Source organism: Juglans microcarpa x Juglans regia, chromosome 3D (genome assembly GCF_004785595.1).
Source record: "Juglans microcarpa x Juglans regia isolate MS1-56 chromosome 3D, Jm3101_v1.0, whole genome shotgun sequence".
Classification (NCBI taxonomy): Eukaryota; Viridiplantae; Streptophyta; class Magnoliopsida; order Fagales; family Juglandaceae; genus Juglans; species Juglans microcarpa x Juglans regia.
The window spans coordinates 16,271,070-16,343,158 of record NC_054598.1 but is presented as its reverse complement, the minus strand read 5'-3'; the positions used below and the strand labels follow the sequence as shown (position 1 = coordinate 16,343,158).

Below are 72,089 nucleotides of genomic sequence, written 5' to 3'. Positions count from 1 at the left end.
CCATGGTTTTGATACGTCTGCAGTTCATTGCTGCTCTTATCATATTGGCTTGTTGTATTCAAGAAACCCCCAGATGGTGAAAATACTCTATTAACAGTGGTTTGAAGGACTTCCTTGTGCTAGCCAAGTACTCTTCCTGAATCTTGGCCAAACTAAATGCAACAGTCAAATTAATCGGATTAAGCATCCTGATGGGAAGCCTAATTTCGTTCTTCAGTCCACTGAGGAAGTAGTTGAGCTTATGGTGATATGAAAGGCCTTTCAATATGTTAGAAACTGCTTCAAATTGTGCTTTATAGACTGCTATTGAAGAGGTTTATTTAAGCCAAGTGAGAGCTTCCATGGGATCTTCATATGCCGTTGGCCAAAATTTGAGTAATAGCACTCTAATGAAGGTATCCCAGCTTGTGAATTGCCCAGACTCAATAGCATCTTCGTACAACACAAGGGCTTCCCCTTCCATGAGGTATGAAGGCATTAGAAGGCGCTAGGCAAGGGTTGTTTGGTGGAAATTGAAGTATTGTGTGGCCTTGGACACCCAACCCAATGGGTTGTCACCATCGAAGTGTGAAAAGTCTAAGTAAACTCCCTTGGCGAAACCTCCTCTTTGCTGGAGTTGCTCCATTTCACTCCCTACCTGGAGATCTCGATTCACCATGGTGTTTTGATTAGCCACCGGTGTACGAATCATGTTAGTGAGTTGATCCAGTTTGTCCCTTACTTCCTTAAGGCCTTCCTCATGAGAATTGACTTGAATATGTAAATTTTCTTGTTGTTGCTTGAAGCGTGTCCCGTCCACCGTAAGATCATCGACTCTAGATATTACTTGTTAGGCTACTGATAATGCAGATTACAAAACAGGAATGTAACTAGAGAAATTCTAATGAGCAATTGTAATATTTTGAGGCAACCCATCCTCCAGAAATTACAAAAAGAAAGAGAAATACTAGATACTTGTCATAATGCGCTCCCCCTCTCCTTTTCATCCCTTATACAATCCCTTACTCTAACAAAGTTCCCCATAATAGAAAAGAAAAGGAAAACATCTAAAATGAAAATGTAACCTCACTATGATGCCCCCAATCTCCGCTTAACATGGAAGGAGATTTAGAGCGTTGAGACATGAAACACAAGGTTACATACTCTCATACATGACAGTTAATATGCAATGTATCCTAGTATGCAGCTAGCAGTATGCAATAATCGTAGCAGACTTAAAAGGTGAACACTGCATCTATCTCGTCCTCCTCGAATCCTGACACAACTTTTATCATTCTGAGTGGAATGATAGTGGTCCATAAAGGGTGAGATTTACTCAAAATCTCAGTAAGTTAAAACACCAACTTGTACAAAGATAAATTAAACATGAAGCATGATAAATATGCAATGCATGAGATGCAGAAAAATCAATATGCATGTCTCTCATCCAGAATCCTTAATATTTTAGAAAAATGGAGACACAGGTTTTCATGTATGTGATGGCCCGAGTTTCGTCTAGGCTTGGCTCTTAGAATTGTTCTAGGTTGCCATGGTATTTTAGGAGTCTTAGAAGCCTTTGATGTAGTGATTTAAGCCCAAGAGAAGAGTGGCTCTAGTTACCTTAGAATTTCAGCCTTACTTGGGAATTTAGGTCCAATGGTTTAGACCCATAATCCAATTCTAAATTTTTTAAGTGTCATGTGACCCAAGAATGTTTTTGTTTTGAACCTAGTCTTGAAAGTGGGCTAAGGGGGAAAATAGGTGTAGGAAAGCACCAAAATGGGCTTACACGCCTAGCCCATTACTTTTGGTCCAGAAATCAAATTCTAAGGTAGGTTTATTGGAAATTGGAGCCTAGGAAAGTGAAATTGTATCTTTCTAGAAGCATTGCATAAGAAATTTGAAGGAGACCTTTGGGATTTCGAATTTTGCTAAGTCTTTGCCATGTGTCAAACATGCACCAAGGTTCTAGAAGACTTTTGGGATGAGACTTTTATCAAGGACAAGTTTGCCCCTAGGGTTTCCGGCTAGCATGCCCCAAACATTCCTTTTGCTTGCCACTTGTCACTTAGCGTGTTGTGGACCAATGAAATGTGAAGGGTCACCTAGAGAATAAGCATGGGGAAGATGAAGCAATACCATGGGAATGGAAAGTGAGAGGGACGGTTAAGGCTAGGGCACACGCCCATGCCACTTGTCCTCCATGCCAAGAGCCTTTTGTTGGGAATAAGAAAGGTTATGCACTATTTTACTAAGTTACCCCTTGAGAAGATGTGGATTATTTAAAGGAAAGGAAGGGCATAAGAGGAAATGTGATTTTTGGCCAAGGAGGGAAGCCCACACGCCACCTCCAAGATTTTCCCCTTCCCAATGCAATCTAGTGGGGAACTCCAAGAGGTTTTTGATTCTTAAGAGAGGAAGAGGAAGGAATCCTGCCACTTGTCTCACATGCAAAGGTTTTGATTCAAACAATGAGGGAAGTAAAGGATCACTATATAAGGAGAAGGGTACAGGCCTAGGAGGCTTTTCCTTGCCTTTTTTTGGATTCTTGCATGAGTTTCCACTCTCTCCACTCAATTCTCTCGAGTTCTTTTGAAAGCTCTCTCCCATTCTCTTGTGTTTTCTCACCAACCAAACAAGAAAAATTCTGGATTTCGGCACTACCCCAAGGATTTGCAAGGTAAGATTCGGTTTTCCTACGTCTAGTTCACACACAAACCTTTTCTCAATCCGAAAATGAGATTTAAGTCTCATTAAACTTTGAGAAACGATAGAACACACATTTCCTACCATTTTCATAGAAAATAACCTAGGGTTTTTCAGAGAAACCCTTGAGACCGAACAGTGATGGGGGAATTTACCTCCATGTTTCGACCATCTCATGTATTCTTGGCTACCTTAGGTTTTGTACTACCTCGTGTGTGAAATAAAGAGGATTTTAACCTAATAACCCTAGAAGCTGAATGGTTTAAAGCCAAGTGATGCCCTAGACATACACACACGCACTTAAGAACATAAGTTAGGGTTTTAGATGCTTTTTCTAATATGATATGTTCAGATTTACAGTTTGCTAGTATTCTATTAAGAGGATTTTGTAAGTACACTCAACCTACTCTTGGTTAACACTTGTATATGATTATGTACATCCTTTCATTCCCATGTTTGTTCTGTTGGTTATTTCTTGTTTGATTATTTGATTATGTTAAAATGATCTTGTATCAATCTATGGAAGGAATTTTATGTTTGGAATTTGTGATGAAAATGCCATGAAATACTTGCATATGTTTCAGTTTTCATATGTTCAAGATTGATGGATTATATGCTATGATGTTTCGGCCATAACATGAGTTGTATGTTTCAGATCTTAGTTAAATGTCCTGATTTCATGCTTTGTTTTATCATGCTTTGATTCCTATGTTATATGCTTGAAGATTGGAACATGTTTAAGTGATGAATCTCATGATTTTTACCCCTAAGTGTTTCGGCTTAACCATGTTCTTGGTTTCATAAATGTGTTTGGATGTTTCATGTGTTTTATGTGATCATGCTATGAAATGAACAAGTTATGCTTGGTTGTTTCATACATAACATTTCATGTCATATGTCAAGTACAAGTAAGCATGTTAAGTCTCATGTTACATGCATTTGGGAAAGAAATATTTTCAAGGAAGTATTTTCAAAAGGGTCTTCAAAGAAAAAGTTTTATTGCGATCCCAAGTGCTAGGATGGGGGAATGTTCTAGTGGAACTCCTTTGTCCACTCTGGAGTGCTTAAGAATGGAGTGGTAACCCCTGGGTCGACGAAGAATATTCGATGAGTCTCGAATGGATTCTTTTTAAATAATGCCAGAGCGAGGAAGCACCTAATGCTAGTGGGTGCATAAGGCATGTAACCCAACGAAATAAGGTCGAGTTAATATGATTTTTCGTATATGATGTATTCATCACGATGTACAGATCGTTGGTGGTGTGGCAACTAGCAAGAACATGCGGTGCAAGGAGGGGAGTCGTGTGTGTCCACCCTCTGATCAAGTATAAGAGCTCATATGATAAGGATCACTCGATGAAAATTTTGTGGTATGTTCTGATAAGGCCAGATCTGAATAATAAAAATTTAAGAAGTTTTTATGAAAAATTTAAGTCTCTGTTACAAGTCTTTTGTAAATGGTCAAGTGCATATGTCAAGTTTTGGGTAAGGCATAAGTCAAGTACATGTCTATGCACGCATATCATGATATACTTTTTGTATGCTTATATTAATAACCATGATATGTTATGTGATTGCTTACTGAGATTTCTTGAAATCTCATTGTGGTGGTTTCCACTACCATTCCCCAACCGGAATGATAGAAGTTGTAACAGGTACCCCAGATACCCAGGAAACATAAACCAGAACGGTTATCTGATAGAAGACGAGTTTACTGTTCAGGCTCATCAAGACTACACTGTGGATGTATTAATTCACATGGCTAAGTTACTCAGGGAGATCTTACATAGTATTAGTGAAACAGAGATTGACGTTACGATTTATCAACCCTCTAAGAACTCGAAGTTTTGGTGGAACATGGACCAGTTGTCTACATACTTAGAGCGAGCCTCTAAGGCTTCGGCTGATGCAAAGGCAATAGCAAATGATTAAGGTCTGTTACCGCCCCAGCCTCAGCAATCCCATGGGGTCTTTTGGTGTTTATCTCCCGATGGGACAATGGTTATGAAGAGTATGGGAGTACAAGTGTTTTGTGGAAAAAAAGGGAGAGAGAGAGAGAGAAGGCAACATTTATGGCCATCTTTTGTGGACTTATGTTTCTTTTGTGGGATTCCCGTGTTTTGGGAACTTTAAAATTATGCTTCATGTTTTTGGGATATTTTGCCTTTAAGGCCTATATTTATGTTTTTGGGACAATGTTTTGGGTTATGATAGTAGTTTATGGTACAATGTGTTTTGTAATTGCTTATCGCATTGCTTAGTTATCCAACTTTTATTAATTTTTCCATTGCATCGTTATTGCATACTGCTAGTGTACTTAGGTGCATAGCATATTATCTGCTATGTACGAGGGGTGTGTAGCCTTGTGTTATATGTCCCGGAGTCTCAGTCACCGTCCAATCCCAAGCAAGGGCTTGGGGAGCCACAATTTAATAAACATTCTTGCCATCATTTTTGAAAACATAACTTCATCATAAACTTTCATAATTAACATCATAACGTGTGGTAACGTCACAGTTCCCCGTATGTACTGTGAGTATCTGTCGGTGACCGTAGTACAACTCACATTGAAACTATATTGTCTATAGACTCACTCTCAATGCATTGGTCAATATAACATAACATTATAATATCATAATATGTACACCCACCAGCATTGGTTAATATAGACTCGTTCTTTAAAAAGAACTCATTTGAAGCCTGTTGACTGTTATTTGTCAACCTAGAGATTACCACTCCATTCTTAAACACTCCAGAGTAGGCAGAGGAGTTCCATTAGGATAATTTCTCATCTTAGTCTTTGGGGTCATGAAAAAAATTATTTTCATGTTATACTTAAAAAATGTTTTTCATGACATGTGCATATGTGGCAAGTTTTCATGCAAAAAATACATTTATAGATGCAATATGTAAAAATGGTAAAAATTATCACATGTCATGTAAGTATGCACCCAATGTATCATATAACATGATATTTTATGCTCAAAATGATAATTAAAATATGAATGAAACATTTATCAATAATTCATAAATAATCTATAAGGTGTAAGTTAGAGGCCAACTTACAAACTTCCTGAATAATTCGAAAAAAATGTTGTATCTGCTGGAATCATGTGCGAGCTAAGTTAGGATTAATACTTCTATGGTTGAGGTTCAAAATCAAAGGATTCAAAAATGATATTTACAAAAATACCCCTAGACTCTAAAAAAATGTCGTTAAGGTCCTAAATTTTCACTAATTGTAAACGAACTTCAAATTTAACCAAAATTCATGGACTTCATATTTTTGGCATTATAAAACTATCTATGCCCTTGGATTTTCAAAAAATCAAAGTGGAACTTGCTCAAATAGTCCCAACCCGTGGCATGCACTCTAGTTGATGCCTAAGTGTGTTTTCAACTATTGATCCCTATGAATACATACATATGAGATTTTCTTTAATCACAAACAATCACTAAGGTCTTTAATGATATGATGAAGGCTAATTCTTAGATAATCAAGTTCATCTCAAGACTTAATCATGGCTAAGTTATCCTAAATCTCCAATTTATTCAAAATCGATTCATACTTAATGATCAAAACAAGATAGATTTAAAACCTATCATGGCATATTTTTAATCACAAATAAAACCTTTCATAATCATTCTAAGACACTAATAAATCATATCAAATCATTCTTAAGACATGCCATAGCTAAATTTCTACTTAAAATCATTTAATTATTCAAACCACCCTTTAATGACCAGATTTTGAACTAAGTATGATAACCTTCTCAAAACTCAACTAAATTTCGTACCAACACTTGGAAACAAAGCTTGAAATTCTAACTAAGATCAAGAGCAATAAAAATTACAAATTTTGTGGCCTTCTAAGCACTCAAGACAGCCTTGCTCAAGAACACTGAAGAATTTACCAAAACTCACTCAGTTTTACTCTTTTGATCTCTAAAGTGGAGAAGTGTTCTCAAGACTCAATAGGAAGCTTGGAGCTGAGGTGTGGAGGAAACAAGGAAGTGAGGCAGGTATTTATAGGGTTCAAGAGGGGAGGAGACATTGACTTGGATGCTTGGTAATTGGGTGAAGTGGGAGGTGCACTAGTCTAGAAATTTTCCATCTTGCTTTCCATGGCTTATGTCACCTTGTGCAGGGGGAATAGTGGCCTGAAACCACCATGATTTCCTCCTCACTATAGCTATAATGGTCCTGTAGAGGTTTCTAGGTCGTGAGGCATAATTCAAATGACCACAAGTCAATCAAACCACCCTTGCAAACCGGCGAGTTCAGGTGGTTTTTGCTTGGCAGTTTTTTAGTTCGATTTTGGATGGTTGGGTGGGAATATCTGATTAAAATTTTCATGATGGTCATGAGGCCTCTTGGGGTTTGGGTGGTGATGGAGGTGGCATGGGATGGTGGCTCAACCAAGGAAGATAGTTGATTAAATTCCAACCCAACCGGTTCCCACTCAAACTAGACTAAGGTGCAATCGGTTTGGCTTCTTGGTTTGGTTTGTGGAACCATTCTCGTCCAAATTCTAATTCTGGGTTTGAAGGAGTCTCATGAGGTGTCTAAGGACCATATTCCCTCGAGGTCAAGCCAGAAAAATATTGGGCCTTAGGGCAAAACAGTCCAAGTACTCAAAAGTGATACACAATAGTCGATTGATGCAAGTTTGGGGTTTGATATGTCATTTTCCTTAATGACATATGGGGAGGTTTATTTAAGATATTAGTAAGGTCTAAGTATGATGAAATAGAATAATAAATCTAGAAAATCTCGGATTAAAATGTTAAGAAACAATTAAGATGAAATTAAGCTTCAAAACATGGCTTAAAGATCATTAATCTCATGTATGTTGATGAATGGTTTTAGCCAACTTTCAAAACTTAATTTGGTACTTAGGATATGATATGGGCTTAAGGAAACGCCATAGTATGATGTATTGGGCTTTCAACTTAAATAGTGAAATAAATCCAAACATGGCTTTGGGTCTTGTGGGCTTACAAGTGCCAAGTGTGGGTTGATGGTTTATGGGCTTAAATGAGAGGGGGGTCTCATTTCCAGATTTTGAGGGTTGAAAAGAGACCTTAAGATCCACTAAGATGGGCTTGACTTGGCCTAATTGGGCCATGAGTCAATTCTACACCAAGTTTGGTCCAAAGGCCTTATGCCCTCCTTAAGCTTGGGCCAAAACTAGCTACCAAGTCTTGAATTTCCTATGGGCTCTAAGGTCCTAAAAACCTCACTAAATTCACTAATGGGGCCTGCTTCTTTAATCCTTAGCTTAATAATACTAAGTGCCAAGATTAAGGCTAACCTCACTATCAACCTTAATATAAATAATAATCTAAAATTAAAAGCTTAATCTAGAATGTTTAAGGGTTGATCTAATGGCAAATTAAGCGGGGTGTTACACTCACAAACAATAAAAATGCAGTGTACAAAGAATAAGTGAAACGTAGCATTTCATACCCTTGAAACTCAGCATTCCATGGTTCCTCCAAAAGGCACCATCTCGAGTTTATTGTACTTAAACTATAAAGTAGCTTCTCTTCTTTCTCAACTCCATCTCCACTCATAAATGCCATCTCGACTGCGGTTCCTAACATAATCCTTCCGCAATGTTTTAATCAAATATTATTTTAGATGTGTGATCACATCTTCCGGCTTTGATTTTAATGTAGATGCTTTTTGCCAATTAGTACCGTCAAATATCGTCAGAATTATATGGTTGAAAGAGATCACATCTTTTCTAGTTTATGATTTACTTAAAACCTTTACGTGAGTTTATCGATGAATGAATTGCGGGGACTTGTTTGGAATTAAACGCTTAATATTAATTGAACCCATGTGCGATACTTTAAGGAGGCCTCAGACTTTAAAAGACATGCAATATTCACCATCGGGAAAATTATCAGCGACAAACAACCGCTTCTTTATAGCATTAAACCACCAGGTGCATTCGTTGCCCCGATGTCAAGCATATCAGTTTTGTGTGGCCGGGAGACAGTGTGAGATCATCTCAATTTATCTCACTATTATTTATTATTATTCATAAATTTAAATTTATAAATCTTATTATTATTTATAAATCATTTCAATTCATCTCATCTACAAGATGAGAATAACGTGGGCGAGCTACACCTAATTTTGTTGGAAAGGAGAATAATGATTGGTGTTGAGTTTTTTTATTCTCAAAATATTCTCTACTCGTTCATTTCAATTTTTTGTTCTCTTTTGGTTATTTTACTTTTCTCTTATTTTTTATCTCATATTCTGTTGACAACGGAAATTCAAAGATTCAGAAGGATCAACAACGCAAATAACAAAATTCAAGGTTCATAGAGGTATTGATGACATTTAGGATTTTAGCCTCCATCTTTTTATATTTTTAGACACCATTTTGTTTTGAATATATATTTTTTAAATTTTGTAATAAACTGTTAGAGGGATAGTAGCATTATTCTTTACCATTTAGAATCAGAGATATCTTTTCTGATCATGGCAGAAGGCACTCGTATCTCAGTTGGCAAAATTGTACAGGAGACAAGGTCACTAATATAAAAAAAAAATGGAGGAATTGTGCATGGTTGTAGGTTGGTCGTTTAGCTGCAAATTATGGTTCTCTTTCTCGTATGCAAGATGGAAACTAGGATAATTCTCTTGCTGATTCGTGTATTAGCCAAGAAAACTCGAACAATGGTGGCTCTGGTGGAATACAAGCAAGAAAAATATATGGAAACATCGTTGCCCCTCTCACTTCCCTTCTTAGGAAGGATTGTGACATAGACAGACACGGCCATGATAAATCCTGCTTTAAAAGGATGCTGGACTCATGGTCCTCATTGTGTCTTATCATCAGCACAAAAATTGATTCCATTGTCGTTTTGAACTTCAAATAGGTCATTTGTATCTAATTGACATGGGCCCGGGGACTTCCGTTAGTGCATTTTATGTGTTTTGTTTTTGCTTTTTTTTTTTTTTTTTTTTTTTTTTTTTTTTTTTTTACAATTATTTTTTTAACACTCTTTAATTTATTTATTTTTTTAAATCACAACATCATTAAAAAATACTTTCTTAATTATTAAGTTAAAAAAAAAATCCCAACGAGAGCTCGTAGAGGAAATACTAGCATTTTCCAATTAACTTGGGCTTGCCATATTAGGAAAAAAACTGTTTTGTCTGTACAGAAATCTTCGGCAAAAGAGTATATATTCACACGATTTAATGTAATCCGTCAAATTATAAAACTCTTGTTATTTAAAGTAGATCGATCGTATTATATTAATCAACGTCAATGTATAAAGGTCCATATGTAATATTTACGTCTAGATGAAATGATATAAACTACAAGAAGATTTGATGATAATATACAAAATTATGATTCAAAAATAGCTATAGCGTTACAAGACTTTGCTATATGTATCAAGGATTTTTCTTGTTCTAAATCAGCCACACCATTTGGTAATCAAGATGAACTTTTCGCACCTTCCTAATGTTAAATGAGAACAAAATGAGAAAAGCTTGGGACCGAATAGTTCATTATACTTTATTATGATCAAACTCGTTAAACTGCTGCAGCATTTGAAAGATGGTAATATTCTGCGTTGGGGGCAGAGGTTGCATTCTCATCTGAGGGGTCTGGTCTCCATGGGTAAGAGTACTGTGTTGCCTTTTGCGCACTGCTCGAACATGAGGCCATACATCAGCACCATCCACGCCTTCTGTGCTTACCACAGCTGGTGCTTCTGACCTTTTCCGCAAGCTTTCAGAAAATCTTCTATCATTCATGCCACCATCCTGCAAAGGAATCCCAAATGAAAATTCTAACATGAATGTCAATGTGGTAAAAGTTCATTATTTATCAAAATTCCTTGAACATCCTGCTTTGCTTGTGAAATAGTTAATAGTATTGATCCATTCAATAATTCACTAAAGAAAGTTGCTTGTCTATTGATTGCAGGACCAGAGTACTTCAAATGCTCAAACAGATTTAAGGTTTTTTGGAATAAAGAAATAGCTTCACAAGATTTAATTGAATTCATTTTATAATGCCATGAGATTAGGTACTTCTCAAACAAAACGTCTCACAGTCATACTTAGAAACACTGTCTGCAGCCGAAACCACATTAACCATGGTTTAGGCAATTGTTGTGCAATTATCTAAACTGGATTTCAAAATCTTGACATTAATTATAATCTTTGAATCCACTCAAACTTTTGTATATGCATGTATCACTTGGGTTCAGATATAATCTGCGTTTCTCAAAATGCACTTCTTTTTGTATTAGTTTCTGTTCTCTAGCACAACTCGGTTGACATAATGCATCATTGAAGAGAATTAAGGGCCCGTTTGGATATAGAGGTGAGATGAAACCGCATCTCATCTCATCTAATTTCACTACTATTCAAAAACCACCTCAACTCATCCCATCTCATCCCACTACCCATAGATATCATAGATATCTATTGAAGATAGTAGACTATTGAAGATGCGTAAAGTATGCCTAAAAACAAGGGTGTATTTAGCCTGCTATGTGAAAAGAGACATGCAAGAATGAAAGAAGTTATCATTTGTTCAGTTTATAATATGATTGTAGAGTGATCCGAACGTGACATTTGTTCCATTTAGTTTTCAAAATCCTAAATCTTTTTAAGCAGAACAACAAATTTCAAATTGATGACTGGTTCAGTGGTTTGATAAAAAAAAAAAAAAATGAGAAAACATTCAAAATACAAGAGGAAGAACCTCTTATTCAAGAAGTGGCGATATTTTTCTGAAAGAATTTTCCATCCTGTATTTCCTCCAAATTATGGAATATCGATTTTGATTTTGATTTTGATAATTGACAAGAAATAACTAAAACATCAAGAAGAATGCAAGAGCCAGATACTAAAGAACTGGACTAGTATTTCTGAAATACCCGTCCTCAATCCCCCAATCCTGCCATTGAAAACCCAAGTGAATGCCAGGATACTAAAGAACTGAACTAGTTGGACGGTGAGCAACTAATCTAAAGTACTGCAATAAAAAGAACAATTTCAACAAGCAATATCCACATAATAATAATAATAATAAAAGGCACAAAATCTAAAGATAGGATCAATTGAACAAAAAATTGGACGATGAATCCTGAATTGAAGTTGAATATATGATACAGACGAAACAAAATTCTTACGTTGAGAGCAGAAGAGTCAGGCATTGGGCATTTCACAGGCCGATCTTCATCGGGTGGTTCCATTGGGTGTTCTACAGGCCAGAATTCCATGTTTACAGCTTCAACCCCAAGACGGTGCCAACCCGTACCAATCCTGCATCTTGCCTCTCTGGTTTCCTCATCTGTCAATGGAACTTCATTTCCCCCTCTATCCTAGAAACGGGTTGAAAAAAAGTGCTGAAGTAACTTAACATATGAAAATGGAGGCAAATTCGTTTTTAATATAGAAGTTTAACTAAAAAATAGCTGTGTTTTCTATATAAGAAAGCTACATTTAAATTAGATTCCCCAAAGAGAAAGAAACAAAAGGACTAACTCCACAATATATATATATATATATATATATATATATATATATATAAGACACAGACACTCTCTGTGAAAATTAGAGGGAGGGATCAAGAGACTTACGAAAGCATCTCCACGTGATAATCCCATAGAAGGGTTCATAAGATCAGGCCAGGAGCACAACAAATCCAACTTTGCCTGTATGTGTGATTGAGGGAGACAGAGAACGAGGACTGACAGCGAAAAAACGAAAAGATAAAGAGAGCAAGCATGAAAAGGAGTAGAAATTGGTGTTGGGAGGAGGAGTGGCGCTATAAGATCGCCTGCACAGTGTGAGGCGGAGAAAGATTCCCACCATTTTCCTCTTTTTGTGATTTTGTTTGGGCGCTTTATTCTTAAGCCTTTCAGTTCCTTTATCGAGTCCCTGTCTCTCTTTTCCTTCTCACCTCTGGGAAGGAGAGCTTTCCCCTCCTCCCCCTCCCTCCCTTTCACTTTGTTGCTTTAAAAACAGTAGCGGTTTTGTTGAAAATCTCACACTCCCTCTTTCACCTTTTCTTGATTTTGCAGAAGATGGAAATTTCGTAGATAAATGGCATGCATGACCTGCATGTTCTACTTTACTATCTTCATTGTAGAGAGAGAGGGAAAGCAAAGAGAAAGCAGAGCGCACGAGAAACCGGTAAGCAGAACCTTTAGGCACTTTTACTAGCCGTTTGATCGTCTCGATGAAATCGGCTATAAAGTGACCTATATGTATTTATAAGAGAATGTCTTCTCCAAAATATAGTAGCTTTGTCCTCTCTCCTCTTCTAAAAGTCGTGTGCTTATGGTTTGTACAGGCCGATTAAAGAGTCCACATGTAAAGCCCAGGCACGTGGCCCAGACCTGATGGAAGCCCAGCCTAATGAAACGACGTCGTATGGGTAAGGCTCTTCTTCCTTTCTAATTTCCCCCACCCCGATGTGTCTTTTTTCATTAGTCTCCTATTCTCTCTGAAATCCTCTCTCCCCGATCCCACCTGGCAGTTCTTCCCCTTTTGTTGGTTTTTTTTCTCACATTCATATTTTTTTCCCCTCAACAGACCTGCGCACTTCCTCTTCCTCTCCTACAGATTTCGTGTGTTGCAGTTCGTGGGTCTTCCTGAATCTCGGTGTCACCGTCAACCTCTCGCCGTACTCTTGTGGACAACGGTAACTCTCTCTCTCTCTTACTCTCTGTTCTCACTCTCACACACGCCGATCCTCACGCACAAATCCTTCTTCACAGAGAATTTATCCCCGTTGTGTAGCACCACCTACGGTCAGTGTCATAGCCGACTCTCCCCTTCGCGCACACGGCCACATCGGTAACCGCCGCTCCCTCTGCCTAGCTCTTTCTGTTTCTTTTAATTTTTCCTTCTATTTTTTTTTCCTCTTTATTTCCTCTCAGTCACGGACTCCCTCTCTTTCTCTATGATTTAGACAAAAACAGAATTGGGCTGTGACAAAATTAAACCACCGGAGATAACCTTTGCAAGGTGATTCCTTTTAAACTTTTATTTTGAATTCTCTGATCCTCAGTTGTTTTTGGTCCCTCATGCATTCCCACATGCTTTAAATTCCAGATTCATCGCCTCGATTAGTACTGCCATCGTGTCCAGTGGAAGGTGGCATTGCACAGCCCTGTTCGAAGTGTTGCAAGGTAATGTTTTGCCTAATATTAGCCACGGTCATACTTTAACCAGTGATTTAATTAAATTTAGCATCACTGCCTTATGTCACAGGACGTTTCCAACGCCCTAGACAATGTTGTTTTGCTCTCTAACTCTACGGGGTCATCACACGCGATTAGGTACGATATTCAGAATAGTAATTTCATTTATGAATATATTATATAAGTGATATGAACATTTGGAAGTTGGAAAATTTTTAAACGAGTTACGTTGAATGTTAGAATCTATAAATGGCGTTTGTGCTTGTTGGGTTGTTGTTTGAGATGTTAGAAGTCGTGAATTTGAGGAGGGGTGAGCAGAGGAGATTTGGCATGTGTTGTTGTGGGGTCGAGTTGTTGGTTGTCGAGGTATGGAGGGTGGTTGATAGTGGGCTGTTTGGTTGATAGTGGGCTGTTTTAATTGTTGGGAATTGTGGTTGTTGTGTTTGATGTGCGTGTAACGTAATGATCACGGCTGATCGTTATTTGACTAGTCGGGAATGAGTTGTTTTGTTTGAAAATGTGGTGGTTTTGCTAACGTGTGTATGAGGAATTAACACTATAGGTATGGGCTTATGTTAATCCACCTTTAGAATCGAGTAGTGCAGTAGTTGAGTAAGTTTGGGTTTGTGTAGGTTATTAATATGTTAACGTTTATTCTCTAGTATAGATGTTGAGATTGCTAGTGTTTAGACTCAAGATTTAGACAATACATTACAAGAATCAAGTAAGCGGAGTTCTTATGCTAAACTTTGCATGAAATGTATGGACTGAGGTTGACTTTAAGAAAAATTATGCATGTTTTGCTATTGTTCACATAAAAATATATATGCAAGTGCATAGAATCGTAATAAGTAATAAAGTATTTTAAAGAAAACGGTTATCAAACCCACAGGGAATAATTATGCTATTGAGTATTGAAATTGACTAAATTAATTACTACTTGGATAACCAAAATTTGAAGAATGATTTATCTAAATTAAATTGAAGAAAAAAATATTAAAATTAAGATTTTAAACATAATAAGAATAGATCTAGAGCGTTTGACTTCACATAGCAAATCTCACACAATTTATTCTTCCTTTTTATAGAATTCCTATTATTCCAAGTTTATGATAAAAATCCTTTAACTATTAAACTCCATATCTCTATGTGAATTCAACTAATTGGAGACTCATTAAGTTTTTTTTATTTTTCTTGAAAATTACACTAGTCGCAGTAAAGCATCTCTGCTTTCGCTCAACTAATAGTATTTAATCTTAGAGCTTTAATCACAAATCACCTATCGGTCTCATTGCAATCCAAAAGATCGAACAATAGTTAGCTAGAAAATCGTAAGCATTAAGAACAATGAATAAACATTCAATCATGGAAATATTTAAAATAAAATAACTTGGAATATAAATTATGTGTTCAATGCTACATCAAAGCTCTAGAAAATAAATTTAGTTCATAATAAAACTGATGTTCTTCATTGAAGTTGGTTGATGAAACATGTGGCTCTCGCATCTGCCCTCCAGTTCCACCTTCTCGAATGAACACTTCAAGAATAAATTCTGGAACTCTAAACTCAGATTCAGACTCTAAAACATAAAAACTCTTGACTTCGATTTAGAATTGTAACATACGAGTCTAAATTTAGGGCTTAAAACTAGTATTTTATTTATTTATTTATTTTTATTATCTTTATTATTTTTATTATCATTTTAGGAAATATGTTATCTGTTAAATCATGATTCTTTTCCTATCAAAACTTTTGTATAGTTATCCATTAGTTTCCATATTAGATTAGTTTCCTAATTTGAAACTACATCTCGACTCTTCAAAATCCTCCCAGAATCCTTATCTTAGTAGGAATAATTTTTCAAGTGTAGTCATTTTCAAACCCTAGCATATCTACTGAGGACTCACGCCGCTTCCATCCCCATCGTCTAGAAAATCCCACGTAAACCCTATGCTTTGAACACACAAAAATTACAAAAAACTCACTTCGCATAAGCCGTATATACTCTCCCTAGCCACCGCTGACCACTCTAGGGCGTTGGAGCACTACCCCGGCTGCCCAGAAATCGCCGACCAGCCTAACTCTGTTGAACCCACTTCTTTCCGGTAAGTCCCCGTCGAGATCTCTCTCTCCCCATGATTTTCACTTCTCGGTCTGACTCTCTCTCACTCTCCCTCTCTCTCTTGCATCGCACCACTCCCTCGAGCCGCCGTCACCTCAGCCTCCTTCTCTCAGTGAGCATCGCACAACCACTCCCTTTGTTCTTAGTTCGGCCCCTCTATTACACGATGAGAGCCTTTCACCCATAAGCCTATATCTACCTTATATCCAGTTTTCCCATAATACCCAAGTCCATTTGGATGATTTCCCAAAATACCCTTAAAAACCCTTGTTCGCAGGCCTCCGTAAATCATATTGAAGAAACTTTTTAAAATAATTACATTGTAGCCTACAATATCTTTAGGAGATTTCATGTTTATAAGCCTGTGCATTATGTGGGCTGTGTTGTAAGAGTTATTGCTCTAAGGGTCCACATTATGTTAATTAGGGGGCAATTTACAAACCATTTTACAGCAGTAAGTCTAAAGGGATTTAAAACATACATTATTGGGTAATAAATCATGATTAGCCTATCGTATTAATAAACATATTTCATGAAATCATTATTTACACGGTTATTTTATAAAATATATATATATATATATACATATACATATATAATCCCTACTAAATTATATTTAAAGGACTAGATATGATATTATTGTTTTAGTAGCCCTAAAATGGTGGGATTAATCAATGAATTCAGTATATAGCTAGATGTTTTATTAGATTTAAAATTTTTGATATGTGCTCAAGTGGGAAGGATACTAGGACACTTTTCTTAGAAGATTAGTAACGTCATGTACCTCGTATAGGTAACGCGCTATCACTTGGAAGTTAAGAAGCAACGCTAAGAGATAAATGGTATGATCATATAAATGCATGCATACTTTGAATATTATTGTTATGTATGAAAATATGATATGCTTATGATGATTAACTACGCTACGCTAAGAGGCAAGTCAAGGTTAGATTCCTTTTACAACCTTTGATAAAATATGAGATTATGCTTAAATGAATGAATTTGCTATTTAATTGATTGAATGCTACTAAAATCATATGAAAGCCATAAGTTGTTCACGTAGTAATTCAAGTCAAGTATGCTATGTAATGGAATAGTCAAATTATGCAAGCCATGTCCATGTAATACGTAGATTATGTATGCCATGTCCATATAGTACTTAGATCATGTATGCCATGTTCATGTAGTACTTAGATCATGTATGCTATGTCCATGTAGTACTTAGATCATGTATGCCATGAAATGTCATAAAACGTTTAGAGCATGTTATGTCATGTCATGTTATGCTATGTCATATATAAGAAAATGCCATTTTATGCTATGCCATGTACAAGAATATGCCATGCTATGCTATGTCATGTACAAGAATATGCCATGTTATGCTATGTCATGTACAAGAACCACAAGTTTAGTAAAACACGGACTCAAGCGTGTTTCACTCGATGTTAATCAGTTAAGTGAAACACGGACTCAAGCGTGTTTCACTCCATGTTACTCAGTTAGTGAAACACGGACTCAAGCATATTTCACTCCATATATTTCAGTTAAGTAAAATACGGACTCAAGTGTGTTTCACTCCATGTTACTCAGTTAAGTGAAGAACGGACTCAAGCGTGTTTCACTCCATGTTATTCAGTTATGTGGAACACGAACTCAAGCGTGTTTCACTCCATATTAAAACAAGATAAACTAGTTATTATGTGTTCACGTTACATATATGCCATGATTATGTATGCTTCCGCTCATGTGAATGATGAATATATATGTGCTATGTGAATATGTGACGATATATGTATATATGTGAAATTTTTCAGAAAGTTATATTACGTGTATGATTGGGAATCTGTGATGCCATATGTATTTTCGTAAGAATCCTCAGAAACTAAATCCATGCTAGGCCATATTATATTTTACAGTATGATGTGTTATTTACTGAGTATTCGACTTATTTTTGTTTGTCTTCCTGTTTCTTTCATGTCTAATTTTTACATATGGTGTTTATGATGACGCAGAGCTGAATGGCCAGGAGTAGTTCTAGTATAAAGACTTAGGAAGAAATAAGTGATTTTTACACAAGAACTATAATCCTTTTATGTCATTCGTAGGATGAATTTATGTCTTTCCACTTTACATTCAGATTGAAATAATTATGTTCATTTCAGTTTTGATGTTTTTCAATAAATGAGGTATTTCAGGAAATGAATCTCTTTACCGGGCATCATGTTATGAATCTTAGTAACATCTCTATCCTATGGGAACAAGGTGTGACAAGAACTCTCCATATTCATCCCACAAGATGGGATTAAATAGATGTCGAAATTCAATCTGGAAACAAGATAACTACGGCTAAAATCTTGCCTAAAGATTTGGAAAATAGTTTTTAAAAATAAAAGGAATTATCTCAAGAATAACGAGATTATCTAAATTGGAAGATTCAGTAATATGCGGATTGAATTGCGGAGTTCGGGAGGATTTAGTCGCCAACAGATTGATTCTGGAACTCGAATTTGGTAGTCAACAGTAGTTTGGTCCTGGTCGGGAGAAATTATCTCATCGAGTAGATGTCATGTGCGCTAAATATAACTGACGTGGAGGTCGCAAATGAACAGTCGTGGAAGTCACAAAAACCACATGCCCTCTCCTTGCCTATCGAGTGGAAAGACTCCCGACTGGGATGAAAGACTCATCGCATTTTCTAGTTGTCGACGATGTCGTTTAGGTTGGTCTTTTAAGTTAATCGTTTAGACTAGTCGCCCAATCTAATAGCCTAGAACATTGTCGCCAAATTTTCGTGCCTTCTGGTCACGAGTTTCCTCGCTACCGAGTGCCTTTGGGGGGGAGAAATCTCTTTCCTGCCCACGGGATAAGGCTCTTCTCCCAAATCTCATTGGCTCTCTTTAGATCTCACTGCCTCTCATCGGTCTGGATCCATAGTCTCTTCTTTTGTACCAAAATGATCTCATTTTGTACTAAATCTTTTCATTCCTTCAAATCCAAGAAAATAAATAAAAATATGTAGAAATAAAATAAAATCAATAGTATTGAACGGAAAATGACATTTTTCATAAATAAAAGAGTGAATAAAAATTACATAAAAATAACACTTATCAAATACCCCTAAACTTAAGCTTTGCTCGTCCTTGAACAAAGAAGAAAGAAAGACAATTAAAACAAGTATTGATTTATTCATAAAATTTATTGCCTCAAAGATTGTCTAAAGTCTATAATTCAAAGAAATCATTCAAGATCAATCAAGTCTAAAAGTTAATTCAAAACTCAATTTCACCGCATAATCCATCCCCACATTCATGCATACCCATCATTCTCACTTCATCATCAGCTCACCGGATAGATTTATACAGACAAGTAAATAAATAATAAATCTCTAAAAACTCCATAGACTTACTTTTCAAATCACTCTCCACTAATGTAGAACAGAAACTATCACTTGGGATCAATAGATCTTTATTAAGCTTGTAATGTAAGGTTAGGGTGAGGGCTACAAAGAAAATATAGGATTCAGATAAAGTAAGAAAACTTAAGTTTGAACATCAACATAATAAATAGAGCATTCTCATTTCTAACGCAAACATCTCTTCTCAATCATTGTAAATTTCTCAACATATCTGTCTTTACTACATTTTCAAGTATCTCTCTCTTTATCCCTCTATTCAGCAGATCGGATTTTTTTTCTTCTTCTTTTTTTTTTTTTTTTAAATATTCCATACCGTTTCGACTACTTTTATGAATGACTCTCGTCGGCTTTTTCTTGTTAGCCACATAATAAATGAGTTGACTTTTCATACCCCCAAACTTATGATTTTGATAATATTGTTATAATCACTTTACTTGTAAACCTTCTATCTCTATTGCCTTTCATGCTCTTGTGAGTCTGTGATTTTATGTAAACTTAGTTCTCTTAAAAAGTAAGGATATCGGTGTTTAAGCTCAAATAGGATAGAGAATATAATATTTACAAGAAAGAAAAATATAAGACCAAAATATATTTCAATAAAGCTCAAATGGGCGACTAAAGATAAAGATAATAAACATATAAGCTTGAAAGGCTCAATCGGTCCAAAGAATGCCTTAATCATTTTTCCAATAAAATTATATCTAAGATTTCGTCTCTAGTGTAATCAAACAAATTCTAGAGTAAATTGAGACCATACAAATTCACAAAATTCACATAAAATTTCTCTAAGTACTCAAAACAATTAATGATCATAAGAAATATTTATTGAACATAGGAAACATCAAATTAAGATCAAGTAAAGAATTAACAACTAGACTTAAACAATGAGAATTTTTCCTAAAAATTATAATAAATTTCAATCATATTCTTATCATAGGCTTTTTATTCATCAAATCATATTGTTTTTATCATCATCATCATCATCCATTATTATTATTATTATTATTATTATTATTATTATTATATAAAATAATTTTCTTTTCCTCCAAACTTAAAATATCACATTGTCCCTAATGGGAAGAGAGAAAAAAAATTAAAGCAAAGAATGTGAGAAGGTAAGAGATGCTTCCCTGATTTTTTTTATTTTATTTTTATTTTTTATTTTTTTATGGTCTTCTAATTGAATATTTTTCTTGAATGTGCAACTATGTACTCATTGGAGATCTCCCTAGCCTCGTCATTCCTTAAATTTGATGGAAGCGGTTTGGATTCAAGCTTGGGTGGTTCCTTACGTGGTAGGTTTGGGAATTCAACTCCATATGTCTCGTCAATCTTGACCATGTCTTGGTCGCTTATTTAAAATCAAGAATGTACCTTGGATGGGAATCCATAGATTTAAATATGTCAAGCATGACCTGCTCCTTGCTGACCCTCAAAATGAGTTTCTCTTTTTGGACATCAATTAAAGTTCTCCCTGTCGCAAGGAAAGGTTGGCCCAGTATAAAAAGAATCTCCTCGTCCTCCTCCATATCGAGTAGAATGAAGTCGGTCGGGAAGATGAACTTATCAACTTTCATCAGTACGTCCTCAATGAGTCCTCTCGGGTATTTAATGGATCTGTCCGCCAACTATAGATAGATGGTTGTCGGCTTTGCTTCTCCAAGACCTAGTTCCTTAGGCGACAACTTCTTTTGTACAATTGCACTTCTCTCCTCTATCACCAACTGTAGAGAGAACTGATTATCAATCTTATTTTTTCTTAATCTTTGTGGAAAAGAAATTGGTAGATCATAAATTGAAGGAGAATAAGTTTCAGAAATAAACTCTCTGGATTTCTTGGATTTTGCAGCCTCTTTATTTTCTTTAATCTTCTCAGCTTGCTGGTTGGTCGCCTCTCGATCTACTTCTTTCACCCCGTCCTCTGTTTCCTTCTTTTCGGAATCCACATTTTCGACAGCTTCTTCATATCGCTCGGTATTTACCGACTGGTCATATGTCCGCCCACTTCTCAACGTTATGGCTTTGACATGTTTCTTAGGATTGGTCACAGTGTTGCTTGGTAAAGTCTCTGTTGTCCTCTCGGTAAGCATATTTGAGAGCTGACCGATTTGTGCCTCAAGATCAATGTTTTGAATACCGTACCGGTCAAGGCACTAGAACGAAATATTTCGGTACCGGTACCGTTTTGGGATAGCGTTTCGGGATAATCGATATATAAATAAATTATATTCCAAAATATATATAAAAATTATATTCCAAAATAATAGTCTATATATAAATAAATTATATATAAATACATATATATATTATAAATAGTCTAGTCTGAATTGAGGGTTAAAAAATAAGCTTGTAGTTTGAAAAAACGAAAAAAAAAACACAGGGCAAAATATCGGCCAGTACAGGCCGAAATTGAGGCTAGTACGAAACGGGTATAGTACCTGTACCGGTCGGACGACCAGTACGAAAAATATCGGCCCTACCGGCCGGTACGGTACGAAATCCAAAACACTGCTCAAGATTGCGGATTGAAGCCGAGTTGTTTTGGATTACCATATCAGCCTTTTTGCATTGTCATATCAATCTTTTGCATATACTGCATAAACATATCCTCAAGTGTCGGCTTCTTCTCTTTTGTGAAAACTGTTGAGGTGGTCTAGCCGGCACTTGGTTATTGCTCTATGAAAAATTAGGGTGATTTCTCCATTCAGGATTGAACGTGTTTAAATAAGAATTATTTTAACGTTGGAAATTGGACATGTAATAGCTTGTTCATGACTCGTTTGGACAAAATGATTCCCCACTTGACAATCTATACTTGCATGATTTCATGCACACTGATCACAAACAACATTAATTTGAATAGCATAAATGTTCATTTACCTATTTGTTTGGATAGATTTGGCAACTGAGCCGCAATTGTGGACATAGAGTCATGTTCAACGACATTGGCCGCCTTCTTTGACACTGCTCTCTCTGCGGCCCATTGTTATTTGTTAGACGCCAACTCTTCCAAAGAACATATGCGGCTTCAGAGGTCTTACTCATTAATGCTCCTCCTGTGCTGCATCAATCATAAATCGATTTGTGGACACTTGCACAATACATCCTTATATCTCTCCCATGCCTCATATAATGATTTACCCTCAAATTGAGTGAAGGTAGTTTTATCATTCCTTAACTTCACTGTCTTGGTCGAAGGGAAATTTTTCGTTAAAAATTTTTGTGCCAACTGCTCCTAGGTGGTGATGATGTCAAATGACAAAGAATTCAGCCAAACATTTGCTTTTTCCTTAATTGAAAAAGGAAAAAGTATCTATCAAATTGCATCATAAGTCATTCCGTTGTGTTTAAAAGTATCACAAATTTCTTAAAAATTTACAATATGGACATTATGATCATCTTGTGACAGCCCCCCAAACTGGACGGTTTGTTGGAACATTTGAATGATGGCCAGCTTAATATCGAAGTTATTGGCTTGTATAACTGGGCGCCTTATATTGGACGTCTCCCCATTGACTTCGGGCATTGCATAGTCTCTTAACGCCTTGTGCTCCCGATCGGCTATATTAACTTTAGATGCGGCAACCTCTTTCTTTTTCTCTTTATTGATCCAACGTAAGGTTTTTTCAATCTCGGGATCGAAAGGTGTATGCTCTAATAATTTAGATCGGGGCATGCACTTCTGATTCCTGAAAAGAAAACCAAACTGAGATCTAATTTAAATAATTTCTTTTAAATAAATAAAATAAAATAAAATCCAAAGTAGTAAAAATCTAGTTGGTATCAATATTAATAACAAATAATTATTCCCTAGCAACGACGCAAAAAACTTGTTCACATAAAAGTATATCTGCAAGTGCACAAAATTGTAACAAGCAGTAAAGTGTTTTAAAGAAAACGGCTATCGAACCCATAGAGAATAATTATACTTGAGTATTGAAATTCACTAAATTAATTACTATTTGGAAAACCGAAATTTGAAGAATGGTTTATCAAAATTAAACTGAAGAAAAGAACATTAAAACTAAGATTTTAAAAACAATAAGAATAGATTTAGAGTGTTTGACTTCACCTAGCAAATCTCACACAATTCTTCCTTTTTATAGAATCCCAATTATCTATTCTCACACAAGTTGATGATAAAAATCCCTTAACTATTCAATATTTTCTCCCGAACTATACCAAAAATATCTTCAACTAATAACTCTTTATCTCTATGTGAATTTAACTAATTGGAGATTCATTAAGTTCTTTGGATTTTTCTTGAAAATCACACTAGTCGTAGTAAAGTATCTCTGCTTTCGCTCAATTAATGGTGTTTAATTCTAGAGTTTTAATCACAAATCATCTCTCGATCTCATTGCAATCTAAAAAATCGAACAATAATTAGTTAGAAAATTTTAAGCATTAAGAACAATGAATAAACATTCAATCAATTTAAAATCAAATAACTTGGAATATAAATTATGTATTCAATGCTAGGCTGCATCAAAACTCTAGAAAATAGAATTAGTTCATAATGAAGTTAAAAGGAAAAAGAATAAAACTGGAGTTCTTCATTGAAGTTAGTTAATGAAGTATGTGGCTCTTGCCTCTGCCCTCCAGTTTCACCTTCTCGAAAGAACACTTCAAAAATAAATTCTGAAACTCTAAACTCAGATTTATACTCTAAAACATAAAAACTCTCGACTCCGATTCAGAACTTTCCCTATTCATCCCACAAGATGTGATTAAATAGATGTCGAAATTCAAATCTGGAAACAAGATAATTGCGGCTAAAATCTCGCCTTAAGATTTGGAAAATTATTTCTAAAGATAAATGTTAACATGAAAGAAATTATCCCAAGAATAACGGGATTATCTAAAATGGAAGATTCAGTGATATGCGACTTGAATTGTGGGGTTCGGGAGGATTTGTTCGCCAACAGATTGATTGCAGAACTCGAATTTGGTGGTCAGCAGCAAATTAATCTTAGTCGAGAGGAATTATCCCACCGAGTAGATGCCGTGTGTGCTGAATATAACTGGTGTGAAGGTCACGAAGACCACACGACCCTCTCCTCGCCTACCAAGTGGAAAGACTTCCGACCGGAATAAAAGACTCCCCTCGCCTTTTCTAGTTGTTGCCCACGATGTCATTTACATTGGTCTTTTAAATTAGTCATTTAGACTAGTCGTCCAATCTAACCGCCTAGAGCCTTGTCGCCAAATCTTCGCGCCTTCTGGTCGCAAGTTTCCTTGCCTACCAAGAGGTAAGTCTTCTCGACTTTAGATGAGAGAAATCTCTTTGCGGCCCATGGGACAAGACTCATCTCCCAAATCTTATCAGCTCTCTTCAGATCTCACTGCCTCTCATTAGTTTAGATCCGTAGTTTCTTCTTTTGTACCAAAATGCTTTTCTTTTGCACTAAATCTTTTCATTCTTTCAAATCTAAGAAAATAAATAAAAATATGTTGAAATAAAATAAAATCAATAGTATTGAAGGAAAAATTACACTTTTCATAAATAAAAGAGAATAAAAATTACATAAAGATAACACTTATCAATTATGAAATGAGAACTTGGGAAAAACAACATTGGTCATTTATCTGCATTACTTGTGAGATTCGTACAAGGAGAGAAAAATATTTTGTCATGACTGATGTAGACATGAGTAAGTTTTTGGTATTTAGTTCTTGAATTTTGTAAAAAGAGTAATTATGAAAACCTGAAAATTTGTGCATAGTTTTATGAAGATGCTCTGACTCTATTTTGTACTCTATTTTATTTTGATATGACATCTGAAAAGCTTTGGCATAACGTTTTGATTTTGTATCTGACTCTGATTCTGCTCTGCTTTACTCCGTTTGGGTTGGTACCAACTTCTTTATCTCTGAGTGCACCCATTTTGGAAATAAAGTGGTTTTTTGTATGGTCTTTCATGTGTGCGCACACTCGAGGATCTGAGAATGATAAGGGGAAGATTCACTTCTGTTTGTATCCGGTTTAGCCATTGGGGATAACACAACCCTACCATGAGTGTTAAACATGGCCTCTATTATGATATGATATGATGATGATGCTTAGTTTATGCTATGCCAAAGTACTTTGAAATATAAATATTTTGGACCATTGCTCTGTTGTTTTTTATATCATATTTTATTTTGCAAGCCAATACTAAAAAATGTTTTAGTTCTGCATTTTGTACTCTGTAAATATTTATGTTTACATACTAATATGTCTTCTGCTTACTGAGTTGTGGATAACTCACTCTTTATATTCATCATATTTTCAGATGATTTAGAGAGTACGACTGGTGATCAGGAATAGACAGCTTGGGCAAGATTAGTTGGGGGTATGGAGTTGAGTACCTAAGGGTACTTTCGCTATTGGAGAATCCTCTTTTGGTAGTTTGGTTTTCAGTATGTGTAATTGGTTTATGGAGACTTATGAAATTTATGGTTATAATGTTGAGTTTAATGGGAGTTTGTGGATAAATGATTTATTTTATTGGATTAGTTTATTGATAATCTTGTAAAAGAATTTATGTGGTTGGTTTAAATAGATAAACTTATCTTATGTTTTGGAACTTTTAAAATTTTATCTATATTATGAGAGATACATTTAGGTGATAGGGGCTAATTTCTTGGACCTCGGGACCGGAGTGTTATGCTACACATAAACAAAATTGTATTTCTTGAAACTTTTGCTCAAGCCAACTATGGAGTTAACTGTTTTTCCACTGTTTCGGTTGGTTGTGTTAAATGTTCTTTCGATTTAAAAAAATTGTTTGGTGAATGTGATGAAATGAGATTTTTATAAATAGTAATAAAATGATTTGTGAATAGTAGTGAGATAGTTTGAGTTAAATATTTATTAAATTTTGAGAAATGAGAAAAAAATTTAAATAAAAATTATTATAAAATTATAATATTTTTTATATTTTTATATTTAAAAAAAATGAATTGTTTTTTTTTTATTTTAAAGTTTAATAAAATTGTAATAATTAATTTAAAAATATTTGTATTTAAATCATATTTAAAAAAAATAAAATAAGATGAGATGAAACGAAACGAATTCAATAAAAATTATTTCAAATAATCCTGTGATCAGAATATGGTATTCGGATCATACGTTGTGACCAGTCATAAGGGAGATATTTGGGGATCCGAATTGTGCATTAGACATGATAAGTCTGCTAAAATAATTAAATGCGATTAGAAACTCCAGTCAAAGATCATTCTAAAAAAGATCAGCTACCCGGCTGAATTAGAGACATTAGGCGATGAGGTTCATGGCAAACGTCAAGTCGAGATATGATTCTTCGGTCCCTTCTGGGTTTATTTTCTCAGTTAAGATTAAGCGGAGGGTTAACGAATGCGATGGAGAGAAAATTTTGTGAATAATAATAAAAAAAATTTATAAATAATAGTGAAATAGTTTGAGTTAAGTATTTTTTAAATTTTAAAAAATGAAAAAAAATTAAATAAAAAAAATTAAAAAATTAAATATTATTATAATAAAATTCTTTAATATTATTTTTATTTTAAAATTTAAAAAAATTAAATTATATTTTATTTATAAATTCGGCACCTAGTAAGGTTCAAAAAACGGTTCATTTCAGCGTAAAAGGTCTGTTAAATGAGTCGATTGAAGTGAAAGGTCTCATGACAGGTAACGGAGCTTTCATATGACTGACGAGTTGTTCCTCAAAAGTGTAATTCAAAAGACATGAAGACCAACGGAAAGCCAAATCTCGGAACTGGAATAGGAAGGTTGCATTCGGATGCTAACGTATCTCAAATAAACTCGAATAGATTTTTAGATTACCTCTATGTCCAAACACACCGAGTCTAGTGGAGCTATTGGTTGGTGTCAATCAATTTTTTATTGTTGATTCCACAATTGAGGCCGAATATTTTGCTGCCACTGAATTTATTATTAGGTCTTGCTGCCATCAAAATGGGTGATTCCCCAATGACGATGTACTCTGATAGCAGTAGAGTAATTGCTCAATCTAAAGAGCCAACAAACTACAAGAAAGAGAACCTCTTTTAGAGGAGAGATGGTAACAAATACAGCCTCAGCAGACGACCTAGAATCACGTTTCACAGTAACTAAGATGTTAGGAACCCTTCCAGTAATACTTTAAATTGTAATCAGATTCCCAACAACACAAGAAGATGAAATGAAAGTATTATCATAAGAGACTTGTTTGGATAGCGAGATGAGATGAGATAAGATTTGGAATTTAAAAAAGTTGAATTGTTTATTATATTTTGTATAGAAATTTGACAAAATAGTAATGATGATATGAAATGAGATAAGATGATATGGTTTCTGCATCCAAACGCGCCTTGAGGATTAATTCAAGGTAATCCGGCCTCCACAGGTTTAAGGTTCTACAAGAGATTTTTCATAACTGTTTTCTTCTATCCTCTAAAATTTATATCAATGTTGATGAAAATCTAGTGTAGCAAAACTGCTGCTTCTAGAATCCTTTCAAAATAGCAGTGTTTCAAGCCCCCCTTGCATCCCGCTTATTCCTTCTGTATGTTCCCAAAACACTGTGTTGCAACTTAAGTTCTTACAGCTCATCCTCCCAAACGACACCGTTTCAGTTAAGTTCATAACAAATCCCCTCCTTTTAAAGAACCTTGTCTCAAGGTTTAGATCATTAATACAACTTGAGGTTTCGTTCATTCCCATTCAGGAACCTCTTCCCCTTAGAACTCCTTTTGTAATAAGCAACTCTCTTGTAAATTGCAGTATTGGGGTTCCTAACATCACTGCAAACAACTCTTATCTCTGCCATGGCTTGTTAATTGCCATCCCTATTGCAGCAAGTCATATCAACCATTGTCCGATACTCTGGATCATACATGGTGTTGTAGTTGCACAAAAATTGTCTAGCAAACCACTTTGATCTTGTGAAGAATCCAGTTATACCTGTATTCTTTAATGCCAAGGTTGCACTAACATGCTGCAGCTTTTTGCCTACCAGAAGAACAAGAGCAATAATAATGATTGTTATCCAGAAATAAAGATCAGACCCGTTTACTCCAAACACCATTAAAGCCATTAGATCGAATCTCATTCCAGCTATATAACCCACATTATTACCAACCTTGTTTGAGATCACCGCAAGATTTCTCAGTCTCTTTTGGAATATTCCCTTCTCTTTTCCCTAAACTGTCAGCACCAACACATCAACTATTATGAAATAAGTACCCCTACCATCAAATTGTGCCTCTAAAAATGTAATACCCTAGCTCTCTAGTTGCCTCAATAAATTCCTGATCCTTCACAACTCAATTACCAACTTTTGACTTTGTCACAGCTAAAGAAACCAGAAATTGCTCCACTACCATATTGGATTGCAGCCGAGTTTCATTTTTCTTGTAGGTACTCAAATCGCTTGGTTTGTACTTAGCATGGAAATAACATGGCACCGAGAGATAGCATGTAGATGATGGCATCCATAGATTAGAGCTACTGGTGTCAACAATAACAAAGTAATTCTAAGGGAGAGTACCAATCCCAATCTCACCATAGTACTAAGCATCCAAGTAGTTCTTGAAAACAATAATGTTTGTCTCCTCAGAGTTACCGAGATTATTGGGAATACGATACTTCCTTATCGAAGCTCTTAAAGACTCTACATCCTCGATGGGAAGTTGGGATTGGGCAAGCATGAGGTAATTAGGTTGGTGCCCACAACCCCTTTCCTCGCTAATCTAGAGGGTTCGTTCGTCATCAACCTCAAATTTCAACATCCCAAAACATAAATCTTGCATGTGCATTTTATCGAACAAGTTGAGTGCAAAACTCGTACAACCATATGTACCTTGGAAGATCAAGATAGAAGCAGATGAGCAAACACATGACTTGCAAAAAAACAAAAAGGCTGCAACTCAATGCGTATGAATTAAAAACAACATCCCAGTAAACAACGCAAGTAAGATCATATTACTAGCTTTGTAGAATGTGGAAGCCTTGATGTCATTACAGGTGGGTTTGCATCAAAATCACAAGAAAACTTAATAGAAAACACATTAAATTCTCTCTCTCTCTCTCTCTCACCCAGCATCCGTCCTTCTAGTACCATTACCTATTGATCATTCTTGAAACGACGACGCAAACGCAATAAATATCCTTGCATTCCGGAGGCAACATGAAGATCAAGGAGATGTCTGACTCTTGAACTAAAGTATCCATTTATTTCCTAAGCTTCCTTCATCAACTCAGAAAAGAACTTCTGGTCACACACTTGAATCACGACATAATCAACAACAGTGCCTATGGAGGTGTTGGAGTATCCCGCTGTGGTTTGGCAAGCAACGATGGTAGCTCCCATGACCCCTATGTCATTCCATGCTCTGCGGGTTTGGAAGGGAGTGCGAATGCCAAGGTAAAAAACCCACCACTCAGTAATTGATTCGACCAAGAGTGAAGGGTGAGGTCATTGAGTAAGATGAGGGCTCGGTGACTAGAGAGGTTCCCATGAGAGAAAGGGTTGCATAAAATGGGAGGAAGGGGATCAGATCTTCAGGAATGCTTTTGTGAGGAAGAAGAAAATGATATAAATATGGGATTTGAGGATTTGATGATGTTTGTGAATGTTGCAGATACGATTCTTGCCCTTGGGAATGATTATTCTAGGTTTAGGAATGAGAGGTTGGGTATGGAGAGGGAAGAGGAGAATTTCTTTTGGCACTGCCACAATATCTTCCACCTCTACTGCATTTTTTACATCTTCCTCCACAACCTAGTCTTGCCACCCCCGAAGGATTCCTTTAATTGATGTTTGAAAACCTTGTAATTTTCATGTGTTCGGTTGACTAAATCCCTAAACTGCATGATTGCTTCAAGAATTTTTTCTATGGATTTAATCAGCAGCAAACTTCCTTGCTGCTTCTTGAATCTTACCCCGTCCGCCATAAAGAATTGTATGGCTCTGATGCTAATTGTTAGGAACCCTTCCAGTAATACTTTAAATTGTCATCAGATTCCAAGCAACACAAGAATATGAAATGAAAATACTGTAAAGATTGGGGATTAATTTGAGATAATCCGGCCTCCAAGTTCAAGGTTCTACAAGAGAATTTCCATAATTGTTTTTTTCTATCCTCTAGAATTTATATCAACGTAGATGAAAATTTAGTGTAGCAAAACTGCTGCTTCTAGAATCCCTTCAAAACGATCGTGTTTCAAGCCCCCATGCATCCCGTTTATTCCTTTTGTATGTTCCCGAAACACTGCGTTGCAACTGAAGTTCATACAGCTCATCCCAAACGACACCATTTCAGTCAGGCTCATAACATAAGATCATGATTTGACGAAACCAACACTCGATGATAGCAACTTGGTTTCAACCCTGCTATTGACCGACTATAACGAATCAATTGCAGCAGCCTTAATTAAGTGCCTTCTTTTTCAATATAAATTTATTTTTCTGCCAAAACAATTGAGACTAGGAAGAATCTTACTAAATAAACTTCTGAAACAGAGCTATAGCGTTAAGTCTTCAAGCCAAATTGACTTATTGAGGATCACAATTTATCTGAGTAGCGTTAAGTCTTCTTAAACGCTGCATTTGAAAGTGTCATTTGTCTATTGCTCTCTTCATCCCCACCAAACTCTGGCTATTTCCACTCCATTCGGAACAAGGTACATTTGACCAATAGATAATGAATCTTAACTAGGGGACAGATTAAAAGAAATCAACATACACAGATAATATTCCAACACTAAACTTCTGAACCATTCGTAGAACAATCGAGGACAGCTACGATATCGTACAATTACACCGTTCTCAAATGTCATACTGAGATATGTTTCAGTGTCTATACTGGACCACACACCTTAAAGTGCATTGAAGATAATAACTCCTTGCATAAACAACATCCCTTTCTATGCATTCGGGGGAACATCTCACAAATGCACCAAATTCCAAAAAAGAGGATATTAAATTTTATGCCTGTTAGTTATAAGTTTACCCAGAGCATGGTTATAACTTTATTTTGACAAGTAAAGAGTATGGTTATAAATATTGTGTACACGATCTGAAGCATCACATAAATCTTTCGAACAGTTCAACAAGTGTGTTTCTAGTATTCATATAGCTTGACTGCCTAAACATACATTCGAGAAAAAAAAATGTGGCCAGGATCAATTTCTAAGCTAGTTTAAGAAACATCCTTTTCTATAAGCAATGCATACGTATCTTTGAGCCACAATGGAAAACAAGCTTCATCACATTGTCATTTTCAAAGATTTTCCAAACCTTATATATTAGAAAATTTTCAAGTCGCATTATTTTCAAACTTGACATTAATATTCCCACAGATAAACACATGAAGAAATGCAGAAGACGAAGTATATTAAATCAAAAGCATGTATGATGATATTCAGATCATAGAAACTCAAAATTATGCTTTGTGGGGGGAGAGAGAATCATGTGGAAGGTTAAGGTGAAAGACGTATTCTTACCCACTTTCTTCTTTATTTCTTTGATACAAAGGACAATAATAACTGTGGAACTTCTCAAAACAAGAAAAAAAAAGTGGAATTACATAGGGATGCAAACTAATGAACCAGTTGAAAATCCTAGACAAGATCAAAGTGAATTTTGCAGGCTTCAGAAGATCACATACTTGGGACTTCTTCTGTTTCATAAATAGCTTCTTTATATTAACAGTTCAATTTGGTAACTCAAATCTAGTATGTCAACATGACAACAACAACATATACAGCCTATTATCATATCCAAGAATGCAGTTCTATATGCTGGGTACAGACTTCTATACATGCTGATGCAGATTTAATTACTGTTCTACTTCTTTGCTTCATATACATCGTTTCCACCTAGGTTTATATCAAATCTTTCGTATGCACACATACTATTTCATGAACAAAAGCAAGATATATTACAATTGAAACACACATAATAGACACATACCAGGAGCATCAAAGTGTAAAGCAAAGTAGACAGACAACTCCACAGGAATCAGTCCACACAGACATGATCAGTATTATGATTTAGGGGTGCAAAAGCATGAATTCAATAGTCTGGAACATAATTCCCTATTCTTCTAGTATAAAACAAGGTAATGGAATATACACATAATAGACACGTACCAGGAGCATCAAAGTGTAAAGCTAAGTAGACAGACAACTCCACAGGAATCAGTTCACACAGACATGATCAGCATTATGATTTAGGGGTGCAAAAGCGTGAATTCCCAACGACCAGTGAGATGCATTATAATTCCCTATTTTTCTAGTATAAAACAAGGTAACGGAATATACAATTTAATTGTTCTAATCCCAACAACCAGTGAGATGCAATATTTAAAACACAATCACAAATTCCGTTAACAGCAATAGTAGCCATTTGCATTAAAAAAGTGAGGAAGCAAGTACCATAGGGTGACATTATTGAGAAAAATGAGGAAAAAAGAATTTAATTGCTAATCATTGACAAAAATTAATTGAAAGCGGAAAGGATATTAAATAAATTGAAAGCTCAAAGGATGGTATATTAAAATAAGTGTCCAACACATGACAACTCTTGACATAAATCCTGGTGGCCAGAAGTTACTGGTTGTCTTTATCACATAAGCCGAAACAAAACAAGTAAAGAAATGGAACCTAGATGTTCGAATTTTGAGAATAATGTCATGACAGTGAAAACTCATGGACTACAAAGTAACAGGAAGATCTCTGCAAAAGGCCACATATAATATACATATGAAAACCGACCAAATGCAATGTGAATCACACAAATGGTACCGTCCATGTGACTCTACCTGATAGTGACGAACTTGTTAGTACCATGTCTAGCCCAGTGAGTCCTCAGATCAATTGGGTTAGCAAAATTATAACCTTCACCTGCAAGCTTTTCCAATACCTTCTTAAATGCACCCTGGCTCATTTTCCGTCCAGCTATCCTCGCACCACGCCTTTTCGTACTCATTGGCAAAGGATACATAGACACGTTTGTGGTACAACAAGCCGACTGCCAACCACCACAGCCCCAACGATAACATTGCTGAGGAGTTCCAGTACATGAGCAAACAGGAATAGGAATACCAGAGATGTCCATATCAATCCCATTTATGACAACATCGATATTCTTTTTTGCTGGCTTCACACGCTGAACTGAAGAATTATTATTATCCCTTGGCTTCCTAGGCTTTTTTGCTTTTGGTGTTTTTGGGGCATCCCCACTCTGCCTTTTCTTCATTTGGCCACGCTCATTTTTAACAGGAGGCTCTTCAATTTTACTGACTCTTTCATCCCTTGGCGGAGCGGGTGGTTGTAAAATATGTAAGGAGTGAGCTCCAGAAGTTTCTGGGAGAACAGCATAATTAGGATTAGCGGGCAACATATTGAGAAACTTATCCCTTTGGTTTGCCCAACTGTCCCTCACATAATTCAGAGGAACAGGTGCTTCTGAAACAACACAATCCCGAGAATGAAAGGTTCCATTTACTGGGTTAACCATAATGCTATTGGGGTCACGACCGGGAAGAAAATGCTTTGTGTCACGGTCTGCCATGCTTGACATGAGCTGCAGACCAAGATGCCCTTTGAAGGATGGCTCATAGTAACCCCAATTGCGCATGTTCAATGCGTCATCATCCATGACAACTATATAAGAAGCAAAAACAGCAATGAAGATTCAAACTATGATACGTTTCCCCTTCACACATTAGAAACATTTGAACAAAGATTACAGGGGTCATCGAAAACACCGTTACAAAAACAATTTGGAAACATCAAATATATATTCCCCCCTTATTAAATGTATATTCCCCCCTTATTAGGAAGATCGGCCCTTGTTTGGCAGCTGAGAAGATGAAAGATAATATTGCGGAAAAACTGTTAGCATCTTTTGATTATGCTTTGTTCATATTCCTAAGAAATGATGATCTCAAATCCACCAAGACAAATCCTAAAATCTGACTCAGGTGGCATGTGCTTCAACGTTCAAATTCTCTCTATTTCTAACATTTTCTCAGCATCCAAACGTGGCCCATCAAGATATACATAAAGTAAATTTCTAATTTCCGTTTATGGAAATTCTAAAAAATATGGAAAATCAAATCTGAGAGTGAAAATGTCTAGATCTGCGCAATAAGGAGCATCGTATATTCATAGTCACAATTTAGGCTTCAGGCACATATAAAAGAAAAGAAATAAGGATGCAAATGACAGTTTTAATAGTACAAGGACCCATATATTCAAAACTCGGAGAGAGACAGAGAGAGAGAGGAGAGAGGAGAGAGAAAACTTACTTGGGTTGGTATAAACGGCTCTTTAGGGTTTTGCCCCTTCTGGAGAGAGAGGAGAGAGGAGAGAGAAATGAAAAGAGAGAGAGAGAAAGGGAAAGAGATAGAGATAGAGGGAAGGAGAGAGAATGCCCTGGAAATGTGTGTGCGTGAGAGAGAGAGACAGAGAGAGAGAGAGAGAGAGCGAGCGAGCGAGATCAAAAAATATGTATCCATCTTTGGGCATATATATTATTATTATTATTATTATAACTAAAAAAATAAAAAGAAAAATGAGTCGGGCTGGGCCATGTCTCACACACACAGACAATGCGGAAGGGGTAAAGTTGAGTGCGTGGTGAGTTGAGCGTACGCCATGTCACACAACAAATGCCGCCTCCTATATTCTTATCTTCTTTTTGTTCACTTTGGAGGCTCCACTTCCTCCCCCTCTCATTATTCCTTCCTTTGTAAAGTTCATTATTTTTTTAAAAAAAAAACTTTATATTCCTATATCCAGTCACCTTAGTTAATTTATCATATTTTAAAAACTTTTATTAAAGTGATTAATTTAAAAACCTTTTAAAAATATGGTATCTCAATCAATATTATTGAATATGGTATTCATCTTTTAGTTTTTCTATGCTATTTATCATCTAAATTTAATTCAAGAGAAATGTTTGATTTGGCTTTCATTCTTTTAAAATTAGAAATGATAGTTACAGTTTTAAGTGTGCAAGCGTCACACAATCTCTTTGAAAAAAATAAATAAATACGGGACCTATATTAAAAAATAATGGATCACACTTTTTTTTAAAATGATTGTACGGTACTTATACATTCTACGACTGTATGTATCATTACTCTTTAAAAATTTATTGGCTACATCTTATTTGGAAAATGAATGAATAAGATTACTTTAAGTGAAAAAATAAGTTGGCTTTTCCATCAATTTTCTAATATTGTCCACTCATTTTTCAAGCCTAGTGTATACATAACAATTTTTATTTAAATTCTTCTATTTGCAAGCGATGTAAACGACAATTTTTTACTTGAGAAAATTTATTTGTATGCTTTATTTTTTACACACCCCGCACATCGCTAATGTATAAATTTTTCACATCAACCATGCTAAAGAATTATTGGTGTTTTGAATTTTTTTTTAAATTATAATAGGTCTCATTATAAGTGGTGTGTTAACACAATGAGTTATGTGTAGCAAATAACTTTTTATTTAAATACTTAAAATATTTTTAGACTTGAATTTTTGCATTCCATTATTTTTTAAGGTGATTGCCTTGTCCTTGAAAAATATTTAATTCAACTTGGCTTGCCCGAATCTTAAGATTCCGTTTAGATATAGAAACGATTTCATCTTATTATTACACTTTTTAAAATTTTTATACAAAATATAATAAAAAATTTAATTTTTTCAAATTTTAAAATAATAATATTAAAAAATAATATTTTAATAATATTTTATTTAACTTTCATATAAAATCATTTCATCCCATTTTATCTAAATTGTGAATTCATCCCCAGAGCAAATTGCGAGCCTATATAGGCTATATTATGAAATAATAATATTTTAATAATATTTTATTTAACTTTCATATAAAATTATCTCATCTCATTTTATCTAAATCGTGAATTCATCCCCAGAGCAAATTGCGAGCCTATATAGGCTATATTATGAAAGAATTTACCATTAAAAAATGGTAAAGCTGTTGTAGCATTTTATTCTTCATTTTACAACTTTACATTTCTGTTGCATGGTGGTGGGTGCAGGGAAATCTTGGGCCATCCTTTTCTTTTAAATAACTCATAAACTCAGAAGTTTTAAATTATTTTCTGTGGGCACTTGCATAGATTAGACTGTGTAATAGATAATTCGCTCTTATAATTATTTCTTCTAGAAAATTACTAACTATGAATTGCTTCTGGCCTGATCTGGGGAATAAAATTAGCTGAAAATTTTGTTAATAATGGTGAAATAGTTTAAATTAAAATATTTTATTAAGTTTTGAAAAAAGAGAAAAAAAAATTGAATAAAAATATTATAATATTATTTTTTAATATTATTTTTATTTTGAAATTTAGAAATATTGAATTAGTTTTGTATTTTGTTTGAACGTTTGAGAAAGTTGTAATGATTAGATAATAATTAAATGAAAAAGTTGAACATTTGAAATTGAAAAGTGTTTTTATTTAATTATGTTTGGAAATGACATTTTGAAATGAGATAAGATGATTTGTATTCCCAAACGAGATTATAGAGTTTCTTAAAATATGGTCCATATGCTTGCAAAATTTTTGTTTTGGTCTCTGAAGGGTTGTTAAGGAATGAGATGAGATAAAAATTTTGTGAGTCATAATAAAATAGTTTGTGAATGGTAGTGAAATGGTTTGAATTAAGATGTTTGATTAAGTTTTTTAGAAATGAGAGAGAAAAGTTGAATAAAAATATTATAAAGTTAAAATATTGTTATAATATAATTTTTTTTTTGAGATTTAAAAAGTAATATTACTTTTTGTATTTATGAAAAATTGAAGATTTGAAATTGAAAAGTGTTTGTATTTCAGTCACATTTGGGAAGGAAATTATGAGAAATTATGGTTTGTGTTCCAAACAAAGGCTAAGTTTCATGTTTTTTCTTTCAATAAGAGAAGTGCTACAAATACAAATGGATTATATAAATCTACAAACTGATGTGGTTTCATGTGATCTATTAAATCTACTTTATGATAAGTAATTTTATAATCAGACATATCATATCAAGTCACGTTACTTTGTAAATTTACTTTTGCATAATTTATTTGTGGCTAAAGTATTTTTCTTGTAGAGATTGCATGCTATGTGTAGAAAAAATTTAAACCTAATAGAAATGTTAACTATTTTTGAAACAGCAAAATGAATGAAAAATAGAAAAGTGAAAAATACAAACCAAAAATGAGAACAAGAATACAAAAAGTACAAAAATCCCTACAAAACACAAATAAAAATTAATAAAACATGAAAATAAAATATAAATGCCACAAATATTATACAAAAGGACAAAATATCAAAAAACAATCACAAGTAATAATAAATAAATAAAAACTAAAATTAAAGCACCCGTAATGTTAACTTTGCTGATTTATCTTCATTGGAAATAGAAACTTGTAGTTAATATAAACAAGACATGCATTATGAAAATTAGACAAACCACGCATCTTTTTTTATTCAATAAGTTCAACTTCATGGCATATGTAGGTTATTTGTCTTTCATTTAATTACAATACAATTGAAGAGTAGATGATGTGGCGTTATAGAAGTAATTTTAGTTGATAATAACCTAATGAGATATTGTGGCGTCCCGTTTCTCATGAAGGTCTAGGCGAGGATCCGTGGTGCCAAATGTGCTGACCAATAGTTAACATCCAAGAGGAAATTGAACTAGGCGTGTAATTTTCTTAAGGGAAGTACACGTGAAAGATATTTACTCATGTAATCGAAGCAGAAATTTAAGCAGAATACGTTGTAGTGACAACGCTAGCTGTTAAGTATCAAAATATTAATCATCACAACAAAAGGGGTCTCTCGCCCTTCATTAAATTCTAAATTATTACATCATCCAAATGTACATAAAGTTTTGTTGCCTTAAAGTGGCTAACCAAATACAAGTAGTCACCAGACTTTACATTGTATATTCTAATGGAAGGTACAAGGTAATTACGGTGGTTACTAGTCTCCGTAGTTAGGACTTGGGCTAGTTGGACTCTTCCTCCTCGAGCGTCATGCTGGGATTTGGATCTACATGAAAATCTATGGTCCCAAGAATGAAACCATAGGTCGGTTAGGTGGCTATGATAAGACTACTAATGAGAGATAATGCTACTGAAGATGCTGTGAACACTTCACGGAAAGAGTGGGCAGACATGTATTACATGTACATACATAGGCATAATGAGGAATCACTCTCTGGGACGTGCCCTTTCTTTTGTGCAAAATACAGAAACATACTAATATTAATATGGCAAGGAATAATTCGTCTCCGATATAAGTTTAAAAGCTTGTAAAAACTAGTATTTGGCTTGTTTCAACCATAGTAACATTCTTCCACCACATAAGTATTCATCACATAGATATTCATCACCCTAGTAACATTGTTGCACTAGAGATGCTTCTACTTGGCCAACCAACTAGAGGACACCAACATGTGATACACCGAGGGATCCTACATCCTAACTACAAGGTGAGGCCAATCACAACATCGCCCTGCCCCAATCACCACAAGGCATTTTCCTTCTCGTGTGAAGCATGTGGCAACGTTTTGCAGGAATGGTTCAAAGAATTCTCCGTCCCGTTCCATGATTAAAGATTCACGAGGCCGACTTCTCACATAGAGATATTGGATTCCCACACTGGGATTCATGGCCATCTATTGAAAAAAGTTAACACATTCAAATATTCAAGACATTGGAAATCATTGCTTAAATATAGACATAAACATAATATTTATTCGTGCTTTTAGAATGGGTGAGAGAAGTTACTTTTTCTTCATCAACATTCACCCCCACATTTCTTAGCACCATTTTAGAAGTTAACATACATTTCTACATCGAAAATCCTTTTGTCCCCGCTTGTCAGATGTCATTTTTTACTCTAGATTTGCATTAAGGATTTTCTTACCCTTCCATGTTTGCAAGATGATAGAGATAGACTGTCAAGCATGGTCCGCATACTTGGTCTTCTGGCTTTCCTCAAAAGAGGATCTCAATCGTGGCTTGAGTTGTACAGCTACGTTCAAACAACATGACCTGTCAAGCCTTCACCTTTCATCACAAAAGTATTCCAGATGTGACCCTTTGGATGGAGTGGGGCTTCTGCATGTAGTATTTCTACTTTTCTGAGCACTTCCGTGTAATTTCAGAAAGCTTCCTCACTTACCCAGTCTCTCCTAGAATGTTACTCGTCTTGGCGAGAGTTGCGAGTAACTCTTTGTCTTGGTGGAGTTACTGGCTTCCACGGCTCCTTGTACTCGTCTTCATGGTAAATGGCCTTTCCGTGCTTGCCTTTTGTAAACTTATCTCGTCTTTAGACCACTGAAATTTCTCATATTTTCCTTCCACTCAACTCCAGGAATAGTCTATCCCCTTTTGCGTCAGGCAGTTCCTCACATCCACCCCACCTTATAAGGAATTTTGTCCTTGAAATTTGGAAGGCCACTCCGTTGCTTAGCCCTTTCAAGGGAAGCAAGTTTAGATGGGGAACCCGTCAATGCCTTTGGTCGCCTTTGACTACAAATGGGGCTTGCCCTTAGAGGTTGAGACAGGGGATGACTTCTCATGTCTCCTCTGCCTTCTTCTTCGACGTTGTCTATAGGTCATGGTCTCTTGTATCCTAGCGTCCATGCTAGGTTTAGATTCATAGGACGTTGGTGAGTCTTCACTCTTGCCTTCATCTTGCTCGTCACGTTCCGACATTGTCATCTTCCCTTCTCATTGTGACATACTTGTGCATGCATGATCCAGCATTCCAAATTTTAGATTCTTGACCCTCTGAGTACTTTCTTCGTCTCAGCGGCGTTCTTCCTCTATCCGTCATTGTTCGGCCTCTCTTCTCTCCTTCTCACACATTTTTTAATATATTCAATGGATGAATTAATTTAGAGCTTAGAGAACGTTGTAAAATCCTAAAAAGATTTCATGAATTGAGCGACCGTTTAGGTTTTAGTCTGTCAGCATAGTTGGATCCCGACCAACTATGGTGACAGAGTTGTTTTTTTATTTATTTAATGCACTTAGGAGTACAAGTTGGTGAAATGAATTACATCATTAGCCTCAGATGAATATTTAGGATTTTACAATATAATAATATTTTTCTTGCTTTTCAAATGAATAATAGCTGAGAGTGCCTTTTTATTTAATTAAGGTACTTATGAGTCAAATTTTTTGAAATGAATTGCACCATTAGACTTATTTGATTATTTTGAATTTTATAGTGCAAAAAAAGGTTTTGCAATTTTTTGGGTGAATAGTAACACCAGGTATAATGCCATGTGGCAATCAGTTCGAACGATTGTCAAATCGCCATATAGAATGTCTAAATCTACTTAGAATCACTATGATTACTTTTTGATTGAACTCATGGCACAATTCTAGCCATTCATTAGAATAGTAATAGGACATTTGTCACATAGAGAATGAAGTGTAATGAAATGTAAGGTAAATCAAGTCATGTAATCATGCCACTTATGCCAAACACTATTCTAACCCGCCAAACCACTATTTGGAGAAAAAAGGTTTCAACCCTAAACCATTGGAATCCAACCAAAACCCTAAATCCCATTAGATGGCTGAAATCCTAAACTTGGTTTCCTAATCCTAAAGTGGTTGGTTTTGATTAAGTGGTTAATCACTTGATTAAATCACTTCCACATACTATTAACCACTCAATTGTACACTCATACACCCTTAACCACTCTCTTATATCTCGATAATTAGCTTGTGCCAAGAAAAGTCTAATTTGTACTTGAACCAACCGAAACCCTAAATGAAACTCCATCTATATCCCAAATTGAAGCCTACTCGATTAGGCCCATTCTAGGCCCATCGAAAACCACCACCAAGCCAAGCTTCTTGAGGAAGTTACTTCCTTGACCCAAGGCCAAGGCTATGGCTGAAATACCACTCATTTGCTAGGCTCCAATAGTCACTTGATAGCAATAAAAAGGCTACACTTTTAGTAGCCATCCAAGTGGCCAAACTGCAGCTGGAAACAACAACTATGCAACCCCTTTGTCCCTCTTCTTTCAGCTGCCACCCTCTCATCCAAGGGTCACTCAGCTATCCTAATATCAACCCCTCTCATATAGCACAAGCCCTATGCATTTTCATTTTCACACTTAGCATTTTTCCATCACTTTCCTAAACAGAAAACCGAGAGAGAGCTTGAGATAGTTTTCTGACAATTTTTGCCCTTGCATTTCTAGCTCTTTGTAAGTCACGTTCTATGACCCAATCTCTTGTACTTTGTTATATTTTGAGTCTAGTTTACACGAGTATATGTTGGGAAACTTTTCAGGGGGTTTTTATTGGTGAAAGTTTGGTTTGATGACGCAAAGGTTTAAGTAGTGACAATTTTGATGTTTGTGTGAAACTTTAAAAGTTTTGTGAAGTTTTTGGTGAAGTTTTGGGTAGATCTTGATATGGTGAAGTGCTAACATGTTTATATGCAAGTTAGGATTGGATTCATAGAATGTTAGTATATTTATTTAGGAGTTTTGCATGTTTTCCTAGAGGTAGAATCTAGATGACTCAAACCAGTTTATGTTTTGGAGTAGATGTGATTGTTTGTTCTCGAAACTTAATCTAATGGCTTTGATCTTCATATATGATGTTCTTAAGGAATCTATTTATGTGTTAAGCATTTATTTTTGAAAATTTATTATGACACCTCCAGATTCCGCTTGGGATTAGACGGATCCTGAAATGTCGGGACATGCAACACAAAGTTACCTACCCCCATTCATCACAATTAAGGATGCAATGCGCCTAACATGCATCTAGCAATATGTAATATTCGCAGAGGATAATTTCTTTAACAATATTATGTACTAGAAGTAATGTATCCTAAAACCTAAACATATTGTATGAAATCTAGACGATAACTGGCATCCAAAATGTTACAGTACTTGTCCAACAGGTCTGTAACATAAATAGTACTAGAGACAGAGCTCCCTAAGTATACGTAAAACTAAGGTAACTACAATGCTAATTCATCGAGTAGCTTGTGCAACTCAGTCAAGGACACCATAAAACTATCGATGAAATGGAGCATCGAAGCTATGGGTTCCGCATCGTGCCACTGCTGTCTAATCAACCACCTTCAGACGATCATCTGTCACATCTCATGATCTACCATTTTGAGAAAAATGGTAGTTGAGACTACCACGATGAGATTTGATTATAAATCTCAGTAAGTTAACAGATAACTTAACATACAGTTTACAAATGCAGGCATGACAATAAAGGCATGAATCCATAATCAGAACATGGACTGAACTTGAAACGCAACATGACATGAGAAGAAATAAACTAGCGTGAACTTAAATATGACATAAAGTTGAAAGTGAAATGAACATGAATTGAACTTGAACTAAACGTGAACTAATTGAAATTGAACATAAACTAAACTGAACATTAAATAACATGAGTATGAACGTGAAATAAATGAACTTGGAATCTTGTTCAATAAATAAGGGTGATTAATAAAAGTGAAATGAGGGTGCTACACGGTTCCCCTTGAACCGTATGTCCCTACCAATTTCTGCATCACATCATAGGTATCTGCACCAGTTGTATGTGTGTTATCATACGCGCCAATTCACAATTATATACACTTGTTGTGGACACACGTATTGTACGTGCTAGTTCACAGGTATCTGCACTTACTGTGGACACACGTATTGTACGTATCCAGTATCAAGTATTTGCACCAGCATGAGTACGTATAAAAATGAAATTGAAATGTATGGAGGCGCCATCGGCGTTAGTGCCCTTCTTCGCTCTAATGACAAGTTAATTAGGCTCCATTCGAAGCCCGTTGAAATTTAATTTGTCAACCTAGGAGATTTCACACTAATTTAGACACTCCAAAGTGAACAAAGGAGCTCTACTAGGATATTACCCTATGCTAATATTTAGGGTCGTGATAAATGTAAGCATACTTCACTGACGTGGAAATAATGGTTTTGAGATGCACAAACTATAATCGAGATATAACGTGACATGACACGAAAATGACAAATGACTTGATGTAACATAATGTGACATATACGTGAGATGCATGACTTGCCGTAACATAAAACAGACAAATAGTACGTAACATAACATAACATGTAACAGACAAACATTATGTGACATGGCATCATGTGCAACAGATAACATTATGTGACATGACATAACGTATAACAGATAACCTTATGTGGCATGGCATAGCTTGTAATAGAATACATTACGAGACAGAATATATTATGTAACAGATAAATATTTCATGATGGAATAAATAGTATGACATATACATATGTCGTGGCAGAATATAACATGCATAAGAGACGTATGATGTAACATGGCATAACATGACATATAGGTTAACATAAGCACATAAACAATAGTTCCCTTACCCATTACACATATATAGTAATCTGACAGTAAGTTAGAAGCTAACTTATAGTGATCGTCATATTTTACTCGATAAAGTACGAAATAGGAGAAACCATAAGTACGAGTTCTAAATGTTAGAAACTTAATCGCTAATAATCAGGAATATGAAGAAATGCTAACTTAGAGTAAAATTACAATTTTACCCTCTACACGTGGAAAACTAACTATTTTACTCCTAACTTAAAAATTTCACATCCTAACTCGAAAATTCACATTATTCTTAATGTAAATTTTGTCATAAACTCAAAATTAACTTAGAAAAAATTAAAACCAAACAAAACTATAAGAAACACCATAGAGCCAAAACTATCAAAGGTCATTTCTCTTTATTTTTGTTGCAATTTTATCCAACTCCAAAACTCATGATCAAACCGAAATATTGTAACAAAGATCCTCATATCCTAAGTTTAAAAACATGCGTAAAACATCCAACAAAATTATACTTCACATAATCACAAAACCCTTTAGTAAAAAGATCTAAACTTTTTAACTAAAATACAACTCTTGAATCTCAAGGTTTGATTGTTTCAAAACATTTTTCAGAACTCCAAAAACCCAAAATTATATTCTAAAATGTTCATAACACATTTTCAAGAACTAACATGCTTTGAATCAACACATAAAATGTGGCGCCGCTAGTCCCCTCTTGGGATTGGACGGTGACTGAAGCGTCTGAACATGTAACTCAAGGCTACATACTCCTTGTACATGACAAACAAGATGCAATGCACCTATAAATCTAACAGTATGCAGTAATTCACAGCAAAAAAGTTCTTGTAACTATATAGGGCCGATGTAATGTAATAATCATTGTGCCAAAGTGTAAGCATCCCAAAAGTTTAAATTTTATTAAAGTACTCCCAAAATAGATATTGTTTTCAAAAGTCTCTCAAAACATGAGACCATAAAAGAACTGATTTCAAAAAAACCCTTAAGTCATTTCTTTTTCTACTATATCCATGGTTCTTTTTTCCAAACATACAACTCTAGTTCGGCTTCTTTCTTTTCTCTAGAAATTAGTTCTTGTCCAGATTCTTTAACATCTTCAGCTCGTCAATGAGCTACAATACCTTGGTAATGAACCGGTCGACGTTCGCTACCCTATCCAACAAAGGGGGCTTTGTCGAGCTCTCATTGTTCTTGGGCACGTCCTTGATGGTCAGGGGTACCATCCTTTTGCACTTTGTCATGTTCGTCTAAACCTGTAACAACTTTTACCATTCTGGATGGGAAATGGTAGTGGAAACTATCACAATGAGATTTCAAAAAATCTCAACAAGTAAACAGTCAACATACAACAAATATCACAAGCGTATAAAAGTAAACAACAAATGAATGCATGAAAATGTACTTTGAAATAAAACTTTGACATTTGCAACATAGACTTTTTCATAAAACATCTTTTCATCTTTTAAACTCTTAACGCATGTTCATATCATTTGAGCATGGTCCTTGTTCTTGTCATAGCATATCATGCCATTTCTTATCATTTCATAACATACATATTGTGATCATATAACATTCTTTCATGTCATTTCATATCATATCATAACATAACCTGGTATAACATAACATGTAACGCCTCAGTCCTAGATGGATCGAAGAGTTACTCCTTGTCACTCAAAATCATTTGTCAACCATATAGTTATAGACTCCAAATTTTTCAATGACATGTAACACTCATTGTTTCAGATCAACTACTCCAATTAGATTAATCTAAACACCACAAAAATCTCAAATTTAACATCAACCTTCCAAGATACCAAGTCAACAGAGGAAAACAAAACTATGGAATAAAATCTCCAATAACCAAAATACCATCATTGTACTTAATCCACTTGCTCATGTAGCCTTATACATGATTTCTATTCTTGATCCCCAGTTGTACCATCAAAATTATTTGAAAAGTGTTATGGAGATAAGGGGAGAGTTATCAACAACTCAGTAAGTAGAGAACATATACTAATATGTAAACATGAGCCTTTTCAAAAAGTTCGGTATGCAGAAACAAAGCATTTCATTTTCATATGCAGATCTCAGAAATGTGTTATCAGAAAATCAGAGCGACTTTTCAATCTTTTCATACTCAAAAACCAACTGTTCATATTCATAGATTCTTTTCATATTCAAAGACCCTTTTCATATTCAAAAATGTTTTGACATAACATAACTGAATATCTTCATCTTATCATATCATATCGTATCATATCGTATCATATCGTATATCATATTTAATCCCGATGATAGGATTGTGCTATCCCCGGTGGTCAAACCATTTTGTTTCTAAAGTGGGTGCATTCATATCATATCATATCATGTTGATACCAAACATATCACATGAACCAGTATCATCATATCAGAACTAGAATCCGAATTAGAATCAGAATAAAAACAAATAAGTCAAAAACCACATGCTAAACATATTCATGAAATGATACAAAAACATATCCAAAACATTTCATAGTACATGTACAAAAATTCTCAGATATCATATTCGCTCTTTTGCATATTTTAGAAACATGTCAAATATTGCTCATGCCTACACTATTCATGTCAAAAAACATTTTTCTCTTTTCATACAAATTTCATGAGTGAAAGCAGAACATATAACTGGGGTTGTTTTCATATTTTCCTTTCATTTTCTTTTTATGCATATCTAGCATAGAAACCCCACTTACCTGGACTTTTTAACTTCTCTGAATTTCCTCAAAACAATGCCAAGAGAATATCAATCATTACCTATAGGACAATCATGTAACTTGAGTAAATTTCTAATTGAACACGTACCTTGTAATTGAAATTGACATACTTAAACCTATTTTAATTCCTCAAAACCTAAAATTCTTATAACTCTAAAATACCATTACTTTCTAAATCCACTGATAGCCACTTAATTTCTCCGACTAAGACAATAAACCCTAAATTATTTACTATTGAAATCTAATTATAAAAATCTAATACTAGATAATATAATTTAACTCCTTAATTATTATCTCTAGGAAAAAAAAGATTTTGGTTTAACATAACCCAACTTAAAAATTTTAAGCCCATGAAAAATACTTTTTTAGTTTAATATTCATTTCCCATAATTATAGTAAAATCAATTAAAGTAAACAGTATAATTTCATTTAATAAAATAGATCTGATTAGATTTAAAGTGTTCAAAGAAAAGTTAAATACTTACTATTTACTATTGAAATTCAATTGTAAACGAAAAATTTAATATCAACTAATATAATTTAAATCTTTAAATATTTTCCACTGAATATAAAGTGAGACAAAGAACAAGAAAAATAACTCAATAATTTTCTGCAATCAAACTTATGCCCATCGTAAAATCAAACCCAACAAAAATACAATTTCAAAATGCATTATAATTTGGCTTATAATTCAGAAGGAAATAAATGAAATTTTATCTCAAAAGTTTGCTCTACTATGCGTAATAAACTTTAAGGAAGGCTCAAAGAAATCACTTACATTTTATTTGAAAATAAGATCGCCGTTTGTGTATAGTAGAGGGGTGAGGCTTACCGAGAGAGCAGTAGCGAGGAGGAGAGATCATGTAAGGACTTCGGACAGTACTCTGTGGGCTTCACAGTGAGGGAGTGGAGAGGGTGGTACCGAGCCGAGGAGCAAGAAGATAGTTTACTCTGTTCACGCTTTTTAAAATAGAGGATGCAATGGAGCATTTCTTACTGCGTTGAGGTGTTCTTCCGCAGGTCTGGCTTGTGTATTAGTTGGGTGGAAGTGGCCATGCACCTTGGTTTTTTCATGGTGGTTCATGGCCTGAGGAAGCAGCTTTGGTTGGAATATAAAATAGAAGGCAGCCTGCGGCTTGGGGTGTGTAACAGTTCGAGGTGGCCATAACGTGGTACGGTGGTGAAGGATGGAGGCGTGAGTCAGTGGGTCTCAAGGATTCTGTCGTGGAAGAGAGAGAGCTCGGCAACATTAGTTGGTGGTTCATAGTGTTGCGGGTGCTCTTGTGGCTTGTTTGACGCGTGGTGATGGTGGTTAAAATAGGAGGTGTGACTGGGTTGGCTGTTCGGTTGGGTGGTTTGCGGTCGCAAAGGTTCTATCGTGGAGGATGAACTAGGACAGTGGGGGCTGACCTTGGCTTCACTAGACTTATGGAGCAATACGTCCACACAACTGAAGCTAGGCACAATTGGTGGTCTGTAGTGAACAGGAGAGACTGAGAAAGTCCGTGGGGGAGTGGAGAAAAAAGGTGAGAAAAGAGAGAGGGTCCGTGGGAAAATGGGAGAAATGGTGAGAAGAGAGGGTCCATGGGAGAGCAACTAACGAAAGGAGAAGATTTTGGAGGGGGAAAGAAAGAAACTGTTGGGATGGAGCATGCGTTCGAGGACGAAGAAATTGAAAGTATAAGGAGTCTTACCCGAAAACGACGTCGTGTCGGTCTTTTAGGCTGACCTCTTCCTAGGTCTAGGTCATGGGCTTGGGGCCTTGGTATTACATAACATATCGAGGCATATCATATTGTATCATAACATGGAGCTCAAATGCCTTATTCATTTCATAATTCATATAGTTGGATACCTTACAGCTCCCTTAAGCACCATGTATTCCCTACTAGTTACCACATTAAGCAATGATCCCACTTGATTGAGGTGACTACGTATAACATAAACATATTCTTTACGACATTTCACTTATTTCGCATTCATCGTATGACACCCACTAGCTTTAGGTGCAACTTCACTCCAGTATCCTTTCGATAAGGCACCACTCAAGACCCGTCGACTGTACTTCATCGACCCAGGGGTCTTCACTCGACTTTAAACACTCTAGAGTGGATAGAGAGTTCCACTAGGGTATTTCACTATCCTAGCATTTGGAGTCGTGATAAAACATACTTTGACCTTTCTTTTTTAAAACATAGACTCAAATGCATGAAACATGGACACATGATGCTACACTTTATCATACTCATGCAACATGTAAAAACATAAATATATAGCCCAATCAGCAACATGAATCTCACGATATGGCTTGAAAATATTAGAACATGGAATCATATGATGAATACACATAAGCATAGTTGAATCATACTTGCCAAAACACAAAACAGATTTCTATACATTAATATAGCCTTGGCTGATTCATACAAGTCCTCCAAACATGGGTTTTCATCATCACAACACCTATACTCATGCTTCTACACATTCATATATCAAAACAAGCATGCATAGCACATATACATATCAAAACCGAAACCTCAACATGACATATTCGAAATATACTTCAACAAACCGTCATGAAAACATGGCATCTCATCCTTTCATCAAAATCGAGCATACATATAATAGGATAATGAGATTCAAGCAATGAAAACAAACAACAGTTCACTAAATATATATACAAGTGTTATTAAGAGTAAGTTGGAAGCTTACTTACAAAAATCCAACGTATAAATTAGCAAAATCTGAAAAACATATTAAAACAAATTAGAAGATGACTAGAGAAACCCTAATCTTGAAATAAGAGTGAGTGTGAGTGTCTATGGTTTTCGAAAATGCTTTCTCATTGAAAAACCCTAGAATCTGAAACCCTCAAAGGATAAAACCCTAGGCCTTCTTCCAAGTGGTGGTCGTGGCCTTCATTTACCCTAGACCTCGTGTTCATGTGCTTAAAACAATAGCATGTTGGGTTCCCTCTTCCTTTGAAGAAGAATCCTAGTTTCTAAAGTGAAAGTGTGTTTTCATATGAAAGAAACCTTAAACTAAATCATTATGTGTGGGTTCTCTCCCTTTGGCCGTGTATGGGGTAGCAAGAAAAGTGAAATAATCCTTGCCTCAGTGTGCTCTTCCTCTAGTTGAAAAGTTGAAGGAGAAATCTTGGTGATTTTAGAAATAGTGAAGAGAATGGTGGTGTTTGGTTGGTGAGAAAATGTGAGAAAGTGTGAGAAATAGAGAGAAAAGTAGTGGTGAGGGAAATTCTTAGAAGGAAAGTTGAAAAATTGGGCAAAAAGTCCTCCATGATTTTCGGCTATGTCCTTATATAGAGCTTTCCCTCCTTCTTGGAAAAATCCAAGAGCCATTGCATGCTTGACACTTGGCAAAAAGACTCTTCCATTTCCCTCATGATGAAATTGCATGGGAAATCCAAAAGTTGCCTTGTGTGGGATGGGGTATGGCTCTCAAAAATCGAAACCCTCACTTGCCTCACCTTCCAATTTTTCCCTTCTTCATTTTCTAGATACAATGCACTTGGTAGCTCAAAAGTAAAAACACAAAAACCCTAATCTTTCTTGAAACTCTACTAGTGTGCATGGTTGCCATGTGGCAAAAAGGGTGTGTGTGTGTGTGTGTGTGTATACAGCACTAAATTCCATCAACCGAATCCAATACTCTGACTTTTTTAATCAAAATGATATACACAATTAAGAATTATAGCACTAAATTCCTAGTTGGATGATATGACATTATATTCATCTACTTTCTCAAATTTAATTTTAGAATCTATTCTCCATTTACAAACCACGGTTTTCATATATAAAAATGATTATTAAATCTAGAGATGAATGATGGGAACCAAGGTGGGCCTAGTCTTAAAGATCATTTGCAAATTACAGATGGGCCAATTACAAGATCAAGGGCCAAGAAGATCAAAGAAGCAATGCACGGATTGGTGCAATCCTCTTGGGATGAAGCTAGCAAGAGCTCAACACTCAAGATAGGCTTGAAAGAAGGAGAACCAGTTTTGATCCACTTGATTCAAGCTGTGGAAGACATGACTTAGAGATAAGGCCTATTGTTATTGGAGACTTCTAATTTGGTTAAATGATTTATTTTATTAGTTTAGAATAAGTGAGCTTGAAGATGCCTCGCCCACACGTCTTATTTTTAATGAACTAGGGTTTTCAAGAAGGCCTTGTATTTTGGCCAAGGACTTATTTGGAAAGTTACTTTTTAGGAATTAGGGTTTCAAGAGGTACTGTAGCGTTATTGTAGCCGTACTGTAGCCGCGAGTACTGTAGCACTACACTGTTCATCAGGGCATTTTGGGTAAAAAGGGGCTTTATTTTGGCTAGGATTTTAATTAGGTTTAGTTTAAATACTCCTTGTAGCCTCATTTGAAGATCAGACAATATTGAATTTTATTTGTGAGTTGAGTTTTCTCCTCTTGTTCTTGATTGAACTCTTGAACTTATCAAAGGTAAATCACAACCTTTGTGGCGTTCCTCCTTTGTAATCTGGGTTCTTGAGACGGGTTCTTCAACGGGTCTAGATTTTAATATAATCTAGGTTCTTGAAACGGGTTCTCATCGGGTCTAGATTCTCCATCCTTGACTTGATTTTTGGCTTTCTTGGGGAGTTTTCAAATTGATTGTGGGTTCAAGGGAATTCATTCCACGGGTTCATATCATTTGGTATTCTGAGCAAGGTTTCTAATCAGGTCTGATTCTATCTTTTATTTCTTGCATCCTTAAATTTAATTCTAGGGTTACATTGTTCAAGAGTTGCCAAAAAAAAAAAGAAAAAAAAATTGCAGAAACGAAAAGTAGGCTGCCAAAATTCCAAGGGTTTTGGGTTTGGCTGAAATTTGCATCACCTCGGGTTTCAAAATTCTAGGGTTTAATGCATATCTGAGTTTGTCAATTGCTTGGAATGTCGTTCCATTGATTCTCTTCTATTTCGTTATCAATTCTTGTGTGCTTCAATTCAATTGCTTGATTTTTACAATTGAGTATTTCTGTTTGTGATTGAATTAGAAAAAAGAAAAGAAAAGAAAAGAAAGGAAAGGAAAAGAAAAGAAAAGAAAGGAAAAGAAAAGAAAAGAAAGGAAAGGAAAAGAAAAGAAAAGAAAATTCGGAAAAAAAAAAAAAAAGAAGAAGAAGAAGAAGGAGAAGAAGATAAGGAGAGGTAGCATAATTAAAGGTTGCTACATAGTTACAACAAAGACACACAAAAAAACATTTGTTCATTGAGTTTTATCGTCAAAGGGGCTGAATACATATTTGTAGTTGGTATCTTGTTCTATAATTACTCTTTCCCTCATATAAATTCCTTGAGTCCCGTGTCGTTTTATTCCTTCCTTGTTTCTTGTTTCTTGGATCTATATTGCTGGTTGGAATAATACAAGGTTATATTATCTTGATTTAGTTCAACTAGTTCTTAAAGAACTTGAGCGGGAAAACTATTGAGGTAAAAGGCAAGAGAGTGTGAGACTATTATCTGGGAAAAGCCAATTAGGAGTGAAACACGAGTGGAATGCCATTATTCGAGCGTAAACACGTAAGGGAGTGTGTGAGGTTTTTCCACTAACATTCATTTGTGCAGCATTTTACAATGTCTCATCGGAGTGGCTCTTCACCAAAGGGGATGGTAGATAACTCATCATTTGTATTGCAATCCATGCAACAACAGTTTGAGCGGTTGAACTTGGTGTTAGGTGAAGTGAGGGATAGGATGGATCATCAAGAAGTGGTAATTAGAAATTTACAAGGCAGGAGAGATAGGAGGAGGAGTGAACCTTGTATTGAACATAACTGTAAGAATGAAGAGTATGGTGAGTCTCTTGTTGCCAGGCATGCTCTCAATATACAAATTAAGATGGATGATACAGAGAAGCAGAGCGAGAACATTTTTCACACTAGATGCCACATCAATAACAAGGTATGTAGTATGATCATTGATTAGCGGAGTTGTATTAATATGGCTAGCACTACTTTAGTTGAGAAATTGAATTTACATACCTTAAAACACCCTAGACCATACATGTTGTAGTGGTCGAGTGATTGTGGGGAGGTTAGGGTCAATAAGCAAGTGCTAGTTACTTTTTCAATTGGAAAATACCAGGATATGGTCCTTTGTGATGTAGTACCTATGCATGCTGGTCATATTTTGTTGGGGAAGCCATGGGAGTATGATAGGAAGGTGATCCATGATGGGTTAAGGAACATGTACAGTTTTGAAAAGGATGGAAAAATAATCAAACTTGCTCCTTTAACTCCAACACAAGTCCATGGGGACCATTTGAAACTGAAAAGTGAGGTTGCTCAAAAAAGAAAGAGTGAAAATGAGTGTGATCAAAAAAGAAAAAGTGAAAAGGAGATTGAGCTAAAAATCAAGAGTGGAAGTGAGAATGAGAAAAAAAGAAATAGTGAGGCCGAAAATGAGAGAGAGAGTAAAATGAGAGAGAGAAAAGATGAGGGTGAGGCTGAAACCTAAAGAGAAAGAGAGAATGAGTTGAAAAATAGTTGTCAGGTCGAGAGTTCAAAACAAGATGAAGGAAAAGAGATTGACAGAAAAAAAGAGAGTGAAAAGCAAAAAGAGAGTGAAAAAGAAAAGAATTGTGGAAGGAAAGAGAGAGTGAAGAAAGTGAGAGAAAAACAAAAAGAAAAGTGAGTTTTTATGCTAAGGCGAGTCTTAATACTAACGAACTTGACGTATCTTTGCCTAGTGTTATTGTCTTTTTGTTGCAGGGATATGAGGTCATGTTTCCTAGAGGTGTGTTTAGTGGATTGCCACCTATTAGGGAGATAGAGTACTACATTGATTTTGTGCCAGGTGCGACAATTCCTAACCGACCTTTCTTTGAAGAACATGAGTCTTTTTCACACTTGAAGGGACAAGGTAAGTCGTTGACTATAATGCATGCTAAGCGGGAGGACTGTGTTGAGACTTTTCCTCATGTATTCAAATACACACAAGGTATGGAAAATTTTGTGGTTGATGCTTTAGCAAGAAGGTACGTCCTTATCTTCATTTTGTGCTTGATTTTTACAATTGAGTATTTTTGTTTGTGATTGAGTTAGAAAAAAGAAAAGATAAGAAAAGAAAGGAAAGGAAAAGAAAATAAAAGAAAAGAAAGGAAAGGAAAGGAAAGGAAAGGAAAAGAAAAGAAAAGAAAATTCAAAAAAAAAAAAAGAAGAAGAAGAAGAAGAAGAAGATAAGGGGAGGTAGCATATTTTATAGTTGCTTGAGTTTGTTGATTGAGTTTTTTCGTCAAAGGGGCTGAATACATATTTCTAGTTGGTATCTTGTTCTATAATTACTATTTCCCTCATATAAATTCATTGAGTCCCGTGTCATTTTATTCCTTCCTTGTTTCTTGTTTCTTGGATCTATATTACTGGTTGGAATAATACTAGGTTGTATTGTCTTGATTTAGTTCAACTAGTTCTTAAAGAACTTGAGTGGGAAAACTATTGAGGTAAAAGACAAGAGTGTGAGACTATTATTGGGGAAAAGCCAATTAGGAGTGAAACACGAGTGGAGTGCCATTATTCGAGTGTAAACACGTAAGAGAGTGTGTGAGGTTTTTCCACTAACATTCATTTGTGCAACACTTTACAATGTCTTATCGGAGTGGCTCTTCACCAAAGGGGATGGTAGATAACTCATCCTTTGTGTTGCAATCCATGCAACAACAGTTTGAGCGGTTGAACTTGGTGTTAGGTGAAGTGAGAGATAGGATAGATCATCAAGAAGTGGTAATTAGAAATTTACAAGGTAGGAGAGATAGGAGGAGGAGTGAACCTTGTATTGAACATAACTGTAAGAATGAAGAGTATGGTGAGTCTTTTGTTGCCAGGCATGCTCCCAATATACAAATTAAGATGGATGATACAGAGAAGCAGAGCGAGAACATTTTTCATACTAGATGCCACATCAACAACAATGTATGTAGTATGATCATTGATTTGCGGAGTTGTATTAATTTGGCTAGCACTACTTTAGTTGAGAAATTGAATTTACCTACCTTAAAACACCTTAGACCATACATGTTGCAGTGGTCGAGTGATTGTGGGGAGGTTAGGGTCAATAAGCAAGTGCTAGTTACTTTTTCAATTGGAAAATACCAGGATATGGTCCTTTGCGATGTAGTGCCTATGCATGCTGGTCATATTTTGTTGGGGAAGCCATGGGAGTATGATAGGAAGGTGATCCATGATGGGTTAAGGAACATGTACAGTTTTGAAAATAATGGAAAAACAATCAAACTTGCTCCTTTATCTCCAACACAAGTCCATGGGGACCATTTGGAACTGCAAAGTGAGGTTGCTCAAAAAAGAAAGAATGAAAATGAGTGTGATAAAAAAATAAAAAGTGAAAAGGAGATTGAGCTAAAAAGCAAGAGTGAAAGTGAGATTGAGAAAAAAAGAAATAGTGAGGCCGAAAATGTGAGAGAGTAAAATGAGGGAGAAAAAAGATGAAGGTGAGGCTGAAACCTCAAGAGAAAGAGAGAATGAGTTGAAAAACAGTTGTCAGGTCGAGAGTTCAAAATAAGATGAAGGAAAATAGAGTGATAGAAAAAAAGAGAGTGAAAAGAAAAAAGAGAGTGAAAGGGAAAAAGAGATTGAAATAGAAAAAAGATTGTGGAATGAAAAGAGAGAGTGAAGAAAGTGAGAGAAAAACAAAAAGAAAAGTGAATTTTTATGCTAAGGCGAGTCTTAATACTAACGAACTTGACGTATCTTTGCCTAGTGTTATTGTCTTTTTGTTGCAGGGATATGAGGTCATGTTTCCTAGAGGTGTGTTTAGTGGATTGCCACCTATTAGGGAGATAGAGTACTACATTGATTTTGTGCCAGGTGCGACAATTCCTAACCGACCTTTCTTTGAAGAACATGAGTCTTTTTCACACTTGAAGGGACAAGGTAAGTCGTTGACTATAATGCATGCTAAGGGGGAGGACTGTGTTGAGACTTTTCCACATGTATTCAAATACACACAAGGTATGGAAAATTTTGTGGTTGATGCTTTAGCAAAAAGGTACACCTTTATCTTCATTTTAGATGCAAAATTGTTGAGACTTGAATATAATAAGGAATTGCATGCTAATGATGATTACTTTGCTAGTGTGTATGGAACATGTGAAAAAGCATCGTTTGGTAAGTTCTATAAATTAGATTGGTACTTGTTTAGAGAGAATAGATTTTGTGTTCCAACTAGTTTTATGCTTAAGTTGCTTGTGTGTGATAGACATGGTGGTTTGTTGGGTAACTTTGGTGTGAGGAAGACTTTCAATATGTTACATGATCGTTTGTGGGAGTATCATTTGTCATTCACTGATGTATTGCATGAACGTTTGTGGAAGTATCATTTGTCATTCATTAACGTGTTGCATGAACATTTGTGAAAGTATTACTTGCCATTCATTGAGTTTGCATATAATTGGAGTGGTGTAAGAAAAACTTTAGGTGTGTTTCATGAACATTTGTGGGAGTATCATTTGCCATTCATTGAATTGCTACATGGACATTTACGGGAGTATCATTTGCCCTTATTAGAATGTGCATATAAAACCTTGCATACTACTATTTATTATTCTCCATTTGAGGTTGTTTATGGTTTTAATCCACTTACTCATTTACCTTTGATGGCTTTGCTTGTTGATGATAGGAGTAGCTTGGATGAACATTTTCAATTTCTTGAGAAAATTAATAAAAATACATATGAAGTAGATCTTTCAAGTAAGTATCATGTTTTTGCTATTTTCAATGTTACTAACATTTTTCCTTTTGATCCAGGTGGAGATTCGAGGTCGAATCCTTTTGAGGAGAGGGGGAATGATAGGAACCAAGGTGGGCCTAGTCTTAAAGATCATTTACAAATTCCAGATGGGCCCAATTACATGATCAAGGGCCAAGAAGATCAAGAAAGCAATGCACTGATTGGTGCAATCCACTTGGGATGAAGCTAGCAAGAGCCCAACACTTAAGATGGGCTTGAAAGAAGGAGAACCAGCTTTGATCTACTTGATTCAAGCTGTAGAAAACATGACTTAGAGATAGGGCCTATTGTTATTGGAGACTTCTAATTTGGTTAAATATTTTATTTTATTAGTTTAGAATAAGTGGGCTTGAAGATGCCTGGCCCACACGTCTAATTTTTAATGAATTAGGGTTTTCGAGAAGGCCTTGTATTTTGGCCAAGGGCATATTTGGAAAGTTACTTTTTAGGAATTAGGGTTTTAAGAGGTACTGTAGCGTACTGTAGCCGCGGGTACTATAGCGAGACATTGTTCATCAGGGCATTTTGGATAAAAAGGGGCTTTATTTTGGTTAGGTTTTAATTAGGTTTCGTTTAAATACTCCTTGTAGCCTTATTTGAAGGTCAGACAATATTGAATGTTATTTGTGAGTTGAGTTTTCTCCTCTTGTTCTTGATTGAACTCTTGAACTTATCAAAGGTAAATCACAACCTTTGTGGCGTTCCTCCTTTGTAATCTAGGTTCTTGAGACGGGTTCTTCAACGGGTCTAGATTTTGATATAATCTAGGTTCTTGAAACGAGTTCTCATCGGGTCTAGATTTTCCATCCATTGACTTGAATTTGACTTTCTTGTAGAGTTTTCAAATTGATTGTGGGTTCAAGGGATTTCATTCCTGCGGGTTCATATCATCATCTTTATCCTTATTTGAAGAGTTATACACGTTGAAAGTTATTAGGTTGTTCGAACCTCTTGCCCACTTGAAAGTCCTCCTTTGAATTTGACTAGGTTTTGACTTGTTTTTTTATAAACCTTGAAATTAAACATAAAAATCTGCTTAGGAGTATCCCAAAGTAAATAGAAACTCAAATCAAGAATACACATTAATTCTTATGATTTCTATTCACGTTTTAGTATTTTAGTCCAGCAATAGGGTATTTAGAGTGTACTTTCGTACACTTATCACACCCCCCATCTTACTTATTACTAGTCCCTAGCAATTTCTATGCAAAAGAGATGGAAGAGACTAAAGAAAATACTAAAATAGCCCATCAATTCACATTTTCCAAATTAACATATCAAAACAATCTAAGGAATCCAATAACTCATCAAGATCAATACACTTGTAGCAATTCACAGTGTGTGTGTTCTCTAAGTCATAACCATCTTATCACAAGCCTTAACACATGCGACATCAAGAATGTCTCAAGCAAAAGATTCAACTCCATAACTCATGGGTATAATAGTGTTTCGTCTCTAAGAGCTTTCTCGATGGAGTTGAGAAATGGTGTACACACAATCACATGGAGATTTAGGTAATTATAAACAAGCAACAAACAAGTATTGATCTTATGATAAAAACACTAACAAATGAGAATTCAACCATTCTTTCCACAGGCTTACTTGAGATCAGAATGGTCAAAACAAAAGGTTGTAATGTGACTTAGGTTAAGCTATATGACAAGAAAATGAAAATGATTCAAAAACTTCCAAGTACATACCTAAGGAATCTTATTGAACATCTCAATAAACCATATCTCTCACTTGATGTACTCTTCAACCTTTCAAATCATCGAATAACGCCTTTTTTTTTTCATTTGTTACTATTTTTTTCAACTCAACAATTTGGTGAATGAGAATATGTTACCCAGATATTCTGCTATTTCTACCCAGTCTTGATATTTTTGCCTTTGAAACTCACTTACTTTAACACCTTGTAACTTATGTTTTTCCCTTTTTTCTCTCTTTTTTCTTTATTTTCTGTAAGAAAAAGAATTCCACATCTAGTACACACTTGGAAGTAACAAGGGTAGGGAAAATCAGTGTATAGGTTATACTCCAATGTGGAGAGGTATGGATAATGCAGGCATATGAAGAAAAAAGGCTATATGGATTTCTTGGCTCAAATTGGCTACTAGGAATTTATAATTCAAAGGGTTGGCTTGAAAGGTTCAAATGTTAATCTTAAATTGACCTTCATCATATTCCAAGTATATCTGCCATCATACTACAAACCATGCAATGATATTCTCCAAAGAAGTGCCCAATTTAAAAAAATGATGAACGCTTATCACAATTTCTAGCATTTGTTGGCTCTCAATCCTCTCCAAAACTCATAAATAAAAACTTAGCAAAAGAGTTTTCTAGATACATGTGTTAAACCACTATCTTACCACAAAACTTGGATGAGTGCATTAGAAATCCTCTGAATACCTCAACATAATGATCAAGATGGGTTTGTTGAATTCACTAAGATGGCTATGTATGAGAATAAGTACACATGTGAAGGGATGTACATGTGATGCAAAAAAAAAAAAAAAAAAAAAAGTGTAACACATGTAAACGTGCCTCAGAGTTCCAATAGGCATTTGTAAATGCATAATCTGCACCCCATCCCTCAACTTAAATGAAATATTGTCCTCAATGTTTAAGAATCAAAACTGAATGGATAGTAACTGAAGATGGTAGAATATACCTAATGTGTGACGTGGGCAACCTAATAACCATAAGAAATAGCAAACTGAAATGGCAAAATGACACTAACCTAAAAACAGAAAACAACAACAAACAAAAAGAAAGAAAATGAATGAAATGAAAACAAAACAAATAATAAAAAAAAATACCTACATGGTGTGGTCAAGGTTGATAGATCAGGTATGCAAGTGGAATGTCTTCCACTTCAGGTACTTGTCTATCAATAAGGATTTTAAGGTGTTGAAAATTTATTTTAAAGACCCGGCCATCCCTAGGGTCCTCTATTTCTACACCCCGTTTTCAAAAACATGATTCACTACAAAGGGGCCAGTCCACTTAGACCAAAGTTTTCTTGGGTACTTGTGAAGTCTATAATCATATAAGTATACTCGGTCATTAGACTTAAACGTCTTCCTACCAATATTTTTATCATGAAACACTTTCGTTTTAGCCTTATAGATTTTAGAGTTCTTATAAGCATCATTTCTCAATAACTCTAACTCAGTCAAATGAAATTTTCTAAGTTTACCAGCATTCAATTTCAAAGAAAAACTAACAGGAAAAATGTCACCTCGGCTGAGAAATGCATGCTTAAGACCTGAGGGTAGTGGCTTCAATTCTAATTTGGGATTATCCACGCTTGAATGAATCTGCTTTTCAATTTTCTTAGACAGTTCCTTAAATTTCGGTTGCCAAATATGTGGGCCATAATATTGAGGTTCATAAAAAGTTACAACAAACATCAACAACATCAGATAAATCATTCGTAGTATCAAGAAAATATTCAAGGGAATCAAAATCATGAGTTTTGTGAACTCCCTTGTCTATGAGTGTGTCAATCATCTACGTTGGTGGCACTCATCATCATCTATTGATTGTTTTTCAATATGGAAAATATTCATCTCAAGAGTTATATTTTCAAAAGAGAGTTTCATTTGACCATTCCTGCAATTAATAAGAGCATTAGCAGTAGTGAGGAAAGGTCTACCTAAAATTAAGGAAATTTTAGAATTAGAGTCAACAATAGAACTAGTATCAAGGATTAAGAAATCAACAGGATAGTAAAACTTGTCAATTTGGATCAAAACATCCTCAACTATTCCTCTTGATTTCTTAACTGAAAGGTCAGCCAATTAAAGCACAACATAAGTGGGCTTAATCTTACCCAAACCAACCAAGCTGCAAATAAATAGAATAAAGAATCAAATTTACATTAGCTCTTAAATCTAGCAACGCTTGCCTAAACTCATGATTTCCAATATTAAATACAATGGTTGGACAACCAGGATCCTTGTACTTAGGAGAAATTCGCTGCTCAATTAGAGCACTAACTTGCTCTGTCAGGAATACTTTCTTCTTAACATGGTGCTTTCTCTTAATTGTACACAAATCTTTGAGAACTTTTGTATAAGTAGGAACTTGTTTAATAACATGCAAAAAATGAAGATTGATCTTTACCTATCTGAGGGTCTCCAAGATTTCATTACTATAATCCAAAGTTCGCATACCAGATTTTAAAGCTTGAGAAAATGGTACCTTAACTGGGCTCTTAATTACCTCGGCTTCCTTGGGTAACGCAACACTATCATTGCTTTGTTCCTCTTAAACATTCTCTGGCTTATCAGTTGTTGGGATGTGTAAGGACTTACCACTTCGTGTCACAATGACATTGACCTCCTTCAAATTTCCTTGAGCCATATGTTAATCTTGGTGTGTGAATTGAGTTTGAGAAGGGAACTTACCATGCTCATTCATACTCAAATAGCTCATCAACTTGGATACATGTCTTTTTATCTCCTTGTTTTCTTCAATAACTTGTATAATCAAAGATTCAAACTTTTGATTAGTTTTACTCTATGCCTCAATAAAAGCATGTAAAGTATCTTCTAAGGGATTCCTAGAAGAAGATGATGTATGATACGATGTATGATAAGTTTTAGGTAGTTGTGCAGGCTGTTGGTTTTTAGATTTCCAGCTAAAATTGGGATGATTACGCCACCCCGGATTGTAGGTATCAGAGAAAGGTGCAAAAGACTTCTTGTACATATCTAAGGCATTACATTGTTCCTCATAGATTCTCCTCATTTCAGCAGATGTGGAGCACTCATGAGCTACGTGATCTGCCTCACCACACAAAAAACATGGTCCAAATGACTCAACATGAGTAGCCATGTGTCTTGGCTTTAAATTTTTAGTTTTTAACACCTCTGACTCCCAAGTAAGCATCTCCACCTTAGCTTTTAGGTTATCATCTTCTCTAAGATGGTAAATTCCACAACCATTTAGATTTCCAGTAGGCCATGACCTATTTGTACTCTCAGTAGCACTGGGAAAGGTCCAAGTTTGAGTTTTTTCAGCAAGCTCATTGAGATTCAAACTTTTGATTAGTTTTACTCTATGCCTCAATAAAAGCATGTAAAGTATCTTCTAAGGGGTTCATAGAAGAAGTTTATGCATGATACGGTGTAGGATAAGTTCTAGGTGGTTGTGCAGGCTGCTGGTTTTCAGATTTCCAGCTAAAATTGGGGTGATTACGCCACCCTGGATTGTAGGTATCAGAGAAAGGTGCAAAAGGCTTCTTGTACATACCTAAGACTTTACATTGTTCCTCATAGATTCCCCTCATTTCAGCAAATGTGGAGCACTCATGAGCTAGGTGATCTACCCCACCACACACAAAACATGGTCCAAAGGACTCAACACGAGTAGCCATGTGTCTTGGCTTTAAATCTTTAATTTTTAACACCTCTAACTCTCTAGTAAGCATCTTGATGCAAACCAAGGAGCTGGACATGCTGATCATACAAGTGGGAATGGAGCTGAATTTGCACAAGACCCTTTGTCACTTCCTAGTGGCCCAATTACAAGACTTAGAGCCAAACGTTTCAAGGAAGCACTAAATGGGCTAATCCAAGAGAATTGGGCTGATTCTAAAAAGACCAAGATGGGCTCAAATAATATTCAAGACTTAGTCCATGTCATCAAGGCAATTGAAGAGGCTAATTAGCATGTAGAAATATGATGAATGGTCTGTCCATTAAAGGACGTGAATTTGTTAAGTTTCAAGAATATTAAATAGGTGAATGAACTTGGTCTTGCCTGGGTAACTGAAATACATTGAATTTAGTCATTTAGTCATTTCTGGCTGCCTCTAGAAGTCTAAGAGGCCTAAAAATCATGGGACTTGTTATGTTAATATTTGTGTTGCTTTTAAAGCTGTAGTTATGATTTTTCCTATTCTTGGAGGGTTGTTCCAAGTATTTAGAGGGGTTATTTCGAGTTTTAATATCAGATTTGAAATTTCAGAAGCTTATTTGTCTTTGTGAGGTCTTGTGTTCCTCTTGGTTCTTCAAAGAACTCTTTGAACTTATCAAGTTAATCTTGTGGTGTTCAAGCTCCAAACTTATCACCTTGATTCTGATTTCTTGGTGTGGCGTTTTCAATCCTTCGTAGTCTTGGTTTTCATCTAGTTGGGTGACTGGTCAAGGCTCAACAAATCTTGTCAATACGATCTTGGGGTTCCAAGCCATCATTGTTATCGGGTTTCATCACAATTGTTGGTGGAGTTCATATCATTTTGGTATCAGAGCTTTGGTTCTAAGATAAGTTTGTCTATCTTTTATTTTCGTTCTATTTCCTGTTCTTTGCTGGAAAAAAAAAACAAAAGACATTAAAAAAAAAAAGGTACACAATTCCAGTAAGAAAACTTCTTCCTTTCAATCTTGTATCTCACCTTATTCAAGTACTTGAACTTTTGATGAGTTTTGGTTGTTTATTTTCTGAATTGCTGTTGGATTATTTTGAATGAGTTTCTTGAAGTTCGATTAAGAACTAAAGAAGACACAGAAGAGTGGAAAAAGGCAAGAGTGTATGAGACCATATGAGGGTAAAAGCCGTTTAGAGTGAAAACACGAGTGCAAGTGTATCAATTCTTGAGTGAAACACGTGAGGGAGTGCTTGTGAGGATTCTAACTTTGTTTGCAGATTTTAAAACATGTCTAATAATCAAGAAGAAGACACAACCGAAGAATTTCGACAACCTCCAGTTCCAAACCTCCAAATGCAAGCGATGTTAGGGGAGATGAGGCGTTTGTTGAGGGCTGAATTAGAACCTATTCACGAAAGGTTGGACAGGGTAGAAGCGGAAACTCCTAGGGGCCAGCAACATGACATCCACAATAGGCAGCATGGTGGGCGTGGTCCGTGGCGTAATGTTGATGGAGAGGCGGAGTCGGAGGAGTTTGATGAGCAATATTTGAACCGAGGCAGGATTGAGCGTGGGTATAGAAATAGAGAAGCCAGGATGGGTAGGCCTAGGAGGGATAACGATTTAGGAAATATAAAGATTAAAATCCCATCTTTTCGAGGTAAAAATGATCCTGAAGTTTATTTGGAGTGGGAAACTAAAATGGAGATGGTTTTTGATTGTCACAACTACTCAGAGATAAAGAAGGTTAAGTTGGCTGCAATTGAATTTACCGATTATGCCATTGTGTGGTGGGATCAATTACTGATTAATAGGAGGAGGAATAGAGAGCCACCCGTGGACACTTGGGAGGAAATGAAAATGCTTATGAGGAAGCGTTTTGTACCCAGCCACTATTATAGGGGATTGTATAAAAAATTACAGAGGTTAATTCAATGATCTAAGAGTGTGGATGAGTATTACAAGGAGATGGAGGTAGCTATGATCCGGGCTAATGTTGAAGAGGACCGGGAAGCCACCATGGCTAGGTTTTTGCACGGTTTAAATTGTGAGATTGCGGATATAGTCGAGATGCAGCACTATGTTGAGTTGACGGATATGGTGCATCAAGCCATAAAGGTGGAGGAACAATTCAAACGAAAGGGATTGGCTAGGAGGGGACTGCCTATGGCTACAACCAGCTCGTGGAAGACAACTCCAAAAAGGGACGAGCAGCAACAAAATAAGCCAAAATTTGAATCCTCTAAGAATGCCAACTTAAAGACCGCCACTACTTCAGGTACAATCGAGACTTCAAGTTCTAAAACACGTGATATTAAGTGTTTTAAATGTCAGGGGCGCGGACATATAGCCAGCCAGTGTGTAAACAAGAGAGTGATGGTGATAAATGCCCAAGGAGAGCTTGAGTCAGAAAATGAGGAAGAAGTAGATAATGATGATATGCCATCTATGGAGGATGCTGACGATGAGCAAAATGCTGTGGTTGGAGATTTATTGGTTGTAAGGCGAGTTCTCAATGTGCAGGTTAAGGAGGAAGAAAGTAACCAAAGGGAGAACTTGTTTCATACTCGGTGCTTTGTAAATAACAAAGTTTGCAGTGTCATTATCGATGGTGGGAGTTGCACAAATGTAGCCAGCACTTATTTGGTAAAGAAATTGGCTTTAACTACCTTAAAACATCCTCAACCTTACCGGCTTCAGTGGTTGAATGAATGTGGGGAAATCAAGGTGACAAGACAAGTGTTGGTGGCATTATCCATTGGCAAATATGAGGATGAGGTGCTTTGTGATGTGGTTCCTATGCACGCATGCCATTTACTGTTGGGAAGACCATGGCAGTATGATCTGAGGGTTACGCATGATGGATTCACAAATAAATATTCCTTCACTCTTAATAGGCAACCTATTACTCTTGTGCCATTAACTCCAAAACAGGCCAGGGAGGACCAATTAAAGTTACAAAGTTCGAATGAAAAAAAAAAAAAGGAAAGGAAGGCCGAAACTGAAAAAAAAGACTTTCAAAAAAAAAAAAAGGAGAGAAAAACATTGATCAGAGTGAAAAAGAAAGAGAGAGGATTTCGGCTATAGTGAGAGCAAGAGAGGAAAAATTCAATTACATTGCAAAAAAAAAAGTGAGATCAAGAGAGCATTATTTTCACACCAGCCCCTTATTGTACTCATGTACAAGGAGGCTCTTTTATGTACTAATGATCTCGTCGGTGCTTTGCCGAGCAATATTGTTTCTCTTTTGCAGGAGTTTGAAGATGTCCTTCCTGAAGAGGTACCTTATGGTTTACCTCCAATCTGAGGGATTGAACATCAAATTGATTTCATACCTGGTGTTCATACCTGGTGCATCAATTCCAAACCGACCTGCTTATAGGAGTAATCCCAAGGAGACCAAGGAACTTCAGAGGCAAGTAAGTGAATTATTGGAGAAGGGGTTTGTCCGTGAAAGTATGAGTCCTTGTGCGGTTCCGGTGCTGTTAGTTCCTAAGAAGGATGGAACATGGAGGATGTGTGTTGACTGCCGAGCCATCAACAACATAACGGTAAAGTATCGTCATCCCATTCCTAGACTAGATGATATGCTGGATGAATTGCATGGTTCTTGTGTCTTTACAAAAATTGATCTTAAGAGTGGATATCATCAGATTAGGATGAAAGAAGGTGATGAATGGAAAACTGCTTTTAAGACTAAATATGGTTTGTATGAGTGGTTAGTGATGCCTTTCGGTTTAACTAATGCTCCGAGCACATTTATGCGTTTGATGAACCATGTTTTGCGAGCATTTATTGGCAGATTTGTAGTTGTGTATTTTGATGATATCCTGATCTATAGCAAAAATTTGGAAGAACATGTAATGCATTTGAAATCTATTTTGGAAATTCTAAGGAAAGAAAGGTTGTTTGCTAACCTCAAAAAGTGCACCTTTTGCACGGATAAGCTTGTGTTTCTTGGTTTTGTTGTTAGTAAGAAAGGAATTGAGGTGGATGAGGAAAAGGTGAAGGCAATCCAATAGTGGTCAACGCCTACAACAGTCAGCCAAGTGAGGAGTTTCCACGGCTTAGCTAGCTTCTATAGACGGTTTGTGCGTATTTTAGTAGCTTAGCCGCCCCTCTTACTGAAGTCATCAAGAAAAATGTGCCGTTTAAGTGGGGAAAAGAACAAGAAAAGGCATTTAGTCTGATCAAAGAAAAGTTAACTAATGCGCCTTTGCTTGTTTTACCTAACTTTGCTAAAACTTTTGAAATTGAGTGTGATGCTTCAGGCATAGGTATTGGAGCTGTTTTGATGCAAGAAGGCCGTCCAATTGCTTATTTCAGTGAAAAATTGAGTGGGGCAGCCCTAAATTACCCTACTTATGATAAGGAGATGTATGCCTTGGTGAGGGCTTTGGAAAATTGGCAACACTATCTATGGCCAAAGGAGTTTGTGATTCACACATATCATGAGTCTTTGAAGCATTTGAAAGGACAACAAAGGTTGAACAAACGCCATGCCAAGTGGGTGGAATTCATTGAAACATTTCTGTATGTGATCAGATATAAGCAAGGCAAGGAAAATGTGGTGGCTGATGCATTGTCCCGAAGGTATGCCTTACTTTTCATTTTAGATACAAAAATGCTTGGCTTTGAATACATTAAGGAATTGTATGCTCAAGATTCTGATTTTGGTGATGTGTTCAATGCACGTGAAAAAATGGCGTTTGGTAAGTTTTATAGGTATGATGGATTTTTGTTTCGGAAAAATAAACTGTGTTTGCCAATATGTTCTTTGCGCAAATTGCTTGTGAGAGAAGCTCATGGTGGTGGTTTGATGGGTCATTTTGGTGTAGCTAAGACTTTAGGAATTTTGCATGAACATTTTTTTTGGCCTCATATGAAACGTGATGTGGAAAGAATTTGTGAGAAGTGTATCACGTGTAAACAGGCTAAGTCTAAGTTGAAACCCCATGGTTTGTACACCCCTTTGCCAATACCTAGTGAACCTTGGACTGATATTTCTATGGATTTTGTTTTAGGTTTACCTAGGACTAAGAGGGGGAGAGATTCAGTTTTTGTGGTGGTAGATAGATTTTCCAAGATGACACACTTCATTGCATGTCATAAAACTGATGATGCATCACATATAGCTGATTTGTTCTTCAAAGAAATTGTTAGGTTACATGGTATGCCTAAGACCATTGTTTCTGATAAGGATGCAAAGTTTTTGAGTTACTTTTGGAAGACTTTGTGGGAAAAGTTAGGAACTAAGTTGTTGTTTTCTACTACTTGTCATCCACAAACGAATGGCCAAACTGAAGTAGTAAATAGAACTTTGTCGTCTTTGTTGCGTGCTATCATTAAAAAGAACTTGAAAACATGGGAAGATTGTTTGCCACATGTTGAATTTGCTTACAATAGAAGTATATATTCTGCAACTAAGTTTTCACCATTTGAAATTGTTTATGGCTTTAACCCATTGTCACCTTTGGATTTAACTTCTTTACCTTTGAGTGAACGTGTGAACTTAGATGGCAAAAGGAAGGCAGAATTTGTAAAGATGATTCATGAAAAGGCACGGCTAAACATTGAAAGGAGGACTAAACAATATGTCCATCAAGCCAACAAGGGACGCAAGAAGGTAGTGTTTCAACCAGGAGATTGGGTTTGGTTGCACTTAAGGAAGGACCGTTTTCCAGAGAAGCGGCGTTCAAAACTCCTACCTCGGGGTGACGGGCCATTTCAAGTAGTAGAACGCATCAATAATAATGCCTACAAGCTTGACTTACCAGGTGAGTATGGTGTCAGTGCAAGCTTTAATGTTGCTGATTTGTCTCCTTTTGATGTAGGTGATGATTTGAGGACAAATCCTTCTCAAGAGGGGGAGAATGATGCAAACCAAGGAGCTGTACATGCTGATCATACAAGTGGGAATGAAGCTGAATTTGCACAAGACCCTTTGTCACTTCGTAGTGGCCCAATTACAAGACTTAGAGCCAAACGTTTCAAGGAAGCACTAAATGGGCTAATCCAAGAGAATCGGGCTGATTCTAAAAAGACCAAGATGGACTCAAATAATATTCAAGACTTAGTCCATGTCATCAAGGCAATTGAAGAGGCTAATTAGCACGTAGAAATATGATGAATGGTCTGTCCATTAAAGGACGTGAATTTGTTAAGTTTCAAGAATATTAAATAGGTGAATGAACTTGGTCTTGCCTGGGTACCTGAAATACATTGAATTTAGTCATTTAGTCATTTCTAGCTGCCTTTAGAAGTCTAAGAGGCCTAAAAATCGTGGGACTTGTTATGTTAATATTTGTGTTGCTTTTAAAGCTGTAGTTATGACTTTTCCTATTCTTGGAGGGTTGTTCCAAGTATTTAGAGGGGTTATTTCGAGTTTTAATATCAGATTTGAAATTTCAGAAGCTTATTTGTCTTTGTGAGGTCTTGTGTTCCTCTTGGTTCTTCAAAGAACTCTTTGAACTTATCAAGTTAATCTTGTGGCGTTCAAGCTCCAAACTTATCACCTTGATTTTGATTTCTTGGTGTGGCGTTTTCAATCCTTCGTAGTCTTGGTTTTCATCTAGTTGGGTGACTTGTCAAGGCTCAACAAATCTTGTCAATACGATCTTGGGGTTCCAAGCCATCATTGTTATCGGGTTTCATCACAATTGTTGGTGGAGTTCATATCACATCTCTACCTTAGTTTTTAGGTTATCATCTTCTCTAAGATGGTAAATTTCACCACCATTTTGATTTCCAGCAGGCCGTGACCTATTTGTACTCTCAGTAGCACTAGGTCCGGTCCAAGTGTGAGCTTTTTCAGTAAGCTCATTGAGATATTCTATGGCCTCATCTGGATCTTTTTGTAAAAATTCACCATTACACATCATCTTTATGAATTGACGTCTCTAGGTGTAAGTCCCTCATAGAAATAATTAACTAAATGCTAGTTCTCATACCCATGGTGAGGACACATACTCAACAACTCCTTAAACCTTTCTCAAGCCTGATACAAAGTCTCACTATCCTTTTGTGCAAAGGTGGAGATCAGCCTCTTCAAAGCATTGGTCTTATGTTGGAGAAAGTATTTGTTAAAGAAGACTTGTGTCTTCTCATTCCATGATCTTATAGATTGTGATCCTAATGAGTACAACCAGCTCTTTGCTCTATCATTCGAAGAGAAAGGAAAGAACTTAAGTCTCACAACACCATCTGTAGCATTATGCTATGGAAAGTTGCAACTACTTCCTCAAACTCCCTAACGTGCAAATAAGAATTTTCATTCTCTCAACCATAAAAGATGGGAAGTAGCTGTATCATCCCTATTTTAAAATCAAGTTGACGAGTAGGCTGGAAACATGATGCATGATGGTGTGGCTGTGCGTGTAGGGTGGAGGTAATTCTTAAGAATTCTAGTGGGTTGTCTTTGTATTCACTCATTTCTTCGGAACTAGATGGATTATCAAATAAAAGATTTAAAAAATTTGATTTTGACTCTAGCACAGGCCTACAAGCAAATCTACTCAAAGTATCTCTATATATGTGCATGCAAGATAATAAAATACTAAAAACTAAAAATAATACGGAAAGAAAGAGAGAAAAAAAATAATGTAGCAAGCTAAAAGAGGGAACGAAGTTACCGCCTTTACAAACTGCCGAAGTAAATTATGTCTTGTATCTATTCTTGCATCGTCTCCCTGATTGAGCTGAATTATTGCATATTTTATACATTTAGAACCAATATATTTTATTTATTTCATTACATTATTATTGGTTTTAGATAGAAAAATGGTTAAGATGAATAAATTCGAGTTGTGAATTAAATGGATTTATAGCATAGTTTATGTTTAATTTTATAACTTGTGATTTAATTAGACAATGTTCATTCACATGCATAACATATTCTTGATATTCTATTATTCTTTTTTATTTTATTTTATTTCTAATTTCTGTTGTTTTTATACATTAAGAAATGAAAAGGCATGAAAAAAAAAGTCAAAAAGTACCAAAAGAAAAGGCTAAAAGAAAGAATGAAGAAAAAGCAAGAAAAGTAAAAAAAGCACCAAAAGGTAACTAGGCAACACACGGAAGGAAAAAAAAGAAGAAAACCAATGCACGCACGGAATGGAGCGGGATGCGATGGGGCATTTTAAAAAAACAAGATTTCTTTCATGTGGGGGATGGACGCAACGCAGTGGATTATTATTATTCATTGGGATTCTTTTTTTGTTTGGAAAAGAAGACGCACACAGCACCGTTGAAGAACCTTGAAAGGTCCACTACTGCTGCCTAGCCTCGTCAATTGCTTGCCGTATCCATCTTCATTAATTCGGCTTGCTCTTTTTACTTTCTACTATTTATTTAATTTTAGTTTAAAGTTTGTGATGTATTTTTGAGATATTTGGCTTAGAACTTTGGGCATTTTATTTGCTGTTTATTTACTTCATGTTATTTATTTTTCTCGCTTCTTTAAGCTTTCATTTAACAGTGACTACAATTACTATGGATTGATTTTGAGAATTTGTGATTTGAATACAAGGATGAACTCTAGAATCTTGATTTTGAGACTTTTCAATTCTCAGTTCGTATTTTGTCAATTACTTTCTAATCTAGTTTAATTTTTAACTTAGTTTTATTAATCTCTTAGTTCCATTGCATACTAGATTAATTAAAGCTTAATTAGGACTTAAATAATTTCAGTTTTATTATTTAATTTTCAGATTAATTAAGATTGTTTAGTTTAGTTGATTCATTGATTGTTAATTTCAATTTGTTAGCCTTTTACATCTCATTTCGACATCCAAAAATCTAAAAATATGAATCTAGTCCATCACTAGTGCTCTTTTCATTCCCGTTGCACACTTCCATTCATTGCACATACCACCACTTTATTTTCTCTTTGTGAATATTTTCACCATTTTAAACGAGTTTGATTTTAAGTAACTTTCCCTGAGGAGAGGATCTAGAAATTTATTCCTAATTATTACGCGACACCTTCCTGCACTTGAGATAGCCTTTGTGCTACTCATTTTGTCAAGTTTTTGGCGCCTTGCCAGGTAATAGTTGTTTTAAATAAATTTAAACTCGTTATTTTTACTTTTTTTTATCTCAAATGTTTCTTTCACTATCTTATATCTAATTACACATTTCACTTGTCATCTACTACTCAGTCACTTGAACCTTACTTATGCTATTTGGACTGATGTTTCATGTTATGGATGTGAGACAATTCAAATAGGTTGGTTAGAGTTACATCGAGCACTGAGAGTAGTATACATAGCCCAGAGATAGATAACTCTTCTGTTTTTTCTACAGACGAGGACATTGAAATTGAACAAACCATGGCTGCACCTGCACCGCGCACTTTTAAGGACTATTTGCAACCCACTCGCACCACTACACCATCATGCATTATTTTACCTGATGATGTACCTAATTACTCTATTAAGCTTGGCATGATGTCAATGATACCTCAGTTCCACGAGATAGATTTTGAGAGTCCTTATTAACACTTGACAGAGTTTGAGTTGGCCTGCACTACTTTTATCAATAGAGCCATTATTGATGAATTTATTAGACTTCATTTATTTCCTTTCTCTTTAAAGGATAAAGCGAAAATTTGGTTTAATTCTTTGAGGCCTAATTCTATCTCTAGTTGGTCTGATATGCATCATGAGTTCTTACAAAAAAAGTTTCCTTTTCAGAGAACTCAGTATTTACAAGAGCAGATCAACCAGTTCAATCAGAAATCTGATGAGACTTTCCAGGTCAGCTGGGAAAGGTTTAAGCATTTGATGAATATCTGCCCACATCACGGTTTTGAAATTTGAAGGCTAGTGAAATATTTTTACACTAGTCACACTCTAGAATGCAAGCAGTTTGTTCAGATTTTGTGCAATGGAGAACTTTTTAGCAAGGAACCTGATGAAGCATTGCCATTTTTTGACTATCTTGCTGAGAGCGCACAACAATGGAACACTCGAACTGATCGAGTTTTATTGACAGCACAGCCACTAAGGGCTATTGCTGGTGGGGGCAAATATGAGTTTAAAGAGGACACCGACATTCAAGCCCGAATAGTTGCATTGACTAGAAGATTAGAAGTCATGGAGATGGAAAAAGTAAAGGATGTGAAAACAGTAGAGGCATGCTCTATATGCGCTGATTCGAACCACAAGACCCAAGATTGCCCGATTATGCCAGTATTTCAGGAGAGTGGTTCTGAGCAGATGCAATCAGAGAACTGGGTTAACAGAGCACAAAATCTACCTTTCTCCAATACATATAATCTGGGGTGGAGGAATCATCCAAATTTCTCATGGAGGAATGATCGGCCTGGCCGGTCTCTGCCACCTTCTCAGC

The 72,089-nt window shown here is 35.8% G+C and overlaps 2 protein-coding genes, 1 long non-coding RNA gene, 1 other non-coding gene and 2 pseudogenes across 8 annotated transcripts; 3 read left to right on the top strand and 3 right to left on the bottom strand.

Annotated features, from left to right (window-relative positions):
- Nucleotides 1-10,040: 10,040 nt before the first annotated feature.
- LOC121254092 lies at nt 10,041-12,808 on the bottom strand. Of its 2 annotated transcripts, XM_041154056.1 has the most exons (4): nt 12,544-12,808; nt 12,312-12,386; nt 11,862-12,053; nt 10,041-10,482 (listed from the first exon to the last, which is right to left on the bottom strand). In XM_041154056.1, exons 1-4 carry the CDS (start codon nt 12,544-12,546, stop codon nt 10,225-10,227), a joined length of 528 nt encoding a protein of 175 aa, XP_041009990.1. In that variant the 5' UTR covers nt 12,547-12,808; the 3' UTR covers nt 10,041-10,224. The 2 variants fall into 2 exon arrangements, with proteins under 2 accessions (XP_041009990.1, XP_041009991.1); XM_041154057.1 differs by having other exon boundaries at nt 11,862-12,048; nt 12,312-12,807.
- A 613-nt stretch (nt 12,809-13,421) lies between these two features.
- LOC121256204 lies at nt 13,422-13,860 on the top strand. The gene is made up of 3 exons (XR_005938936.1): nt 13,422-13,533; nt 13,617-13,704; nt 13,792-13,860. It is a non-coding gene; the product is annotated as an uncharacterized LOC121256204 (long non-coding RNA).
- A 14,471-nt stretch (nt 13,861-28,331) lies between these two features.
- Nucleotides 28,332-30,298, bottom strand: LOC121255084 (annotated as a pseudogene).
- A 140-nt stretch (nt 30,299-30,438) lies between these two features.
- On the bottom strand, nt 30,439-34,893 carry LOC121255556 (protein BASIC PENTACYSTEINE2-like). 4 transcript variants are annotated; one of them, XM_041155922.1, is made up of 3 exons: nt 34,701-34,866; nt 33,210-34,053; nt 30,439-30,778 (listed from the first exon to the last, which is right to left on the bottom strand). In XM_041155922.1, exons 2-3 carry the CDS (start codon nt 34,046-34,048, stop codon nt 30,727-30,729), a joined length of 891 nt encoding a protein of 296 aa, XP_041011856.1. In that variant the 5' UTR covers nt 34,049-34,053; nt 34,701-34,866; the 3' UTR covers nt 30,439-30,726. The 4 variants fall into 4 exon arrangements, with proteins under 4 accessions (XP_041011856.1, XP_041011857.1, XP_041011858.1 ...); XM_041155923.1 differs by having other exon boundaries at nt 30,439-30,775; XM_041155924.1 differs by lacking the exon at nt 30,439-30,778 and adding an exon at nt 30,973-31,052.
- A 28,130-nt stretch (nt 34,894-63,023) lies between these two features.
- The window catches only part of LOC121255083, a 9,155-nt pseudogene continuing 89 nt past the window's right edge, over nt 63,024-72,089 (top strand).
- On the top strand, nt 68,684-68,791 carry LOC121256827. The gene has a single exon (XR_005939115.1). It is a non-coding gene; the product is annotated as a small nucleolar RNA R71 (small nucleolar RNA).

What these genes read in the sequence shown, in the direction of transcription:
- LOC121254092 (XM_041154056.1), bottom strand. An exon ending in TATCACGTGGAGATGCTTTC is followed by an intron (nt 12,054 to 12,311) that starts GTAAGTCTCTTG and finishes ACCCGTTTCTAG; the next exon opens with GATAGAGGGGGAAATGAAGT. An exon ending in CTGACTCTTCTGCTCTCAAC is followed by an intron (nt 10,483 to 11,861) that starts GTAAGAATTTTG and finishes ATTCCTTTGCAG; the next exon opens with GATGGTGGCATGAATGATAG.
- LOC121255556 (XM_041155922.1), bottom strand. Translation starts at nt 34,048, where the DNA reads ATGGATGATGACGCATTGAACATGCGCAATTGGGGTTACTATGAGCCA. An exon ending in AACAAGTTCGTCACTATCAG is followed by an intron (nt 30,779 to 33,209) that starts GTAGAGTCACAT and finishes GTCGGTCAATAG; the next exon opens with CAGGGTTGAAACCAAGTTGC.